Source organism: Lactuca sativa, chromosome 8 (assembly GCF_002870075.4).
Source record: "Lactuca sativa cultivar Salinas chromosome 8, Lsat_Salinas_v11, whole genome shotgun sequence".
NCBI lineage: Eukaryota > Viridiplantae > Streptophyta > Magnoliopsida > Asterales > Asteraceae > Lactuca > Lactuca sativa.
In genome coordinates this window covers 65,547,169-65,619,257 of record NC_056630.2, presented here as the reverse complement: position 1 = coordinate 65,619,257, position 72,089 = coordinate 65,547,169, and the positions used below count along the sequence as shown (strand labels likewise).

At 35.0% G+C, this 72,089-nt stretch overlaps 2 protein-coding genes and 2 long non-coding RNA genes across 4 annotated transcripts; 2 read left to right on the top strand and 2 right to left on the bottom strand.

Annotated features, from left to right (window-relative positions):
- Positions 1–29,717: 29,717 nt before the first annotated feature.
- LOC111899317 (uncharacterized) lies at positions 29,718–30,864 on the bottom strand. Its single transcript, XM_023895169.3, has 2 exons — positions 30,166–30,864; positions 29,718–30,077 (listed from the first exon to the last, which is right to left on the bottom strand). Exons 1-2 carry the CDS (start codon positions 30,401–30,403, stop codon positions 29,893–29,895), a joined length of 423 nt encoding a protein of 140 aa, XP_023750937.1. The 5' UTR covers positions 30,404–30,864; the 3' UTR covers positions 29,718–29,892.
- Positions 30,865–50,220: 19,356 nt separating this feature from the next.
- LOC111899316 (uncharacterized) lies at positions 50,221–52,060 on the top strand. Its single transcript, XR_002852870.2, has 3 exons — positions 50,221–50,846; positions 50,933–51,298; positions 51,806–52,060. It is a non-coding gene; the product is annotated as an uncharacterized LOC111899316 (long non-coding RNA).
- A 1,296-nt stretch (positions 52,061–53,356) lies between these two features.
- Positions 53,357–55,162, top strand: LOC111899321 (protein C2-DOMAIN ABA-RELATED 10). The gene is made up of 3 exons (XM_023895173.3): positions 53,357–53,770; positions 54,439–54,534; positions 54,661–55,162. Exons 1-3 carry the CDS (start codon positions 53,660–53,662, stop codon positions 54,958–54,960), a joined length of 507 nt encoding a protein of 168 aa, XP_023750941.1. The 5' UTR covers positions 53,357–53,659; the 3' UTR covers positions 54,961–55,162.
- Positions 55,163–57,317: 2,155 nt separating this feature from the next.
- Positions 57,318–59,393, bottom strand: LOC122195602 (uncharacterized). The gene is made up of 3 exons (XR_006185992.1): positions 59,054–59,393; positions 57,664–57,754; positions 57,318–57,589 (listed from the first exon to the last, which is right to left on the bottom strand). It is a non-coding gene; the product is annotated as an uncharacterized LOC122195602 (long non-coding RNA).
- Between the last annotated feature and the right edge of the window lie 12,696 nt (positions 59,394–72,089).

Sequence of the window (72,089 nt, the reverse complement as noted above, 5' to 3'; positions counted from 1 at the left end):
TGACATGATAGCACCAAAGTACGCCAAATAGCACGTTCGGGTGGCCATCTCCTCCATGAGACATCTTGATGTGGTACCATGAGATTTGGACACGTGGCCTTGTTCTAGAAGAATGACATGGACGAAGGAGAGATTGACATATGGCATGATACATCTGGAGAAACCTCACCCTTGAGGCATGATCATTTGAGAACTCATAGTTTCCTGAGAACCCGAGAACTAAAAGTGGAACGTTGGATCAAAAAAAGGGATGGTCAAGATGCACTATGACATTTTTGTAAATAAGTTGAAAAATAAAGGACGGGAGCATCAAAATTAAATGGAATCAGGGGCATTTTGGGGTTATAGAAATTGACTCGTACACATACGTCTCCTATCACCATTCCTTATTAGATCTTTCTCTCTCTCTCTCTCTCTCTCCACCATATCTCTTCCCCTCGTCTCCATCCTCCCTCAATCGGTCCCCCTCTATGTCCATCGACAATGAACGTCGGCTACCAATCAACAATCTTTCATATCCAGATCATCGGTGAAGAATTTACGAACCTATAGATTGACAATGTTTGTGTTCACCTTCGATTGCGATATTTAAAGCCCTAAATCGCCCGATTCATAATCATCGATTCATCGAGATCGTTTAAAAATGATCTCTCAATTTTTTGTAAGCATCAATTTGTCGTCATTGATCAGCTCCTGGGATCAAAAATTCAAGCATATGACCATGGAAATTCATTTAGGTATCGATTCATCATAGATTGGAAGTATTCTTTTATCTCACTCTCCATCCTCCAATCTCCCTGATTATTTTTAACCATTAACTTCTAATTAATTAGATACAGATTACAGACCTTCCTATTTACACTAAAAGTAACCAAATCTCTCTTCATTGTGGTCTTCCACTACAATGACCTAATATCATCGCTCTCTTGTATATCTGGAACTGAAGTTGCCGTCTTCAATCACTGCCTTTCGCCCTTCCCTATTGATTAAAGATATCAAAATCTGATCGACAATCCTATCGACTACAAAAGGAGGTTTGGATACTTTAAGGATACCGATTCTCCTCTTCCAGTAAGTTTTCCGGCTGAAATTTGTTGTTTCAATCGTTCGTTTTTTCTTGTTTGTGAGTTTTCTGTCGGTCGAGGTTGAATTTTGGGATTGATGTTTGTTTTCTTCATAGAAACCGACGGTGTTGCGCGTTAATCATATGAACTTCTATTCTATGTTCTTCACTACCAAAATTGCTTCTCATTAGACAAGTTAATTTTTACTCATTGTATCTGATTTGTTTTCTGTTTTGACATATATTTATGTATGTTTTAGGTTGCATAATTTTGGGATTGAGTTTAGTTAGTTATGTAGAAATTTTAGACAGTTGCGATAGTTAGTTCAGGGCTACTGATGGCTATAATGGGAATGATAATTCTAGCTGTTCTTCATTTTATACATACAGAAATTCATTTTTGGAATTCACAATTACCACTTAAAAGATTCAGTAGTTGTATCATGTTGGTGGCATATGCAAGCTATCTTTTCTTTCAGCTTAAGAGTCATGATTGAGTATTTAGATCCTGCTTTTATGTATATAAACAAAGATCTTGACCAAAGGCGTAAGGAAAAAAAATTCTAACATTTTTTACCTTCTTTTCTACTCAATTACATGTTTCATATCTTAAGTTTTGTAAATATGGTGACATAGGAACATTAACCATTTGTTAAGATTCTAATTTTTAGGGTTTCAAGGTCCAATGTGCTAAAAAACTAATCTACCTAATGTTCACATGTTGTAATTATGTATCATGTATAAGACTCTATTTCAATAAACCAAAAGAATTTTACAGAATCAGGCACATAGAAGTTAGGATCAAAAGTATTATGAAGGGTAAATATGGAAAGACAACATTTACCACTAAAACATTAGAGTAAAAATTTAAAGGGCCTTATTGTATTTAGGTAAAATGGAAGAGTTGCCATTGATTAAGAAACTTAATGTTTCACTTTCTTTCAGCCTCAAAAACAAGATCAAAGAATTAGAGTCAGAAAATGAATTACTTCGCAACCAAAAGGTGGTGGAGCCGATAACCACCCTTGAAAAGAAATCACCGCAACTACAGGTAAATTGACCATTTTGTCCTTTCCCTATGTATGGGAGCTTAAGAATATATATTGTTGAGAGAAAAACTTTGAGACATACTTGAACAAATCGTTAGTACAAGTATATAGCGGAATAGTTAATCTCGAAGGATCTGTTAGCTCAACAATAATATTAAGTGTTAGAAGTTAGTGAGTTAGATGCGAAAAAGTAAAAGAATGTAAATGACAACAATTGTTATATCAAGTATACACATAAGCAGATTCGTAACAAGGAATGCATTTAAACCAAGTTAGTAAATGAGATCTTGCTTAGTGATTAAGTCACAAGTGACTTGCTCTTTAAAAGAGATGGTCACTTTTTTGATTTAACAATTTCCCTCTAAGTGACCTCTTTAACTTTGATCAGTTATCAAGTTTAAGGAACTTGATCAGGATCCACCAAAATTTACTGACGTTCTCTAACCAGTTGATTCTTCTTATTATTTCAAACTTGACCTCTGCGGTGGTATGCTTGGATTTTTCAACTGCGTTGCCACAGATCTCAAGTTGTTTTCTGGTGAGACGGTGCATGGCAGTCATAGGAATAAAATATTTGACGTTGTCAGTCTTCCTCTTGAAAATGACACCTAGCTCAGGATAATTGGTTGCTCCTAATGATCTTTCCTCATAGCCTTTGGTAGTCATGGGTGCGGGGTTAAGTGGTGGCAAGTCAGCAATCTTGGAAATGATGGGATGAATGTCTGCATCTATTTTGGCGAAGTCACAGACTGTTTCCTTAAGAAAGGTATTGGCCCTTTCTAGTGTGATCTTCATCTTCGGATGCTTCTCAAACTTGTGCTGAAAGACCTTATCAATCAGAAACACTTCTTCAAGGTTCATACACGGAAAGTCAGTCTGGGTGCGGATGTAGTCGTGCTCCCTCCTGGTCAGGGTGTACTGGATGAACTCCGCCTTCATGAACTTCCGAATCTTGTAATTTTTTATTGCGGATGGTCTATCGCTAGACCATATGTGTTCAACTGGAGAGGCATGCTTAGCATAGAATTGTTTAAGTCTCTCAAACTCCATCGGAAGTATTTTATCGTCCGGGAGGCTGCGGTCGAACTGCTCAAATACAGTGAAGTATCTGGCATTCGGTGAGATTAGGACATCCCAGTAACCATCTGAGTGGGGTTCCGCATAGGTAAGATGAGGGACATAGTCATCATCAAGAAGTCTTCTATGTGGATTCATCCAAGAGTTTATCAAGGATTCATCCGTAACTGTGTCGAATCCGCAGAGTCTCCAAACTTCTTCAGCAAGCTTGGCTGCTCTCCAATCACTTTTTTTTTAGGAGTGGTAGGAGATTCGTTTTTGCTGGGAGAATACATATACTCCTCCAGATTCTTGAAATGCGGGGGAGTCTCTAGTTTGTCAGGAGTAATGTCAATTTGAGGAGGGGAGTTGTGAGGTGGAGTATGATGAGATGGTTGCGGTGAAGGTTGCGGAGTGGGGATTTTTTCAGTAGAGACTGGGGGAGTTTGATGATGTGAAGGGGATTGATTGGAATGATGGACTTCTTCACTTCCCCCTCTTGAGGAGTTCAGACCCGGAGCCTCCTCAAGCCATTGACGAAGGCCATCAACCTTGTCAAACACTATTTGAAATTGTGCTTTGAGGTCTTCTACTAATTGATGATTTTTGGGAATGGAGGGGTTGAAGAGTAGTTTATGAATCTCCTTGGTGAGTTGGAGAATTTCCGGAGCATGGAAGTTGGCTGATAGGGATCCTTGCATTCTGTTGATAGTTGTTTGGAGAACGGAGATTGCGGACTCATAAGCAGTATGAGTCTCAACAATCAACTTCTCCAAATGTCAGGCCTGATCCGCGATGACTACTTGAAGGTCAGTTTTGATTGCGGTAACCTCAGAGATGAGCGTTACGCAACAGCCATAAACTCCTTGTGATCAGCCTGACGATTGTTGTCAAGTGATCTGATTCCCATCTCAACTTTCAGAGATGTGCTCCACAACCATTCTCTCTCTGGTTTCCAATCTTTCTATTCTTTCCATCAGGGACTGCAGTCCCGGGCTGTCTTCTGGTTGTGGTTGATTTGGCTTGACCGCGGCTAAGATTTGATCAACCTTAGCCTGAAGACTAAGGAATTCTTTTCTTGTGACTGCTTGCTTTTTCTTCTTCTTCTTTTCCTTTGGCTTAGAGGTGGAGTGATGTGAACCACTGGATTCTTCATCTTCATCAAACATCATCAGATCGTCATCAGAAGGAGAGGGTTTGTTTACCTCTTGTGGTTTATCATCATCGAAGCCAAAAATGGGAGCAAATCTCACTTCGATTTCAGGTTCTTCATCTTGTGAACCTGCAGCAGGGGGAGAAGGGGGAGGTTGAGAAACATGCTGAGCAGCAGCAGTTTGTTGAGCTTGTTGAACTTTGTCTGCCATTGCGGACATCCATTCTTGAACCTTCAGGATGGTGGCTACGGTATTGGCATTGTTTATGGCATCTGCCCAATACTTTGCCACAGCTTGAATTTCCTATTCCTTGAGCTGTTGTTGCTTGATTTGCTAATCCTTGCGAGCTTGAAATGCCCTATGAAAAGCAGAATATTTCTTGGCTTCAGCCTCGTTAGAGGGTTAATATCGACTCCAAGAATCATTAGAGTCTTTTCCGTCAATTACTGTAAATCGCACCAAGGTGTCCCATGGGTTCACGGATCCTTGCACATTTGTTCTCACCGTGCCTAAACCACCTGATTGTAAGGTAAGTAGAGTAGGATTTCCTGAGCTTCCTTGGTCTCCTTGACCCGTGGTCAAGTTTGGCCTCGGCTCAGTTCTGGCAAAGGCAGAAGAAGTGCCCTGCGGATAGGACTGTGTTTGGAGTGTATGGGTGACTTTCAACAGGATGGAGTTCAACTCCTTGGATGAAAAAATATGGAGTCGGGAAGCCCTGGAGACTTTAGGGCGAGAACCAGTATTATCCCTTTGGGAATGTACTGGTGGGGAGTCTCCTCTTTGTTGTGATTTAGACTCACTTTCTGAGTCTGAAAGGAAAAGGATGGTGTTGTCAAATGGATGTGCAGGCATCCCAAGGATTACCGGAGCCTGTTGAGAGGCTGAGGTATCGGTCCGGTCATGCATTTGGCTAGGGGGATCAGCTTTTCGTTTCTTGAGGATAGAGATGGGTTGGTTATCCTCTTCAGAGTCACTATCGGAGTCATGGTGACTCAGTTCAACAGTTGTGATTATGGGTGGTGTTTTTCTCTTCTTTGATGGTTTGGGAGAATCCTTTTTGGGAGTGCTAGATTTCTTTGAGGTGCGGGGACCATGGAGAGAAGAAACGTTATGTTTGCGTCTCTAAGAGACGTTAGAAAGAGTGGTAGAGGAAGGGACTGCGGTACCTTCAGGGTTTAAGGCTGTGGATGGGAGAGGCGGGGTAGGAAGGTATGGGTCAATACCTTCCGTAGCCTCTATGTGATCTGAGACATCAGCAGTCTCGAGACCAAGAGAAGAAAGAATGTGTGTAGGGAGTCTGCGGATGGGACCAAAAATAGTTTGATCAGAGGAAGGGTTGTACCTTTTTAAGTCTTTGGTGACGAAAAAATTGATGTCCTCACCCATGTCAATCTTGGCATCCGCATGCAAGTCAGATAGACACAGAGACCAGAATCGTGCAAAAGTAAGCTCGGATAGGTTCTGCCTTGGGCTCTCCTTGGGAATGTATTAGAGGAAATCATCCCAAAGAATCTGATTGTAGTTCACGTCACGGCAGGTGAAGATGCTCCAAACCAGTTCTAACAACTTTAAGCCCATATTGTCTGTGCCTCCAGTTCTGTCGGACAGACTGCGAATGATGAAGTAACAGACAAACTGCCAGACCGTAGGCAACTGGTTCTTCTTGAACTCACCAATTCCTTTGGTCGGCTTCTGATAGCCCATTTGATATAGTGCAGAGGTGATGTCCGCCATCGATGGTGTGAAAAACTTGACGGAGGGATGAATCAGAAGATTAATGGCTGAAAGGAACTTTTCTTTGGTCAGGATGACCAAGGAATCATTAACAAGGTTTAGGTGCACTTCTTGAGGGTTATCGACTGGGCGATATGCAGAAAAGGCACACTTGTAGAGAGTGGAGAGTGGAACAATGTCTGTAAATGCGTCAAAAGGTCCAGACAGAGGATGATTCCTGAAGAACTTGATCATCAATTTTGTTGGTGCATTGTATGAGGGTTGATCATCGAAAACATCTCTGAAATAGCTCAAGGCAATTGTCGGAGAATCTGAACCAGTTGGGTTCACTGATCTAGAGGCTTTTGTTTGTTTATTGGAAGCACCGGATTTCACGATTGTTGAGTTGATAAGAGCTTGAAGAATGCAGAGAGAGATCAAGGATTTTGAAAGCGTAAAAGATTCTTTGTGAAGAAGAAAAGGGTTTTATAGTGGTTTATTGGAGCGGGAAACGTTTATGTTTTTGACCTAGGTGAAATTGGGTAAAAACGTTTGGGTTTAACTTTGGATGAGCATCTTTAAATCTTAACCACAAATTGACAAAAAAAAAAGGATAAAGATTGAAATTGGAATTAACCAGAAAAAGAAATCTGCATTTAATAAAATGTCAGATGTTGAATCACGTCTTGAGAACGTGTGGAGGGGTGAGAAAAATTTGTTGGATAAAGTAGAAGTTGTAACGGATGGGATGGTTTAGGGTAATAGGAAAAAGACATTTTAGAGGATTTGATTTGGAAAATCTTTTATTTTGTCATCATACCTAAAATAGGTCTGACACTAGGTTTTGGGAGAAAAGAATGTGACAGTTTCTCAAAGGAATGTTTTTATTTAATGTTTTATTTAATGAAGGATCATTAAATAGCACACTATTTTTTTGTTGTTTTTTTTAAATGAACCGTCTGTAAAACAATTAACATGACTGCGGACGAACACATCATTGCGGATGGTTTCCTTGGCATTGCGGATGACTGCAGTGGGAGAAACTGAGAATAGCACTTGTACAAAAGTTAGTAACAACAAACAAGAAATCCCTATGAAAGATAGATATAATATATGGTTGTTGTATATTGACTGCGGTACACATAATGTACCAAAACCATCTGTTATAAGTGTCTTTCATCTAGAGCCGCAATTGAGACCAAGAAGGTCTGCAGTACCTATCAATTCAAGAAGAATTGGGGGTCCGGATTCATCATCCCTAACATTTGTAAGAACGATTGAGTTTGGTAGAGTCAAGTGTTTTTGTAAAGACATCAGCAATCTCTTCATGAGTAGGGACAAAGATGAGTTCGATGTTACCTTTCAGAATGTGGTCTTTGATGAAATGATACCGTAGTTCAATATGTTTCGTATTGGAGTGCTGAATAGGATTATGAGAAATTGCTATGGCACTTTCAGAGTCACAATAGATTGGTATCCGCAACATTCTGTATCCGTAGTCTAACAGTTGTGTCTTCATCCAAAGGACTTGGGAACAGCAACTGGCTGCGGCCACCTATTCTGCTTCTGTGGTAGATAATGAAACACAACTTTTTTTTCTTGAGGACCAGCTGACAAGTCTACCTCCCAAAAATTAACATCCACCAGATGTACTTTTTCGATCAAGTTTGCATCCAGCATGATCCGCATCGGTAAACGATTGAAGACTGAAGTCATTGCCTGCGGGGTACCATAGACCAAGAGATTTGCTTCCTTTCAGGTACCGGAGAATTTGTTTGGCTGCGGTCATGTGTGATACTTTTGGGTCAGCCTGATACCTTGCACAGACACCAGTAGCAAAGACAATGTTCGGTCGGCTTGCGGTGAGATACATTGGAGACCCAATGATACCTCTATAAGTCTTGTGATCCACAGATTCACCAGAGGGATCAGTAGACATCTTATATCCGAAGGCCATAGGGACCTTAGACGAGGAGCAGTTGTCCATAGAGTATTTGTTTAAAGGTCCAGTGGTGTATTTCTCTTAATAAATGAATATCCCTTGTTGAATTTGTTTGACTTGAAGACCTAGAAAGAAATTAATCTCTCTATTCATGCTCATTTGGAATTTGTTTGTCATGAGCTTAGCAAATTCATCCACCATTCCTTGATCAGACGATCCGAAGATGATATCATCTGCGTATATTTGTACAAGCATAAGGTGAGTACCATTTGCTTTTCTAAATAGCGTGGGATCAATCACTCCTCTTTTGTAGCCTGAAGAGACTAGAAATTCAGAAAGAGTCTCATACCAAGCTCTTGGAGCTTGCTTCAGACCGTAGACTGCCTTTTAAAGCTTGTAGCAGTGGTCAGGGAATTCAATATTTTCAAACCTAGGAGGTGGTTGCAAATAAACCTCTTCTTTCAATTCCCCATTGAGAAAGGCACTTTTAACATCCATTTGGTGTACCCTGATGTTTTTGTGGGCAGCATATGCTAAAAAGATTCGAATTGCTTCCATTCTTGCCACTGGAGCATATGTTTCATCATAGTCAACACCTTCCAGTTGACTATACCCTTTTGCAACTAGTCTTGCCTTATTTCTGATAACCGCACCAGATTCATCTAACTTGTTTTTGAACACCCATCTTGTACCAACAATAGTATGGCCTTGTGGAATAGGAACAAGTTGCTACACTTTGTTTCTTTCAAATTCTTCAAGTTCTTCTTGCATTGCAGAAATCCAATATGGTTCCAATAACGCTTCGTTGATAGATCGAGGCTCGACTGCGGACATGAATACTGCATAGTGACAATGATCAGATAAATCTTTGGCAGATCGTGTTTAGATACCTGCGGATAGGTTGCCAATAATTTGACTTGGTGGGTGATCCTTCGTCCATATGTGTAGACGAGGCATCAGATGGTCAGCAGCTGTGGTAGAAGGAATGTTTTCAATATCAGAGGTTGCTTCGGATGGGGAAGGAAGTTCCCCCAGGATTTGTGAACAGCCTACATAATCATCTTGACTTGTTGGAGCGAGAATAACATTTTCTTGAGAGGTTTGAAGAGGTTCCCCTGGATTGCTGAAAGGAGTTCCTCTGGAACCTGAGAAGGTTCCCCCTGGACTGCTGATATGATCCTTGAGTTGGTTTTGAGTGTCAATGGTCTCTATGATTTCATCATCCGAATCTGAAGATACATTTGGTGGTAGTGATCTTTTAGGAAGAGGAGCTTGAGCATCATCAAATACTGGAACCTCGATGGTTGTTGCTTGATCTGAAGTAGATCTTTCCCCTTCAACTTGAGAGGTGAAAGTATTGAGAGATCCTACTTCAGATAGAGATGGACCAAAAACATCAGTGTCTTCTTGTTGAGCAGTTGGTGACACAAGAACTTCGGATAGTTTTGCAGTTTCAACAAGGTCGAAAAGATCATCATAATTGACTTCAACCAGGTTTAGAGGACCTGAAGAAGCAGGAATGTCACTTTCCATGATGGCGGTGGTTTTAGTAGATGGAGGGGTGTTGTGGATGTAAGAGTCATCGAACTTCACATCAAAACTTTCAATGATTAGCCTTGTACGTCTGATGAGAACTCGATAAGCAACCTTATTTGTGGAGTAACCTAGAAAGATGCCTTCATCAGACTTTGGTGCAAATTTGTTGAGCTGATCTCTATTGTTGATCACAAAACATCTACACCTAAAGATGTGAAAGAAATGAACATTTGGCTTCCGGTTGTTGAGGCCCTCATATGGAGTCTTGTTGAAGCGTTTGCACACAATGCTTCGGTTTTGGACGAAGCATGTAGTTGCTACAGCTTCATCCCAGAAGTAAAGAGGAAGATGTGCGAAGTTGAGCATGGATATGGCTGCTTCGACAAGAGTGTGGTTCCTTCGCTCTACTACACCATTTTGTTGAGGTGTATACGGAGCTGAAAAGTTATGAGAGTTACCTTTTGACACTAAGAAGTTGTTGAGAGGATGATTAGTGAATTCAGTGTCATTATCACTGCGGATGCGTCTTACAGGCAGTTTGATCTGAACTTCTATCTCTTTGATGAAGTTGATGAGAATCTGTGGTGTTTCTGATTTGAGTTTGAGGAAGAATACCCAAGTGAAGCAAGTAAATTCATCAATTATAACCAGTATGTACTTTTTGTGATGAAGACTGGCTACGGTTGATAGACCGCAGAGATCAATGTGTAGAAGTTCAAGTGGTTCAGATATTGACGAATCAATCACCATGGGATGACTTGCCTTGGACTGCTTACCACATTCACAAGCAGGACATAGAGTGTCATTGCTAAACTTGAGAATGTGTAATCCTCTGACCAGCTCTCCGGTAACCAAGGTGTTGATATACTTGAAGTTGAGATGAGCGAGATTACGGTGCCATAACCAGCTAACTTTGGATACAGCTTTGGAGAGAAAACACAATTGCAGTTTTCCAATGATGAGAGAGACATCCAAAGGATACACGGTACCCTCGGATCGTGACTTGATCAAGCAGGTACTTCTATCACTCGTCATAACGTAACAAAATTGATCATCAAACTCAACTCGATGGCTTGCCTTACATAGTTGTCCAACACTGATAAGATTGTGTTTAATGCTTTCTACATAAGCAACCTTCTATATTGAAAAGTTCCCCGTAGTGAGTACATAGTAACCTCGGATGATTCCATTCGCATTGTTGCCGAATGTTACATTTCCACCATTGCATATAGGCCTGAAATCCCGAAGGTATTCTAACCTTCCGGTCATGTGCAAGGAGCAGGAACTATCGATCAACTATTCTTCTTCTTGATCCTCCTTGCACAATGCCTACGGAAATTAAGTGGTTAATTTGGGCACCCAAGCGAGTTTGGAGCCCGGAGTCACATAAGAGGTATTAATTGATGCATGATGTGAGGTGGCAGGGACAGGTTTTACGTCAACTTTCAAGCCTAGTCCTGGGTGTTTGAGATCTTTTGGAGCTTTGTGAGATTGTGGATAGTTACGAGTCTTTTGAAAACGATGAGATTTGTCATGAGAGTAGATCTTTTGACATTGACATTGACACGTGAACTTTTTATCATTTCCCCTGACATTTGGCTTAGTCTTCTATTTTGAAGGAAAAGTAAGCTTTTGTCCAGTCCGAGGAGTGTAATATTTGACCCTTTTGTTTGTGTGTTTTGAGAAGGTGTTTTTTGCAAGTCTTGCAGGTGTGTAGACACATGCAGGCCTTTTGTGAGGTGATTTCGTAAACTATTGAGGTGACCTTTTGAGTGCCGGAGTTGGCAAAATTCCTTTCCATTTTTGAGTTTATGAAAGTGACTTTGGAAGGGTCGGAGTAGGTAGAATACCTTTCCATTTTGGATTGTCTAATGAATAGACTTGAAAACCATTTGATCGAAAAGACTTATCCTTAGAGTCAGGTTATTTTTGAGCAATGTTAGAAACAGTAAACTCCTTCTTTTTTGTTTTCTTGGAAACAGTTGATTTGAAATGATAATTTGAGAAAACAAGTTTTTCTGGACTCTTTGACTTGGAATATTTCATAGATTTCTTTTGTTTTGAATGAATTTCTCGTTGCTTCCCACGGGAACGAAATTCTTCTTTAAAGGCTCTTTTTGCTCCGGTCTTAGGAGAACCGCAGTCAGTGACATTTAATTGCGGTTTCCTTAAATCTTTTGGGGATTTTGAAAAACAGGGACATGATTCATCCGAACTGGAGAAGTCAGGATTTTGAGAACATTGACCAAATTCAAAATTTTCAATTGGTAATTCATGATTGAATGGTTCAGTAGTCACAGAACTTTCGACTATGGTCTGCGGTGTAGTGTTTTGGACAACCACAGAGTAAGTCTTGGTGGATACTTTAGTGGGATAATTGTTACTGGGTAATGGGACGGTTTGCAGTTCATGACTGCGGTTAGAAACACTGCGGTCAGACTGCAGAGATGGGAAGTCTAATGAGACTTCAGGACTATCTACAACAATTTCCTCATCGGCTACGGATGATGTCTGAGAATCAGAGTGATCTATGTTATCAACATGATTAGAAAATTCAGGGAGAATTTCCTCGATAACACAGTTGTTACTCAGATCATGGAGTTTACCAAATGATCTTGGATATCCTCCGGAAATGTTTTGTCATTGACTCGGAATAAGAAATTGCGGTCTGGAGGGACATAGGGACGTTCCGGTGTGAACCGAGGTGAGGAGTCCGTTACAGGTGGGTATCCACTGGACCAACCCCAATTAAAAGTGTTATCAACATTCTCATTATTAACTAGATTCTCAATGGCCTCAGTTTCATTAAAAAGCTTTTCAATTAAAAGATTTAAGCATACAATTTCACTCTGTGCTAAATCTCTCTGATTTAAAGCTATTTCTAATTGTGTTTAGCTTAACATCCTAGCATCCTTTTCTAGCATCAAGTCCTTCTCTAACATTGCCATTTTGAGTCTCTTATTGTCCAAACGTCCTCTAACATGGAACATCTCCTGCGAAGCGATGTTCTTCTCATCTAAGGCTTTATTGTAGTCTGTAAGGACGGCAACACATGTGTCATTAAGTGTGTCCAAGTAAGGTTGACAGTCATGCATGCTATAATTTAAAGTTTGAATCATAAGTTTTACCTGTTCCATAATGTTGAGAGTTTCATCTTTCGCCATATAGCAATGGTTCTTATTTAGCTTGGTTGAGCCGTCTTCATCAGTAGTTGCCATCATACAGATCTTTCCTTCTCCGTTATTGCGGTCATCTTCATCTTCGTCTCCAGATGACCACACTTGATGATCTCTTTTCACTTGAGAAACGTAGGCTTTTCCCTTTTCTTTGTCCTCCAGTTCTTGAGCCATTCTGAGATAGAAGGCTCTATCTTTCACTACGTTTGCCTTGCAATCCTTAGCAAAATAGTTTTCTTTGTTGCACTTGTGACATATAACAATGTCACTTTTGTCTTCTAAAGAGGTACCGAAGTCAGTTGATTGAGGATGCGGTGGTACGTCTTTAGACTGTTTTTGCTGAGGCTGCGGTGGAGGGAGAGGATTCTTGGTGGAACGAAAGTGATTATTTTGAAAGTTGCGGTTGGAAGGTGGTCAATTGTACTGTTGATTTTTACGAAATGAAGGTAGTAAGTGATTGAATTTTTGACTGACAAGGGAAATGACATTTTGAAACTCTTCTTCATCGTCATATTTTGAGTCTGCTTCATATGACTGCGGTGATGAGTCATACGAAGTGGGATAAGTTTGAGTGTGACGTGATTGTGCTACAAGAGCAAGTGGACCTCCGAAGTCTGAGCAGCCCTTGAGTACAGTGGACTCTTAAGCTTGCTACTCTCCATTGAGCTTATAGAGGGACAACGAGTGAATCTTCCTGTCTCCTTGAACAATCATTTTGGTTGTTGTCCAGTGTCTTCCTAAGCCATTGAGGAACTGTAGGTTTGTTTCATGATTACTGCGGTCGGTGCCCACATTGGACGGTTTTGTGACAATCAAGTTGAATCTCTTAAAAGAGTCTTCCAAACTTTCACCGGAGTAAGCTTTGAAGTTGTTGAATTCGTTGACGTCCGTAGTGAGCTTCTTGTCTTGAGCCTTCTCTGAACCTTCGTACAAGTTTTTCAGAACATCCCAGATCTCTTTTGTTGATTTGCAATTTATGATGATGTCGAAGTTGTCAGGAGCAACTCCACAAGAGCTTTCATAAAAGGCAATAGCATCATTTTCCATCTTGTCGAGATCATCTTTGGTAGGACGGTTCAAAGCTGGTTGACCTCCTCCTAGTCTTGTTGTGGCTCCATCAGTTTGGACTGGTGTGAGGACCGGAACATGTGGTCCTTCTATAGAACGCCAAACATCTCTACCAAGTCGCCTGATATATCTTTCCATCCTTTGAGACCAATGATGGTACTCATTTGCAACCAGTGTTGGGGCTCGATTAGAACCACCAACACTATTGGAGACATTCAGTGATAACGATTGTGCCATTTTGAAGATTTTTTTTTAATTTTTAGAAATGAGCTTTAGTGGTATAGAAGGCTCTTCGAAAAATCAGAGTTCCGATTTTCAAAAAGCAACCACTATGGCTCTGATACCAATTATTGAGAGAAAAACATTGAGACACACTTGAACAAATCGTTAGTACAAGTATATAGCGGAAAAGTTAATCTCGAAGGATCTGTTAGCTCAACAATAATATTAAGTGTTAGAAGTTAGTGAGTTAGATGCGGAAAAGTAAAGGAATGTAAATGACAACAATTGTTATATCAAGTATACACATAAGCAGATTCATAACAAGGAATGCATTCAAACCAAGTTAGTAAATGAGATCTTGCTCAGTGATTAAGTCACAAGTGACTTGTTCTTTAAAAGAGATGGTAATTAATTATGAGAGTAAGAAGGTTTGATAAGTAAGACAGAATGAGAACTGATGTGTATTAGAATTTGATGAGAGATTTACACACGGTACAGATAACAAAAGAATGAACTCTATTTATAGACACAAGTTTACAACTCTAAAAGCAACCATGCAAGGCATACTGGATATTAGAGTGTTTTATAGAAAAGACAAAATAAACTAAGTAACGATAACGACTGCGGTGCTGAAGACTTTGGATCGCCAGATGATAAGATTGCTTGACTGTGGTGGCTTGAAGATTGTCGTAGTAGCTAAAGTTCAAGAGGGTCACTTTTTTTATTCAAAATATATTGATCTAATATGACATTTTCAATGTTTGAATAATGGACATGAAAAGAAGGATAAGTTTGAAACACCACATGTGGAGCAAGAAAAGACAAAGGTAAAAAGGAATCTTTGAAAAATCTACTCAATTATAGCAATGTAATTCAAAGTATAATGTCCTTATAAGAAATATTATAATGATGAATAATTTTTTTTTGTAGTAGTTAGAAAACACCCCATCATCCTTAACAAAACAAAAATCACTTACACACAGACAACAGGTATGAATCTAGAATGCATGCATAACCAGAAAAACCATGATTTAAAAAAATAAATTTATAAGAATTCAAAGTAAATTGCTATCAAACTGTTCTCCAATTATTGATATTCCTTATTTGTTTGTCCCACAATCAGGAAAACCATGATGTTTTAATCAAGTGTCTTTTGGAAGATAAAAGATTTGACAAAACAAGACTGGTTGCAACATGTATTGTGTATAAAACATTGGTTCAATGGAGCTCATTTGAGGCAGAAAATACACATATTTTTTTATAGAATTATTCACACAATCCGATCTTCTATAGAGGTAATATTCATTTATCATAAAAACCATGATTTAAAAAATAAATTTATAAGAATTCAAAGCAAATTGCTATCAAACTGTTCTCCAATTATTAATATTCCCTATTTGTTCGTCCCACAATCAGGAAAACCATGATTCTTTAATCAAGTGTCTTTTGGAAGATAAGAGATTTGACAAAACAACACTGGTTGCAACATGTATTGTGTATAAAACATTGGTTCAATGGAGCTCATTTGAGGCAGAAAATACACATATTTTTGATAGAATTATTCACACAATCCGATCTTCTATAGAGGTAATATTCATTTATCAAAAAGAATGAAAATTTGCAATATATTTGTACTTATGTTCTTTATCTTTTGCCCATAATAACAACATGCTTATATTTTTTACCTATAATAGAAATATGTAGCTAAAACCTTATAGAATACACTTTGGTTTACTTGTAATAGCAATATACTGAGATTTATTTACCTATAATGGAAACATACTTTTACTTTTTTACAAATAATAGCAACATATAATATGAAACTTGTAAAATTTACAACTGTAAGATTACATAATGCTATTATATGTATATAAAATGTAAACATAATGATATTATGGTTAATAAAGTAAGAAAAAAGATGTATTTTCTAGGTATTAGGTCAACTATTTCTATTAGTGGTAAAAAAATATATAATTACATTGCTACTCTTTGTAAAAGATAAAGAACAATGTCTATATTGGTAACAAGAGTAAAGTACATTGCTATATCTTGCAAATTACCCTTAAAAGGATGATGTATCTAGTGTCTACTTGTTTCTTCTTGCATTTGTTTTGTGTTGAAACTAATCAAAAGCATTCCATATTATTGAAGACTCAAGACAACATCAAAGATTTAGCATACTGGCTATCAACAACTTCAACTCTTTTGTTCCTACTTCAAAATACAATCAAAGCAAGTGGTTCACCTTATAAGTCTCTACATCGTAATAGCGGTTCACCTACCACATTGTTTGGTAGAACGACACAAGTAAGTTCTTTTTAACAATATACTTTAATAATTTGCTTATTATAGCATCTTACTTTCATTTCTTCCTATTATACTATTTTACTTTTAAAAAGGCGAAAGTACAATGTTATACTTTAGTAGATTTTTCAAAGTGTGATAATGCCTAAATAAGAAAAGAATTGAAAGTGCAATGTTGTAATAGAAAGAAATGAAAATAGGATTCCCATGTAAATCACAATTACATGTGATTACATGTAAATCACATGTAATTCACATGTAAATCACAAGTGAATTACATATGAGTTAAATGCGATTCATATGTAATTTACATATTAATCACATGTACTTCACAAGTAAATCACATATAAATTACATTTGATTCGCATGTAAATCACATTTAATTCACATGTAAATCACAAGTGAATCACATATGATTTACATGTGATTCATATGCAATTTACATATGAATCACATGTAATTCACAAGTAAATCACAAGTGATTCACATATGAATTACATGTGATTCACATGTAAATCACAAGTAAATTACATATAAATTATAATATATTGATCTTAAAGAAAAGTTTATTTAACCTTGCAGGTTTCCGTTTTTGTGGTGCTTGGAATCATTTTGTTAGGAGCTGGTTTTGGATATTGGCTGGTGAGGAAATATATTATTTCTGAAGATGGAGAAGTTGATGTTGCCGTTGTAGTTACATGTATTATCCTGGTAGGTTACTATATTCATTAATTAAACTCATATTTCCAAAAGTGGTTCATAATTTAATGAATTCTATGTTTTACTTGCTTATATCAGAGGCTTATGTTATCTTTTTTAGAGCACGAAAGACACCCCTTTGGCAATGGTTGCAGTGGGATCTTGTTTGGGTGTATACTACATGATTACGAAGATTGTAAGGAAAATGCCATGTAGGATCTATGCAACCCTCAAAGAGCTTAGCCTTGGTATGATGGAAAAGGAATGGAATGTATCATTCCATTCGAATGGTCGATTCCTGAATGAATGTAATTCCTTCCATTTTCTGGAATTTATGAAGATGAACAATTTTGTTAGCCCTAAAGTTGCTTATGAAACAACAACTGTTTTGCAGGTACAATTAGATGAATTTTAATCAATTCAACTATATATCTGAGAAACTAATATCTAGCTCTTTGATAAAACTATTACAAAAAAAAAAATATTTACTAATTTCTTGTATTTCTTCTTGCAGAATGTATCATTCCATTGGAATGGACGATTCTTGAATGAATGTAATTCCTTCCATTTTCTGGAATTTATGAAGAGGAACAATTTTGTTAGCCCTAAAGTTGCTTATGAAATAGCAACTGCTTTGCAGGTATAGCTGGATGAATTTTACTAAATTCAACAATATATATGAGAAACTAATATCTTACTCTTTGATAAAGCAATTACAAAAAAAAAAAAAAAAAAAAAGTTTGCTAATTTCCTGTATTTCTTCTTGCATTTGCATATTTGCTCTTGATATTGACCTTGATGCTCCAAAAATTAGAATTCCTATAAGATTAAATGTCTCATCAAAGTATAACAGTCATTTTCGTTTGGATTTTGGTCATCTTACATTGAGGAAAGAGGTATATTTTAATTAATCTTTAGGATATTTTCTGTTCCATCATTGATTTCTAATTCGGTGACCAATAAACTAATCCATTAATATAATATATAAATGAAAATATAATTTTATTGAAGTATTTTGGTTGCAAACTTTACATATGAATTACATGTGATTCACATGTAATTTATATGTGATGTAAATCACAAGTTAATCACATATGAATTACAAGTGATTCACATGTAAATAACATGTAATTCACATATGATTCACATTTTAATCACATCTAAATATGAATTACATGTGATTCACGTGTAAATCACTAGTGAATCACATACGAGTTACATGTGATTCACATGTAAATAACATGTAATTCACATATGAATTACATGTGATTCATATGTAATTCGCATATGATTAATTTGTGAGTCGCATGTAAATTACAAGTGAATTACCTATGAATTACATGTGATTCACAAGTTAATCACATATGAATTATATGTGATTCACATGTAAATCACAAGTAATTCACATATTAATCACATGTAAATCACATATCAATTACATGTGATTCACATGTAAATCGCAAGTGAATTACATGTGATTTACATGTAAATCACATATGAATTACATCTATATGCACACATGCATTTTGTGTAAGTGTTATTCATTAATTACTTTTTTAAATTTTCTTGTGAATTTCACATTTAAATCTTAAAACATACAATAACATGTGAATATCACATTATATAATCACATGTGAATCTTACATGATATATACATGTGCGTGTTCTTGCATTAATCAATTTTTTTTTATTTTCCTGTAGATTTTGAAGAATTTTTGAAAAATATTGAAGATGTAAAAAGTGATAAATTGAAGAAAATATAGAAATTTTGATATGAAGAAATGATAACACTGTGAATCTTTGTAGTTTTTTTTTATATTTTATTTTGTATTAAATAAAATACTTGTATTATGTTTATAGAATGATTAATAAAAATGAGAGTTTTTATAATTTGCTTACGAATATTATAGTATAAGAAATATGCATATATATATATATATATATATATATATATATATATATATATATATATATATATATATATATATGCATTTGAAAAAAATATGCATATATGCACCTAAAACGTTGATTTTTTTGTTAAAAAAATGCAGTTTTGAAAAAAATTGCACTTTTTTTATAAAAATTGTAGTTTTTTTTTTGAAAAAAATGCAGTTTTTTTTAAATACAGTTTTTTTTTAAATGCAGTTTTTTTTTTTGAAAAAAAAGATGCAGTTTTTTAAAAAGTAATTTTTTTCTTTTTTTTGGAAAATTCATGTTTTTTGAAAAAAATTAAAAAATCTCCATTTTTTAAAATAAATCAATTTTTTTTTAAAATAAATAAATCCAAAATTTTGAGTTATTTGTTAATTTTTAGACATTTATATTAATATATTAAATAACACAAAAAAATTAAACATTAAATGAGATTGGTAAGATGACGATCATGTCCTTAACGAATTACTTTTGATCCAACGCTCTACTTTTAGTTCTTGGGTTCTTGGGGGAAACTTTGAGTTTTCAACCGATCTCAACTATATATATATATATATATATATATATATATATATATATATATATATATATATATATATATATATATATATATATATATATATGTATCTTCCGAATTTCATACTTTTTCCTCACAAATTCACTACAATCTCTCTCAAACCTCTCCCACCTTTGATTCTAATTTTCTCCTAACTTTTAGAGCATTTTAGAAGAAACTTTGGGCTCTAGGAACCCGACGAAAAGAAGTGTTCAACTCAGATTTTTGTCCATGTAATTTCCTCATTTTCACTAAAATTCCTGTAAGTTAAGTTGCACTTATTTTATTTCAAGTGTAACTTATATTTATGTTCATAATCGTTATTATGAACCTATAAATAAGATTTATCAGTAATTCCAAGTTTTTATATTGATTGATCTTTCTACGGGAATGATGTATAGGCTGGATTTAGTGAGGTGTTTAAAATGGGATTTCTAAACAGTATACCTAACAAGCCCTACCTCTAATAGGATCCTATCTGATTGTTCCTTACTTGATAGATCTTGATGTAAACATTGAGATTAGTGAGGAATCTAGACTATTATTAGTTGCTAGGAGTATAAGACTAAGACTCAGTGACATTTACACCTAGGGCACATCAAAGGAAAAGTCAAGGTGCTAGGCGAAATGCTTCCAAACTCACCATTCATCCATTTTTAACAAGTGAGTACATAGTTACTTTCATTAAACTATATATATATATATATATATATATATATATATATATATATACACACACACACACACAAATTCACTACAATCTCTCTCAAACCTCTCCCACCTTTGAGTCTAATTTTCTCCTAACTTTTAGAACATTTTAGAAGAAATTGTGGACTCTAGGAACCCGACGAAAAGAAGTGTCGACTCAGAGTTCTATCCATGTAATTTCCTGATTTTCACTAAAATTCCTGTAAGTTAAGTTTCACTTATTTTATTTCAAGTGTAACTTATATTTATGTTCATGATTGTTATTATGAACCTATAAACAAGATTTATCAGTAATTCCAAGTTTTTATATTGATTAATCTATTTACAGGAATGATGTATAGGTTGGATTTAGTGAGGTGTTTAAAGTGGGATTTCTAAATAGTATACTCTGTATACCAAACAGGCCCTACCTCTAATAGAATCCTACCTGATTGTTCCTTACTTGATAGACCTTGATGTAAACATTGGGATTAGTGAGGAATCTAGACTATCATTAGTCGCTAGGAGTATAAGACTAAGACTCAGTGACATTTACACCTAGGGCACATCAAAGGAAAAGTCAAGGTGCTAGGCGAAACGCTTCCAAACTCACCAGTCATCCATTTTTAACAAGTGAGTGCATAGTTACTTTCAATAAACTGTGCGTGTGTGTGTGTATATATATATATATATATATATATATATATATATATATATATATATATATATATGTTATCATACTTAAGATTTGATTGGGTGGTGAATGGTTGTGTGAAATAATATATGAGAGGTTGCGATACGTTAGTAAAGGGATGAGTAAAATAATAAATGAGAGGGCTAAGATAAGTTAGTAAAGGGTTGTGTGAAATAACGAGTTGTGACTTGCTGTGCTTCGCAAAGTACTATCATATTGTTATGCTCACCTAAAGTATTATTGTAGTGTTGTGCCTAGTTATCTAAGAAAATATTAGTTAGTAAAATGTTGTGCGAAATAATGAGTTGTGACCAAAGTATTACTATACTGTTGTGCTTGCCCAAAGTACTATTGTACTGTTATGCCTAGATGTTTAAGGAAGAATAAATGATAATCGCTAATGATAAAGATCCTTTAGAAAAGATCTCTCGAGATGATTATGTAAGGATTAGGAAGTGAGGATAACGGGAATGAGTAACTGGATTATTTGTTTGCTGAAAAATATATAATTAAAGATTATAATATTGTGGGTTGAAAACCATATATACTCACCAGGTTTTCCAACTTGACTCACTGTTTCATTGTATCATAGGTATCAATATAAAGGTATTTGTTATATGGAAATAATGAGAAATTCAATGAAACGTAGGCTATTAGATGTTGTAAGGCCAGTAATGATTATGTTTATCCTTATGTTTCTTGTATCAATTATGACATCCCAAGTTTTAATAATGAATAAAAAAGCATTTTTTTCAAAAATACTTTTAGGGGACAAATTCTGCTATATAAAGAATACTCTATTTTTAAAAATAAACATAAATAAACAGGTATTTTATGACCGTGAAAATGGTGATGTCACATTTTTCAAGAGGAAAAAAAATAAAAGAAATTCTCTAATATGGTTGTTAAAAGCTTGTGGGTGTTTTCAATCATGATTTCATTGCTAACAAAGGGTAACAATGGTGGAATCCCAAGTATTTAGGACCATAGGTTATTAAAACTGAGAGATCATTCAAATATGATGTATTCTTAATATCGTCTAGGACTTGTTTGGGAAATGGTAAAATAGTTTTTTTATCGATACATATGATCCAAAGTTTAGCCCTAAAAAGTAGAGGTGTGGAGTTCAATTTTGTCCTTGATCAAAGGATATGATGGGTGTGTGCTATGTTGTGGTGATATTAATGACGTGGGATTACCTTCTAAGAGATCTGAGTCCTAATTTTACCAGAAAGGAGCTGAGGCACTCATTACATTTATTGAATCTGATTGGTAAGAAGATATGTATTTGGGAGGTAGAAATTATACATGGAAAAATAGAGATGGTAGTAAAATAGGTAAGTTAAACATGTACTTTAGTTAATTTTTTTATTTGCGGAGTGTTGGAGTAATATTGAATACTTGGTGATCCTGAGAAATTATCCTATCATAACTCTATCTTCTAAGGGATTTGAATACTAATTTTGGGAATTTCCCATTCAAGCTGTTTAATTCTTGGTTGGGTATGGCTAATTTTGATAACCTAGTGATGGACTTTTGATAGATTAAATTCTCTTTGCAAGGTGGTAATAAGTTGGTTTCTATTAAAAAGAATCTCCAAGGTCTCAAAGATTTAATCATAAAATGCTTCAATGAAAAGAACAAGAAAGAAGGTGACAAGCAGGAGAAGTTGAATTCCAACTTTAACGAGATAGATAAAAGAATATAGGAGAAATGACACAAATGCCCTACAAACTTTTTCACCTTTACCCGTTGAGTCCCTAAAGTTTTTGTCAGGCTTTATGGGTCCCTAAACTAGGACATGACATGCTCTTTTAGTCCCTATCAACCTGTAATAGCCGGTTCACCATGCGACAGTGACATTTTAGTCAAAAAAAACTCACATTGTGCCCCTATAAAGCCAAAAAGATAAGTTCGAGGATCAATTCATACCAAAAAAACTCTCATTTTCTTTTAAAGGCGATTCACACTCAATTCGTACTCTACTGAACCAACTGCTCAACAACATTTTATTCAACCATTACAGCCACCATAACCCACCTTAATCACCATCGAATCAATATCACAACAACCCAATCCAAACACCCTTATTCCTCTCCTTTATCTCGTGAAATAAGCCACCACTGGAGCACCCATAACCCACAAAAACCACCAGTCAGCCACCATAACCATTCACCTGCAAATCTCAGAAAAAAAGAGATTAAGGTGTTGTTTTTTTTTTTGAGGCAAAATGTCTGCAGTCTATGGACCACATCTGTAGACATCTGCAGTAGAAGAGGTGGACCAAACATCTGCAGTCTGAAAAAAGAAGACTATTTGTTTTTTTTAACATCTGCGGGCTACTAAAATAGACTGAAATATAAATAAACTGAGTTTCTTAAACTTCAAAGTGATTTTTTAATATTTTTATGACTTAGTTATAAATAATTAACGAATCTAGATCAACTTTTATGTATTATTGTATAAAAAAGAAAAATAAAAATGGTATAAATTAACGTATATATTTGATAAAAACCAAAAACTTTAGTTGCAAAGTTATAACTAAACATTATAATTAGTGATCAAAGAATTTGATACATAAATTGATGGAAATAAACTTCGATTTTTTTCAATAAAATCCATTAAAAACGTAACATAAATATTTTTTCGAGAAATTTACGATACTGTATTAAATAATGTTTTAGAAAATTTGGCAAAAAATATAAGAATATATTATGATTTTTTTCATATTTATATAAACAACTTCAATGACTATTATTGTAATAAATCTTTATTTATAAATCTGTCAAAAATATCATGTTTGTATCGTCGAACGTTTTTTTTTTTTTTAAGTTTTGTAATATTTTTTTTCAAATTGTTAATCATTAATAAAGTTGGAAAAAATATAAATTAAAAAAAACTTGAAAAAAACAAAGATATTTATGTTTTTTTAGGCTAGAAGATGTCTGAAGATGTTAAAAGACTATGGTCCACATGTGCGCCAAGAAGAGGGCGCACATACATTTTTAGGTCTGCAGTCTTCAAAAAATAAGCAGTCTGCGAAGACTAATGTTTGGGCGTGGTTTGTGCGGCGCAGACAGAAGAGGTCATGCAGATCTACAGACAAAAAACAAACACTACCTATGTCACACCCCTAGACCAGGCGGCGGAAACATCCGGAGGCGGGTGACTTCATTGTGCAGTATCATAACAATTGAATATCAATGAAACATAGTAAATCCAAACATCATACATCAATATAACAAACTTACATTGTTTTACATCATGTTCATGTTCATGAATCACACAAAAGAAACAATGGTGAGTAAATTTCAACTACATCAAAATAACTCAGCATCCGCGGTCCACCAACATGCTTACTGATTTCCTGAGAATACAAGTCGTTTGAAAAGCGTCAACATAAAATATGTTGGGGAGCTCATAAGCATTTTGTATAAAAATCTGTGATAGTTGGAAAAACCATAAAATCTAATATTTTCTTGTCAAAATAGTTGTAAGTCTCGTTTCAATCAAGCATAGTTGCTTGTGTGTATTAGTTTATCGTTTTCGAAATCGTATACAATCGTTTTCCCCATAAAATCCTATATTTTCTAATATATAAAATAGTAGTATTAAAACCCTAATACTTGTGTGGTAAAAGCTTCGTTTAAACTATCACAACAATTGTTGTTATAGTCGAATGGCGTAACTTATGTTTATTTCTAAACAATTCAATGTTATATTCTAAGTGAGCCGTTATAACCATACTAATATGACGGAGACCTGTCTTGGCGTTTCTCAAGCGCCCGTGTTTGTTTAAAGACATTTGTCACCCTAGACTGGCCGGTCTAGCTGTAACGGAGAACGAAGGTGCGGGGTGTCAACCTCGTATAGATCTATACACAAATTCCCGCTCTCCCTCCAGGAGACTCTGGTTATAACTCATTACAGGACTTTAAAATGTACACTAATATATATATATATATATATATATATATATATATATATATATATATATATATATATATATATATATATATATATGCGTCTGACTAGAATACTAACAGGTTTTTGTGAAACCGATGAAACCCGTTATTTAATAAATAGCAATAGTTGTGCTCATTGACTAGATCTATCGTTTTCGTTTATTGAGGATAATCCACTTGGAATCATAATTATAAAAAAAAAATGATCCAATATTATCGGTATTGGCAAAAATGACCCTTCTTTTTATAAAGTATCAAATAAGACCCATATTTGCCAAAATGTGTCGTAAGTGGTTCAAAACTTGGTGAATTGTTAAAAATGGTCGATTTCATCTAAAATGTTCATTTTAGACTTATATTTATGAAAGTATTCAAAAAGGCCCTTGTTTATCCAAAATTTCATTTTTTGTCCTTTAGAATTGAGATGTTCAATAATTTCCCAAGTTCATCCCATAATTTAAAATAGTCCTTATATATTTTTATGGACGAAAGTGGTCCCCAAAAATATCATTATTTTCATAAACTAACCACTTCCAAATATTTTGTCCAACAACTTGTTTTAAACAATTTTTGAAGCAATCCTTATGATTTTTGTCATAATAATTTGTGACTCATATATTGTAACATACTAGTTCTTGGTTCTATACATCATTTGTAGATTATGTTTCAAACACTTGAAACTTGGACAAAATTTCGAATTCTAGGACTAGTTCATATGGAGTTTTCATAAATTTAGCACATATATAACTTTGCACACATGTATAACAAGCAAATATATCAATGATTTAAACAAAACTTTGACTTGTGTCCTCCCCTAAAGCAATGAAAACTTAAAAAGAGGAGTATGAAGCTCACCTTGAGTTGGTTGATGAGTTAGTTGGAGTGATGGGGTGAAGATCTCAAGCCTAGACTCTTGGATGAGTTCAGGAACTTCCTTGGGAGGAATGTTGTCCTAAGAGTTTTTCTCACACATTATTATGGGAATTTATCTTGAAAATTATATAAAATACTAGATGAGTGGAAAAACCTACTTAAAAGCTCTAAGAAAAACTTGAGAGGTTAAGCCTTTAGCAAGATCCTTGTTCTTACTTTCGAGGGAAGTATTGGAGAGAAAATGAGAGAAGTGGGAGAAATGGTGAAGTTTAAAACTCTCCCACTGTTGTTGCTTTAAGGGGATAAAGGAAAAAGAAGGGGGTGGGTGCATGGAAATCTATTGGTTCAAACATTATTATTTGGTGGATATTGCATGGGTTACTATGAATTGCATGGGAAATGGAAAATTACATCAAATCATAAAGTCAAACCCTCTTATCCCTTTAAGGTTTAAATTAATCCCTTTATGATTTTCAATAATTATTTTGTGTAAATATGCTTTAATTATTCAAATTTGGCATAAAATAAGGGTTTAAGGGGTCTAAGTTATGAAAAACACGATTTTGGTGGGATTCCCGACGTCAAAATACCTTAAAATGAAGAAAAGGTCCGAAATGGTCTAAAATCTGGAGTCAAATGGTGAGTTCCGGAGTCACTTGGTGAGTTCCGAAGTTCATCTCATGTTCCAGAGTGGGTTCAAGAGGTTCCCGAGTCAATTCACAAATTTCGGAGTCAATCCCTTAGTTTCGAAGTCGGCACTTATCCGAAACCACTTCCTTCCGAGGCTGCGAGGGTTCCAAGGCTACAAGGCATCTGGTCTGAAGTTGCGAAATCTTCCGGAGTGGGTTCGGTCTGGAGCATGGGAGGCATTCCGGAGTAAAACAGGAGGTTCCAAAATAAGACTATTCTGGAGCGAGATTGTCCGGTGGGAGGGTCCGAAGCTTCCTAAGGTTCCGAACTGGGCTTGCTCCTTCAAGTTTTCTCTTTTCGTTTTGAGTTGGTTTCGACTAAGAAAACTTTATAGGAAGATTTGGGAGAGATTTGAGATACATAGAAAGATTTGAGAGAGATTTGAGATATGTAGATGCCTTGCATTATAACAATACACGGTTCATCAGGAACCATAATGTAAACTTTATCGTGTTAATATAAGCCTTACAATAGTTGATGTTTACATGAGGACATAATTTCCTAGTTAAAAAAATGCTAGTTGTGACAACCTAACTCTCGTTTTCTCTATGAACCTCATCAAACCCACACATCCTTTTCAACCTCGCATCCGTCAAACCTGCAACTTGGAGAGAGAAGGAGAGGTAGCTTGTGCGATTTTGAATGGAGAAGAAGGAAGGAAGAGGTCAATTCCTTGAAGAGCTGAAATCGAATCAAAGAAAATAATGGAAGGGGGTTGTGATCTTCGGTGAGTGTGTGTGAGGGTTGTGATCTTCGGAAAGAAGAGCAGCGATCGATTTCTTGGGAGGGTACGAATTGAGTGTGAATCGACTTTAGAAAAAATAGGAGACTTTTTTTTGGTACAAATTGATCCCCGAACTTAATTTTTTGGTTTTATAGGGGCACAATGTGAGTTTTTTTAGTCTAAAAGATTACTATGACATGGTAAAACGGTCATTACAGGCTGACAGAGACTAAAATAGCAGATTATATCCTAGTTCAGGGACCCATAAAGCCCGACAAAAACTTTAGAGACTCAATGAGTAAACCCTAAAAAGTTTGTAGGACATTTGTGTCATTTCCTCAAAGAATATATGAAGACATTGTGGTGGTTTGGTGATGATGTGGTGGCAACTATATTTGAATTTGAAAAACTTAGGCATATCCGGCGGATTGTAGTGTTGCTTTTGTAACCTTAGTTCTAAGGTTGCAAATTGTTTGGTGGTTGAGAATTTTCGCCCTATAAGTCTAATCAGAGCAATTTATAAAATCATATCTAAGGCCCTAGCTAACCCCTAAATTGGCACTTGATCAGTTTTTAGCGACATACATAATGCTCTTGTTAGAGACCACCAAATCTTAGACAGGCCACATGGAGACCTGTTTTTTCCGTACCTTTTTATTTTAGTGATAAGGAGCTACACGTTGCTTTGAAATAAGCTGCCAAAATAGTGTATATAGGGACTTAAAATTGGAGAAGATTTAAAGTAACTCACCCACCTATTCTACTCGGATGATGCGGGTTTCTTAGGTGATTGTTCTCTTGAAAACATGTCACCTTTTATTCGAATCCTTAAGGCATTTCATGAAGCTTTTTAGTTAAACTGGACTTAGAGAAAACTAAACTCTGTCATTAGCGTAGAAAAAGTGGAGCTTGATTATTTGGAAAATCAAATTGGATGAAACCCCGTTGAGTTCCCAAACTATTTCTTAGGGTTCTTATAAAAAAAACAAATTCTTAGCAACTCTTAATTGACAAGTTCCATAAAATCCTATCTAAGTGGAAAGCTAAGGAGATATCCAATGGTAGTCGACTTTGATTAAAAAACAAATCCATGCTTGGAAGTATTGGCACCTCTTGGCTCTCAATCTCATTGTTCAAATCCCCAGAGGAGTGTTGGTTAAAATGGAGGATATTTGAATGACTTTTTTATATGGTGGGAACATAGACATGATCAACATTTTGTAGGTTAAGTAGGACACAATTTTAGATAGCAAAGATAGATGATGGATTAACATTGGGAGCTTGTTTGCTATTGTCATAACTCTATTATTTAAATGAGTGTGGAGTAAGGGTGACAATTGATGACACGACACAGCAAAAATACACGACACGAAACGAAATTGAAATTTGAATTCGTGTTCGTGGAAAGTGTAAAAAACACGACGTCGTGTTGTGTCGTGTTGGTGTTCAAAATTTGACACGATTTAACATTTTTTGTCGTGTTTTTCGTGTTATATGTGAATAAATATTAATTAAATACATTAATTGTTATTTCATGTTATCTTTGTCGTGTTTGTCGTTTTTTAATCGGTTCGTTTTCATGTTAGTTCAAAAAAAAACCAAAGATCGTGTCGTGTCGTGTCAGACAAAAACACGATACGATGGCCCGATTTGCAACCCCTAGTGTGGAGTTTATTAAATGCAAAATTGGAAATAATGTGGGAACTTCCTTATGTTCTAAGAAGTGGTGCATCAATTATCCATTTAAAGTCTAACTTCTAAGACTTTTTGCTTTATGCTCTCAAGAAAATAGCAAAGTAGCAAGGGTTTTAGTAACGATGTATGGAGCTGGTCTTAAAGAAGAACAATAGAGATGGAGTAAAAAAGAATGGAATCAAATAGACAAAATTAAATACTTATGATAAGAGGTAGACATAGATAAACTCTTGTTCCTTATTTGTTTGGGTGAGGTTATTATTTGTTAATGATGCTCCTAAACCCCCCTATTATTTGGAATCGTGTTGATGTTGAATATGCAACATTTCTGGAAATGTTGCATTTAGTTATGCAAGTTCCTTGCCATTAAATCCCATGGTTAAGAAAATAAAGGAAGAAGAAAAGTATACTTAATTTCTCTTTTTTTCCATAATAAATAGTGTTTTTCTTATTTTCTTTGGTGTTATAGCTCTATTACCTCTCTTTCTCTATCATCTATCATTTACATACTCTATTACCTTTCTTATTCAAACATCTATGGTCCATATATTCCATTCTATAAAGTAGCAAGTCCCTTGCCATTAAATCCCATCCAACCAAAACAATCCCAACAATTTTTCTATTCATGACACACCTACGTGTGGTCCACAATGCACAAGAAACCAAACATTCATGACACACCAAACTCCAATAAGAAAAAAAGAACATGGTAAACATGATCAAACAGAAAGATACTTTTCATAACTTCACATTAGGTGTAATTGGCTCAAATAACAATACACATTCTAATGCAATAGAAACACAACTTCTAATGCATAAAGTAAAGATTATTCTATCATATCATTGTGCTTAAAGATTCACTAAAGAAAAAGAGTATGAATGCAATTCAAGAAAAGAAAGAAACCATTGAAGTTGACACTTGGGGAACAAATGAGACACCTTTATTTCATTAGAAATTCATCGCTACAGCGTTTATTCAACTGGGAAATCAAATTCGAATTTTATCAAAACAGAAAAAAGTGAAACAAATCAAATTCTGAAATTGTAAATCAAATTGGGGAAGATAAGTTCCCTACATTGCATTAATCAAGAATTCAATGAGAAGAAACTTTGAAACTGTGTGATTTATTGAACCACGATTTCCAGCTGCCGGAGTTCTTCCTCGTTATTCCCACCGCCGCCGGCTTTCCATCGCCACCCTCCTCCACCGCCTGAGGCCTCTTGCACAGCATGAAGTTTCTAACCCCAAACGATCCAATAGTCTTTAATGGACTCAAAGCTACATCCAAATTATCAGAAACAAATCAGTTGGATCTAAAAAAACAAAATTGAAACATCATATATGATAAATTTACATTTGACAATACCTTCGGTTCCGGCGATTGGGCAATATAGAACGAAATCATGGATATTGGAACCGAGTATTGGGAGACGACCTTCGCGAGCATAAGATTTAAGAGCGGTGTCCATGACGGAAGCAACAAGCTCCTCCTCGTTAACCACAAAACGGATCGGTCCAGCGCTTCCGATAACAGTAATGCTAATCAGAAGCCGGTTTCCGCCGCCTCTCCCGGCCTGATTCTTCTTTTGCTTGTACATCAACATCTTTTCTTCGAATCAAAACACAAAACAAAATCGTTTTCCTTCTAAACAGAACGATTACGAAACAATTAAGCAAATTGAATCTAATAAAACAAAACAAAATACAAAGGTGGGACGACGGTGTCGGTGGGTGTAACGATTACGAATTCAGGGATCAACTCCGACGCAGCGGTGGTACCAGCCTTCCTTGCAAGATCCGAAGGAGAAAGCGGTGGAAAGAGCAGAGATCCCCCTCGAGGAAAGGGGGGAGATCATCAACCGATTACAGAAGATTTCCACCATTCACAATTGGGAATTCTGAGGGAAGAATTGGGGATAACGAAGAAACAAGAAAGTAAAGAATTAGGGTTGGGATCGAGCTGATTGCTTGATTGCGAGGTGTGATATTGAGATAGGGTTACAGGATCGTTATCATATAAAGGTGAAAGAAGGATGAAAAATCTGCCGACCCTTTCGAATGCACGTTTGCCAAATCTCTTATTTTTCTGCTTTTCGGTTATTGCGTCAATCTTGGGGATGGGTATGTTTGTCATTTTACATCCTAAATAGTATCTCGTGTCACATGGATATATTCCAAGTATATTTTTTAAGTTTTTATTTTTGTTTTTCTTCATAATAAATATTTTTATAGAAAATTCTGCTAAAATAGTATATGATATTCTTTGATCTTAGTCTATAAAGTTTCAAAGTTACATGTTTATTCTTTTTAAGCTAGTTTTGTTGTGTATACTTCATTAACTTAACCGGTGTTTTTTTGGCATGTTAAGTCATTGTTCAATTGCCCTTTTACCTAAAAGTTTAGATTTTCTATAAATATTTATCTATTTATCATTGATTAAGGATTAAAATTTAAAATTAGGTGGATACAACTCACATTCCTCTTCAGTTTACAACTAAGAAGGCCCTATCGGATTTTTGACATAATCAATTTAATTGACATAGACAACAAAACATTAGTTAACCCTAAATACCAATCCTCGGTTAATTGTTTTGGAGACTTATAATCAATTTAACTGACATAGACATAATATATATTTTAACCCTAAATCACAATCCTCACTTTATGATTTTGGAATTATTGCTAGTTCTCAATAGTCAATACCAACGTCCAAGCCAAGGCAATATTCTAATTTTATTATACATTTTAATTTTTTTTGTAATTTACGATTAATAACATTATTATGACCAGTGACCAGTAATTTGATATATATATATATATATATATATATATATATATATATATATATATATATATATATATATATATATATCATTTCATTTCATTATTATATATGAAAACCTTTTTATTGTCGTGCCTTCGATATCAATATAAGTCGTTTCTTTTTAGGACACGTCGCCTTACTTTTGAACGACACCATAGACATAACCATCGTTTCATATGATTCGTGTTGTTCCGTATCCACTTTACTTTCTGGAATTCTATACTCAAACACTTCCCTCCTCGCATCGTCCACCCTTCTCAATTCATCCACATATCCTCGTTCTCCATTAACCACAACTCCGAATTCTTATTTAAGAAAACGTTCGACTAAATCCTTCACAGAAAAACTAACCATCGCACCGCTCTCTTTATCACTTTATAGGTGGTGTCGATTCAAAACATGTATCCCACTGCTTCCATCATGCATCAGAACACCTATATTCTCTCTTCTACAAAACTCATTAAACTCTACGTGTATATGAAAGGTTAGAGCAAATCATATGGCATGTTGAAGGTGAAGCATATTACGCGACAACCGCAATCAATTATCTGTCAATTGCCTCTTCCCTGGTTCCCCTAAAGCCTTCCCTATACCACATTCTTCTTTATTCTTTCAGCGACACCCCAATTCCTACATCAGACTCATCTCTGCTCCTTCACCAAGCGCCTCTCTATTGCATTCATCGTATTGTTTTCTTACAGTTGGTAATTTGAAGTGTATAAGGTATTTGACTCTCTCTCTTCCCTTTATTCTGAATATTATAGCCCTAATTCATTTGTTTCTTAGCCCTATTTGCATTTTCTATCTATTTTCAGGGGTCGTGTGGGTGTTGGTGTTTTGTGTTAGGGTAGTGTGGGCAAATAGACATTTCATGGTTAAATGTCAGGCAAGTCTTGTATAATCATGCAAACGTGCAATACATGCAGGGACTAGGGTACTTTGCAGATTCAAAATAAAACCACCAATGGGAGTTGTTTGTATAATCATGTTATACATTCTACATAGAACAACCAATGATCAAGGCTTGAAGATGTAAGGATTTTACTATCTTTCTACATTGTTGATTCTTTACCCAGATGGCAAAGTAGTTTATTCATAAATAATTGTTCATGAGATAATTTGATATGGGTTTTGTTAATTGGATGTATTTTTTATTTACTGTGTATAGATGCTTTGTGAGGCAAAGTAGTTTATTCATAAATAAATGTTCATGAGATAATTCTTTACCCGAATGAAGAAGGTAAGGTTTATCTTTCAGTGACTTTATTGCATTTCAATAAATATTCAAAATTATATATTTTGATTTGAAATTTTAATTACAGCCCTTAAAATCGAAGTAACATCAAATCGGTAGAGACATAAGAAGGCTAACCTGTTTACCCATCCATTATGATGGTGTATAATGGATCACTGGTATTGATATCATGAACTATGAGACTGACACCTCTTTTCATACGACTTCTAAGCAGCCCTAACAGACTCCCCATTACAATAGGCTAATTGAACAAAAGTGTATTGAATCCAATCGAATCACAAATGTTCGCTATTTCCAAGAAGATACAACAAATTGATTTGCAGTTTTTGTTTAGAATTCACAAGTAATTTCTAATTTTAGAAGAAAATCTCAATTAGTGTACATACATCATGAGGAGTTTCACTTATTCATCTTAGCATTCCGTGTTTGGAGTGCACGTATAGATCTTATCATAGCTTATTGTCCATAGGGCTGCCAACATAATTTTTTCTATTTAACTGATAATCTGTCAATATTACATTTTATTTGTTTCATTGATAATAAAATGTACAACTGACGGTCTATTCCACAGTTTATAGGGATATGGAACTGCAAAATTGAGTTATGCCTTATTATGGAATCTTGATGCTAAAAGAGCTGTTTGAGATCCCAATAAAACTGACGCATAACATGGAAGCCATTGGTATGTACCTGTGGGTAGTGGCTAACTTTCAAAATCATCATGACCCTTTTCTTATAAGAAAAAGGAAACTATTTTGCAATAGCAAATGAGTTTTTCATATTTATATGTTTATAAGTGGCATTAAAAACCATTAATTATTGTACGGCTTAAATGCATTTTTCTTCAAAAAGGTTTCACTCACAACCTTGTTCATCCAGACCATGTCCAACCACCGTGTCACACCAAGAGGGACCCTCTTCAACGACCATCAGACCATGTATCTCCTGATAATGAATGACCCTTTATTGAATTTGAGCCACCATACACCTGTTAACATGCACTCTATTACTGATACCCAAACAGAATCTGAGAATTTATTTGGTTTTTTTCTTATTTCAAACGATGTGTAAGTTCAGTTGTGTCATTCGCACATGATCCTCAAGGAACAATTGATGTAGTCTGCAATTTTGCAACTCTAAACAGTAGCTTGGGAGGCTTAATGCCAGAAATAGCATTATTTATGCTTCTACTTTATGCAAATTTTGCATAGCTTATTGTTGTGATTTTCATGGGAAATGGAATTTTAGGAGACTAAGTTGATCTTATCCAACATCATCCGAGAATGAATCTAGGCAGTCTTGAAGCAACAACTCGAAATGGGTCTTATTTATTCTCATTTTAGTGATAAAGTTTAGTCCTTGAGTAGTTATTTAATTGTGATTAATCATAGGGTTGGTACCCATTCCTGTCAATGGGACAAAAATTGCAAATTTTTTGTCCCACCCTTTTTTTTATCATCTTCGTTGCCTATAACTCTGATTATTAATTTGCATAATTAGAAGTTGCAAGCTCAGCAGCACCTCTGCTTCCAAGTGAACTAAATCATGAGGATGAGGCAATAGACACATACAAGGAGGAACTGCTGCCATTTGTCATAAACAAAAAGACGAAACCAAAATTACATGATAGACAGAAAATGAGGGGTCCCACTTTGCTAAACGGAAAAAGTCCAAAACCACAGCATGTCGTTTTCTTTTTTAACCCATAATAGCAATGTACTTTCATTTTTTAAGTATAATGCTATAATAGAAAAAAGTAAGAGTAAGATGATATAACACGACAATGTAATTTCATGTCTTTACCCATATTAGCAACGTACCATACTTGTTTTTTAACTAATAATAGTATTGTACTTGGAATTCCTTACCTATAATAGCAATGTACTTATATTTTTTCAAAGATTTAGACAATCATGAAGGAAATAATCAAATCAACTTTCATGGGCCGTGCTTAGCACGACCTTCAAGAATGCCTAGTATATATATATATATATATATATATATATATATATATATATATATATATATATATATATATATATATATATATATAACCCACAATTGCATATGTTAGTGATAATATCAGGGAATATGTTCACAATACACACATATAACCTAATAGTAACATGAAAGAGCCAATATTTCACTTTTAAATTTACAAATCAAATTACGCTATTTAGATATAAATAAGTTTAATATTTTATTATGGTGTAACCCCTTTATTTTATAACTTCTAGCTCTATTCTTGTTTCTTCATGTTGTCCATATCACATGTCACCTTCCCATAGTGGCGGAACCAGAAATTTTAATATGGGGTACAAACATTGTTAATATATTATATGTAGTTATCCAATATCGGGCATCAAAAAACATGTTATAATCTCCTTACTTGGGGGTACAATAACTGTAGTACCCCCAACGCTCTATCTTTCTCTCCGTCACTGCCTTCCCATGGCACCATCGATTCCTTTTACTAACGAGGCACCAAATCACCAACTCGCACTTGAACAACCCTATTCTTTTCCTATCTATCATCGACGCTTACTATAACGATGCAAAGGTAAGCCTAACTTTAGGTCCTCCTTTCCACATTAATCAACGTTATCCATATTTATTTTTTTGGTAGAAAATATTAGGCATGATTAGAGAATTGAAAGGGTTATGGAAAAAACATAAATATTGATTTTTTTGGTAGAAAATATTACGCATGATTAGAGAATTGAAAGGGTTATGGAAAAAACATAAATATCACATCGAAAACAGGAGTACTCTCAAGTAGGGTACCAATTATAAAGAAGATGATCGTCGGACATCTTAAATCAATTAAAACACAAATTGATTAAGATCCTTAAAGATGAAGTTGCAGATCCTTTGAACAAATCGATTTTCAAAAAAAAATAGTTCTAGCTTTCTAATTATCCTTTGAATATGGTTTTTAATGTTTATCCTTCAAAGATGAAGAATTATTGTTCATAAGTGATTTTTATTATCATTCTAGATGAGCAATTTCTTTCATTTAAGAGGTCGTTCTATTTGGCATTGTTCTTGATTTGTGATAATTTAAACGTTTGTTTTTAGATTTGACGAAAATAAAAAGTTATAGGAATGCATCAACTACGAAAGCGAAAAAAAAAACAACGAAGATGATAGTGGTGGGGGTGGTGTTATAATACTACAAAGGCAAACAAAAAGGATAAGTGTTATAGTGAATGGACCGAATTTCTAACTAAACTAGCACACAATAAACTAAACAAACGACTGTTAAGCCCGAGACCAAATCCACCACCAAACTAGCACACAATAAACTAAACAAACGACTGTTAAGCCCGAGACCAAATCCATCATCAAACTAGCACAAAAGACCAAACCTGCAACTTCATAAATTTCTAGACAAAGGCTAAAGATGACAATAAACCTGAAAAAAAAAATTGAATTTTTTTCTTGATTTTATATATAATATCATAATCTAATATGCGGACGTAAAATCCATATCTACTTTATTTAGTTTTTACAATAAAAAAGGAAGGTTTGTTTATTTTATATGACATTTTTAAAAATATTTCCATCTAATTTAAAAATTTTATCATTTTCTTACAATTTAGGATAATTTGATACAAAAATTAACATACACAATTTTTTTAAAAATAAACAGACAAAAGTCTCAACGAACTTATTAAAAAAAGAATAAAAGAATATAAAGCGAATAGAAATCCAAAACAAAACAAAATGGGTCCTCAACTAGCGATCCACGGTCAACCAATTCATAGCCATTGACTTAACCACTTCATGCTAAAACATAGTATATGTCAAAAATAAAACCACTTAAAGCAAAAGCTATCCCAGGAAATAAACCTCCCGAAATTCCCCTTCAAATTCCAACCATCGTCCATATTCGTATCCAGATGCGAACGGATGTGAAATTGAGAAGTAAAAATCGCATCCAGTTGCGAACGAATGCGAAAGTCGAAAGCCAAATTCGCATCCAGTTGTGAACAAATGCGAAAGTCGGAAGCCTTCAGAGTCCAATTAACTAACAAATGTAACCGATCATGTCACACCCAATCGCATCTAACCTCCTTACCACACTTTCGCACCCAATCGCAACTAACTCTAACAAAGCAGATAACAGTCCAACACATGAAAAAACAGGGGAACCACCAAGCATACTTAATGTCAAAAAATTGAGAAGTCGGCTTATCTAGGAAAAAGGTACCAACTTCAATTTTATCCTTCCATACCTTAGCAACAACCATTTTAACTAGAATCCTAGCATAGGCGTTCCTTCCTTTTTGCTCAATGCACATCTCTTCAGTATAAGAATCAAAAGCCAACGAGATCCCAATTTTGCTACCTATTAAACAAAGGTTTTCCCCACACCAAGCATCCAATGGTAAATAAAATATTTTAATCCACACGGTTATTTTGTCATGGATGTTCTTTGTAAGAGCCAATCCAAACCTTCACCTTTGAAGGAAGATGAGATAAGTATTAAAAATCAACCAAGGGTTGTAGTCTAGAATTTGCCTTGAGCCATGTTTGGAACTGAATTTGAAGAAGATAAAGCCTTTGATGTTCATGAAAATATCCTCCAAACCCACATTACTCCACATTTTCCTAACTTCAGCACTTAGAGTTGGGAAAGCAACTTTCTTATCAAGCATGTATCCACATAAGGTATTCATAAAAGGAATACTAGCCTTTTTCAAGTTGTCAATCAGAAGAATAACATGACCTTCCTCATTACCATTAGATGAGGGCATGAACTTAACCTCCAACTTGCCTTTGTGAGTTCTACCATTAAGGGCACCTGCATACGACATCTTTTGTGTGACATCAGTGTTGCCTTCAACTGTAAAGGAAATCTTGAACCCCGAACCAGAAATAGGAGCCAAAGATTGTCGACTCTTCATAGCATCTCCAAGAAGAGATGGTTCAGTATTGATGCTATTAATAAATCGTCCAACCTTTTTCTTCATCACTTCCATGGTGACCTTCAAATTCTCAGCCGAAGCTTCCCTTTCCTCCTCTTTTACAGAGCTAAACTCCTCCCCAGATCCAACCAGAACATTACCATTATCATTCCAATGGTTTACCTTTAACAAGTAATTGAAATCGTTGGCTCCCTCCATTCCCTTAAGCTGTTCATGCTTATTCATACCTTTGCTGTCATTGTTCTATTTCAACTCATGAAGGAATTTGAATCCAATTCCCGGAATAAACTCATTTCCTTCCCCTGAGTTACCTCTAATACCATCCTTCATAACTTTACCCATATTCACAATAAGATTATCAGCCCCATCATTTTCCATAACCTTGGAGTGGGTATTATTAGACAAAGGGGGATCCATAACAAGCATTTCATTGATGACTTCTTTCAAATCCGAACCATAACTCAACAATACTAATGATGATGAGGATTTTCCTAGCTATTTGATAATAAACCAGTGTTTCCAAATGGCTTTAACATCTTTACCAAGTTTGGGATGAAATTCCTTTAACGGGGATGTAATGTGACATCTTGGAATTTAGGTCTGAAATAGTAGACAGTTAGTTCACCGCAAACCTCTTTGTAATCTGACCTATTGAGCTTAAATGCATATTTTGAAAAATATATAATGTCATTAAAAAAATTATAAGATACTAGATGGTATCTTACTTCCATTTGTGTAAAATCTCAAATGTGTAACATCCCGACTCCCGGGGTATAAATTTGAAGTTTTAATAATTCATATTTTTGGACCTACCCGACGAGTTGGTTGCCCCAACTTGTCGTGTAGCCTACTCGACGAGTTGGAGGACCCGACTCGATGAGTAGAGGATGTGTTTGAAAACCCAAATTTTTAGGTTTTGCACCTACTTAAAGGACCCTAAGTCCTTCCCTCCAGCCTCCTTACCACTTTGTCATGACCAGAATCAAACCCTAATCGAGCTAACCTACTTTTGAGTGTGTGTGTGTGTGTGTGAGAGAGAGAGAGGCTAAAAGTGTCTGTTTGGTGCATTCTTGAAGAGACTTTAATATTTATAAGCTTGGAACGAGAAGGGGTTTGTCGATTCAGCATCTACATCGTCTTCGCATTCATTTGAAGGTAAAAAGTCATTACCTTGATCATTTCCTTATTAGATCTCTTCATTCTAGAGTTAGGATCATTTCTAGCTTATTCTTGAAGCATTTCTGGTTTTGAGCACAATTTAAAGTTGTAACTTCAGGTCTGGACTCCTCTAGGCCCTCATGGACATAAAGCCTCAAGCTTTATGAAGCTTTGGCCGTTCTACATGCCCTAAACCTCTTCCTAGGACCAGTTTTGAGTATTTTAGCTTCTTGAAAACTTGCATGCACGTAAAGTTAGCAACTTTACGTGGTAACTATACACTAGGAGGCTAGATCTAGAGTTTGGAGCCTTGGTTTAGCTTAAAAACGTCTGAATGGGAAAAGGGTGAAGGAACTCGACAAGTTGCATAGTCGACCCGACGAGTTGGATGAGGGTTTCCCATTTCTGGATTTTGCATGAACTCGACGAGTTAGCGAGATGACTTGACGAGTGGGTTAGGGTTTTCCCGATATTTTAGATGCTACATGGACTCGACGAGTTACTTGGTAACTCGGTAAGTTAACTGGGATTTTCACGACTTTTTGAGTTCTGAAGGAACTCGACGAGTTGGGTCAACATGGACTGTTGACCTTGACCGTTCACTTTAAGTTTGACCAAGGGTTGACTAAGTTTGACTTTGGAGGGTATTTTGGTAATTTGGGAATTTATGTAATTGGATCAATGGTGGTTGTAGGTGTTGGTGGTTGGAGCCGTGTTTCAGGAGTTTGATCTTTTCAGTTCCATTCGACATTGTGAGGTGAATTTTCCTCACTATACTCAAGGGTCGAAGGCACCAAGGCCGACCCTTTGGATTGTTATCCTGCTTTGTTGTTAGTGTGATCTGTTAGATCGGTATCCTGGTAGATAGGATGTTTCTATGTGGTTATGATCAGTTAGATCGGTATCCTGGTAGATAAGATGTTTCCATGCATAGTGATATGTAGATCAATTTTTCTGTTTGTAGACTGTTATGTAATTATCTAATATATGTGCACATGATTGATTAATGGTTGAGGCTTATCTGCTTTTTGCAAGAGCCAACAGACCAGGACATTCCAACCCGATGGTTATGGCCGAGAGTATTCCATCCCGAGGATGATTGGACTCATAGTATTTGGGCATTCCATCCTGATGGTTATGGGCTGAGGGTATACCATCCCGAGGATGATTGGACCCATAGTATGTTGGCATTCCAACCCGACGGTTGATTGGGTCTATAGTATGCTGTTATTATATGTGTGTTATTTGTTGTGCGCGTACCTTGGGGAAACTCACTAAGCTTCAGGCTTACAGTTTTGGTTTTGGTTTCAGGTACTTCAGATGATCGCGGGAAGGCGAAGGCTTGATCGTGAACCTCCTCAAGTTTTTATTACTCTGATTTCTAAGATACTCTGATATGAAACTATTTTGAAAACATTTTGTAATAAATAATGATTCTTGGATGTTTGAAAAAGTTTAAATTTTTTGTGAAAATTATGGATGTTACAAGTTGGTATCATAGCCTTAGTTTGAGTGAATTAGAGGAACACTCATGTGAATCCAGTCTTAAACTAAGGAAAGGATTTTCAACATGATTTTCAAAATACAAAAGGAGGATGAAAAGTGTACAATCAGTCGGAGCCAGTAAGTAGACCCTAAATACCATGCAACTAAATGATATTGTGATATGTTAGAACAACATGCTAGTTATAGGTTAGGGATCTTCAGGAATTGCATGATAGAATTGGCTGATTATATGATGCCTGATAGCCTTGGATTTCCTTATATGAAATTGACATAATTACTGTATTTTCTTAGTGTATGCATCATAGTTGTACATAATTAAGATCTTATAGCCTGAGAATGTTTGGTTTGGCCTCATTTCATGTTCTTGTTTGATGAAGGGCTTAGGGTAGGATCAGATATTCGAATGTCTATTGGGTTCAACGTTGTGTATGACTAGCATACACGAGTGTTGCATGGTTGGTGGAAGTTTCATGGGAGAGTTGTGCGGGGTTAGTCGGCCAGTTATAAGATATTTAGCCTTACTCTAGGAGTGAGGATTGAGCGCTCGCCATGTTTATGTATATTGTTAGGGCGTTGTGATGATACTTGAGACAAATATGGGTAGGAGTGGAAGGTAGTATGGGTCCATACTACTGAAAGTACAGGACCTATACGCGTAGCAAGGAAGTCACAACCCCTAGGGTTTAGTTGGGAGTTGGTTCCCCGTTATTTATGTGGATTATCTGATATCTTCTTGGTGTATTTTCAGTATGGTGGTTACGAGGCGATTTGAGACCGGATCCGGGTTAGGATCATGAGCTGGCTGCCAGGATAGGCCAACGTTAACAGAGGATCGTGTCAGGGAGATCATCAGGGAGGAGGTGGTCGAGATTGTCTGGGGTCAGATTCTAGAGATGTTTGGGTCTATCAAGGCCGCCATGATATCCGTATGAGATTCAACAACTAGAGTTTTATCTGTGAGATTCAGCAGCCTTAGGTGAGTCTTCCTCACTATGCTTAGTGGATCAAAGGCACCAATTCCGACCCATGAATTGTTATACTAGGGTTGTAGATGTTCGTGTGACTCTTGCATGTGTATGTCTGTTGAGTGGGCGGGGCCTAATGGGTAATTTGTATGCCATTACTTGTTTTACTCGTGTGTTTGTATGCTAGTCAGGGTCCGTTATACTCAAGCGGGGGGGAGGGGGGCATTATGCGAGTTAAGGCGGGGCCCGTTATACGAATTGGGGCGGGGCCCGTTACACTCATCGGGCGGGGCCTAATATAGTTTTGATATGTATGGTATGTGGTATTTGGGGGAAACTCACTATGCTTTGTGCTTACGGTTTTTAGTTTATGTTTCAGGTACTTCTGGTGCGAAAAGGAAGAGCTCAGGGTGATTGCAGTGCACACACACGACATAGTTCTGCATTCTCATGATAACTCTAATAATTTATGATATTTGACACATTTGATATTTTTGGAGATTTATGTTGATGTTTTGGATTAACATTTTATTAATTGAAAAATGAAAATTTTGGGCCTTATTTTTTAGGACGTTACAAATGAGTATCATAGCCTTAGTTTGAGGGATTCAGACATACTCTCGGGTGTGTCTGAACTCAAACCAAGGATTTGGTAAAAACCAATTCAAAAAAAAGGTTTTAAAGAAAAGGTTTTTCTAATACACGAAAGAGTGTGTCTCATGCAATCGACCGAGCTCAAGTAAGTTTTTCCAAAATACCCATACGTCTTATCTGATATGATTTGAATTATCAATCTGTGAATCGCATGCTAGTTAGGGCTAAGGATCTTCTTAGTATTTGCATGATAGAATTCTAGAAGAGATGCCTTTGTATGCCTATTGTATGAGCCTGTAGACTTGCATGCTAGTACTGATCAGTCAGTGATAAGATGGTATTATTAGGTTATGCTTAGTTATGGTTACTTGATGCTTGAATGTTGTCTGCTTTGTGCCTTTTAGGAGTTCTCACTAGTTTTAGCTAACTAGTAAGTGAATATCTTAGGTTACATACTACTGAGACTAGATAATTTTAGAGGGTTAGGCATTAACTCTATTGTGCACCTCTTGTTTGAGTCCAACCGTTGTAGTGTGAGACCTTTCATTTGAAGAATTATCTAGTTTTTTTGATATGCAATTGTATCCATGATCTAGTTATAGGAAGTTAGCGGGAGTTCCTTCGGCAGCTGATGGCAGAGAGTGATGTGGAGTTTTCCCTAGGAAAACCAAGGAAGAGATTCAGTGCTAGGAGCCTTATCTTGATGAGGGTTAATTGTATGGATATAAAGTGACTTGGTGGATTCAAGGCAATCCTTGAGGAAAGTATGGATAGATGTGGAAGGTAGTATGGGCCCGTACTACTAGAAGCATAGGATCCGTACTCGAGTCAAGGAGAGTTGTGATGGAACTAGGAAGCTTGTATAGTTTTGTGATCCCTTGCTATATTTTTGATGTGTATTCTGATGGTTTATATGGTCTATTTTCAGTATGGTACACTTTGCGAGGCAAGTTGGTGGCCAGTTTTGGTGTTGGGGAGGGCCCGAGCTTAGTTTCTGTAGTCGGGCAGTTGGATGATGAGACGAGGGAGTTCATTTCGTTTGAGATTACGTGTTGGATTCTTAAACAAACTCCTGTGATATTTGGTACGGTCAAGGAGGGCATTCTGGAGATTTTGGATGATCATTTGAGCTCCTTTCGTTCTGATATGGTGGCCATGGTGGGAGCGCATTCTCTGACCTTCAGGGATGTTCGGGTATGTAGAGATTCAGACTATCATAAGGCGAAGGACTCGATAGCGAGCAGGAGGTGGTTAGCGGATGTTGCTAATGCTTTCCGCACCAACAGTTGTCCTGAAGGGGGGCAAAGGTCAAACTTGCTTCCTGTCTTCTGAAGGACAAGGCACGATATTGGTTGGGTGCGCATTCGGTGTCACACCCCAAAACCGGAACGGCGGAAACGTTCTGGGGTGGATGACGTCATGTCAAGTATCACAACACATGCATTATAGTAATCAAAGTACAACAAAACATTGCATTAATAGTAATAGTTTTACATGATTCACATTACAATACAATGAAGTAATACAAGTAAATATAATAAGTACAACATGGTACTAAGCTATCTTCATCAGAAGCTCTGGGGATGTACCTGTCTAATGCTGACCTGAGAATACAAGTTATTTGAAAAGCGAGTATCAGCATTTTTACAAATGCTGGTGAGTTCATAAGCATTTAGTGGCATTTTATTCAAATAACTTTAATAAAAGTGGTAGTTTAAGTGTATCTATTACATTAGTGTCTTTTCCAGAAAATCCTATATTTTCTTTAATAAAAGCAGTCTTCTACCAAGACTGGACGGAGTTATGTGGTAAAAAGTAGTTTTTCCCTTAATCGCTATCATTATCAAAATACAGAATCTGATTATTAAAGAAAGCAAGAGGAATCAGGGAAAATAACATATGCCTCAGCAGTGAGGACTGCTGACTAAGGCAAAAGGAATCATAGACTCCAGGAGAGTATTGAACAAACGACATGCCTGGCTCAGTCTAACTAAGAGAGACTTAGACCCCAGATAGTACCAAATGAAAGATACAGCTAGCAAGGTCTAAAAACAGTGAATACAGACCCCAGACAATATCAAATGAAAGATACATCTAGCAAGGTCTAAAAACAGTGTGACTCCGAGAGTGGGTTCCAGCATACAGTGTAAATTGCTGGTGAAAAACCATTACCTTAAGGCCATGAATTATAAGGTAACCTGGGATACTCGTAACCATACTAACCGAAACTAGAGTACCTGACGCCCTACAAGCGTCTAGAGAATATGACATTTGTCACCCCTTGGCTTGGTGGGTCGTGGACTGTAGCTAGCAGTCAGGGTGAGGGGGTGTCAATCCTGTATAGATCTATACACACAATGTACGCTCTCCTTACAGGAGACTCTGGTTACCAACTAGACGACAGAGAAGGCCGTGTCCCGAAGATGCATCCCAAATAGTGGGTAGTGTGTTTCCAATACAATGTTGAACTAGAGGTAGAGACTCATAACTGAACTGACTAAAGTAAACCTATATGGCTATGCTCGTATACATAATATATAACTAATAAATCAAACGACCTTCGGATGGACATCCGATCCCACCAGACCACATCTCAACGAAGAAAAGGAAATAGGGCGAACAAGCCTTCCTAATTCCTTCAATCATTATTTATATGCATCTATACAAGCACATACATACATACATCTAACTAAGTATGAGTGTGTAATAAGTGGAATCATATCGTGAAGTATAACCGAACAGTGTGAATATCCGAATCATGATGTATAACCGAACAGTGTGAATAACCGAATTGTGTGGAATAACCGAATCGTGAAGTATAAGCGTATAGTGTGAACAACCGAATCGTAAAGTATAAGCGTTACCAAATATAAGTGTATCACGAAGTGGAAATGACAACAAGTGAAGTAAGAGCGTCCAATAGGCATAAGCGACTACACGTATAAGCGAAATAAAGGCAATAACAAGTGTAAACGCGTCACGACGTGAAATAGTTATCAAGTAGGAGTTTAAACTAAGAGGGAGTATCAAAACATGGAAGAAAACCTTTATTCTTGAGAAAATCACGACAGGGTAATCTTTTGTAAAATAAGTTTGAAAACCTTTGGAAATCCTTTGGAAAACTCTCATAAATAAGTTTTAAATGAAACATTGATAAAACAATATAAGTAAAAGATTTGAATAAGTGAAAACATTTTAGAAAACCATTTATAGTATCATACTCGGTAAAACAGTTAACAGTGTGGTAAATCCTTGTGCATGCGGGTTATCAATCACATGTGATTGATATGATAACTGACATGTTTAACTTGTATCCCCCCTATAAAACATGCAAAAACATTTAAAAGGTTCATTCAGGGGTATGAACTCACCTGGTGTAAGTGGATCCGATGAAGGCACCGGTTGGGTGCTCGGTGTCAAGTAAAGACTTGGACACACTTAGTGACCTATTAACATATGATAACATATGTTTACATACAATTAGTATATATAATACCAATTAAACAAGTATACGCATCCTAAAGAGCGGAAAACGCTTGGTTAAGTGTTTAGGGTGTCCCGGGTAACATTTAAGGGCTTGAATGGCTTAGGAATGGAGTTTACTCTTCAAGAGTAAACTCTCCTTGTTGTGTTTACGGCCCTCGGACAACTCCCCATGAGTTTACGGCCGTAAACTCATGGTGAGGGTGTTCTAGGATGCTTAAGGGCTTTATATCAATTGTGGAATTTTGCTAGACTCAAATATCAAATGTGTGAATGGGTTTAAAGTATCAAATGGACCCTTTGAGGAGTTTACGGCCCTAAGCAAGGGAGCTTGCGGCCGTAAGCTCCTATACACTCTTTCTTTTGGTGTTTTAAGGGCTTAAGTGGTAGAGGGTAAATCCCTAAGCATTTTTCCAAGTCAAATGGGGAGTTTAGGGCACCAATTGGGCATTAAATGGGAGTTTACGGCCCATGAACCACCCCTATGGGAGTTCAAGTCCGTGAACTCCTACTCCCCTAGTTTTATTGAAGTTTAAGGCCCTTGGTTCAATTCTAGTGATTTATAATGAAGTATGAGGCCACTTGGGGGGATTAAAACCATCATTTGGTGAGGTTTGGGGGTGTTTACGGCCTAAGCACTTGCTTGGGCTGTAAACTCCTTTTTACCCCTCATTTATTAGTGTTTAATTGTTCTAAACCCGAAATAGCATGTCCCTAATTTATGTCTTAAGCCTAAGGGTGGTTTGGGAGTGTTTTTAGGGAATTTTAGCAAGGGTTTGAGGTGTTTACGGCCTAAGCATGTGCTTGGGCCATAAACTCTCTTTTATGCCCTAAAACTGATTGTTTTATGCTTCAAACACTCCTAGGCTAAATGCTTAATTGGTTCCTAGGCTCAAAAGGACAAATTTGGGTCATTTTGGCCTCATTTAAGGGGTTTACGGCCTAAGGAGGCTCTTAGGCCGTAAACTCCATTCTAATAGCTTCTAAGGTCGATTTTTGGGGTTAAACCACAATCCATAATGTTTAGAACAAACTAGGGTAAGGGGACTTACGATTGGGAGGCGTTTGGTTGCGAATTTGAGGCGAAATCGGGCTTGTATGAGAGAGAGTTTAGAGAGAGAGTAAAAGGGGTGGAATGAAGTCCATTCCCCTTTATATATGGGTTGGAGTTGGAGCTCAGTGGGAATCTACCCGATACTACTGTTATACGGGGCTTTTGGTCGCACCCGATTTAGTGGTCGTAATAATAAAACTAACTTTTTCCAATTAAATGGAAATGCAACTTAAGTGTTTTTATTTACTTTATTACGACTATAACGACACAAAAATATAAATAAATAAAATGTTTATTTATTTTGCGACCTCTAATTAATGGAGCTTTTATAAAATGGAATATTCCGTTAACGGTGACGGGGTAATGTAACAGAATAACTTTGTGTTGTCACATTCGGTGATGAGGTTGTTGATGAAATGACATGAGATGATTTTACGACAAGATTCAGGGTTGAGTTTAGATCGGTGATCGAGGTGCAACAGTTGGCGCGGGAGTTTCAGGATCTCCTCCAGACTACTGAGACGGTGGCTGAGAGCACCACGATGTTTCGTGAGAGGTCAGTATTGGTTTTGCAGTATGTAGTGATGGGTTTTGTATACTACAACATCCTATGGTGCATCCACAACCCTAAATACCTTGGATCTATGTTTTCACAAATTATACATGTAAATGGTTTCCAAGGCATTAAACCTATAACTAGCATGCATTTAACATGAACCATATAAGATACTAGTTAGGGTAACATACCTTTTATGTAGCTTGAAGTCTTGATGTATTTGGCCTTAAGAGCTTAGCCCCAATAGTGTGGAAGCCTCAAATGAAGTCACAACACATCATGGACAAAGGTAGAACTTGAGATAGAATTCCTTCCACACTAAAATCAACTTCACCAGCTCCTAGAACTAGAAGTGGCGATTTTGGCTATGGAGTGACCTATTTATATGTAGGATTCCAAAGGTCATGGGTATAACCCAAATCCATACCCATGGGTATTATGATCCATGGTTCATGTGGCCCAACTCTTTATGTGTCCATACATAAACTTGGTCCAAATGGATCATAAGTCCAACACATATAAATATAATTAATTACCATAATTAGTCCCCATAGATTTAGTTAGTCTATTTTGATCACTAAAATAATTACAAATTAATTCTTGATCAATACTAATTAAAACATATGATTTCATATTAATATATTAGAATTTATAATATATTAATAAATCATACAAAACATTCTCTCAAGAGTCTATCCTAACAAATTGTCATGATGATATGCAACCCAAATGGACCATGCTACTCTCGGGTTGAGTATATACTAATAATAGTTATGGGCTTAGACATCTAATCCAACATGTGGCGGATGAGGTGATGAAGAAGGCGAGGTATCATGAGATATTAAGGAGTAACATTCGACATTTTGTAAGCTGATCCAACTGCAAGATGCTGGAGGATATGATAGCAAGGGCTAGAGAAAGAGAGATTGATCTGGAGATGGAGAAGAATAGGAAGCCAAATTATGTGTCGAATGCAGAGGGTTCGAGCAAGAGGCCCAAGGTTTTTGATATGAGAGGGAAGGCCCAGCAGGGTCAGGGCCGCTGGGCAAATGCGGTAGGTCACACGATGGGGCGTGCAAGGTGGGTGGTTCTGGCTGCTTCAAGTGCGGCCAAACAGGTCATATCAGCAGGGATTGTACTGCTACTAACTCCACCACCCCGATATGTTATGTGATTTGCTTCCATGGCAATCAGAGGGGGCACAAGATAACCCATTGTTCGAGTTTGACTGCAGCAGGACCGGTGTCAGCACTTGATCCTACAACTCTACGAATTACTGACGGCCGCCTGGGCAAGGCGAATGCACCTGTGGTGAAGAGCAGGGCTTTCCAATTGACAACCGAGGAGGCTCGTGCAACTCCTGATGTGGTGAGAGGTATGTATCTTCTCCGTATCTCTTTATTTATATCGAATTTCCTACTTATATTTGTGTGTTTTATTTTAGGATCGTTCCTTGTGAACGGTATTCCTATATTGCTATTGTTTTAATCGGGGGCTACCTAATCTTTTGTGTCGTCTGTGCTTAGAAAGAGGTTTGTCGGAGCTACAGGGGAGACGGATTGGCCTTTAAATTTCGAGATTGTAGATGATAGATATATACGGGTAGCGAGGGTTCATCGGGGTTGTATTCTCCAGTTGTTCGGGGAGCAGTATCTAGTTGATTTGGTTCCTATTCCTTTTCGTGGGAACAAGGTTATTTTGGGTATGGATTGGATGAGCCCCATTGGGGCGGTGATCGATTGTGAGCAGCAGTTAGTTCAGATTGTAACCCCAAGTGTGGGAGAGTTAGTGGTTCAGGGAGAGAGAGCTCAGAGTGGGCCGATGTTCTGTTCAGTAGCGAGGGCTAGACGCTATATTCAGCAGGGTTGTTCTGGATTTATCGTCTATATCATGGATACCCGTGATAAGGGTAAGACGACTGTGGATGATGTACATATTGTGTGGGATTATCCAGATGTGCTTCTGGAGGATTTGCTTGGGGTGCCTCTAGAGATGCAGGTTGAGTTTAGGATTGATCTGGTTCAACGTGCGACCCCGATAGCTAAAGTACCGTATTGGTTGGCTCCTCCCAAGATGCAGGAGTTGTCTACACAGCTGCAATAATTGTTAGACAAGGGATTCATTCCACCGAGAAATTCGTCATGGGGAACATCGATCTTGTTTGTGAAGAACAAAGATGGGAGCATACGACGTTTTCTATAGGTGTGTGGCGCTCATCAGTGATCGTGAATGAAAAAGAAAAAGCGTGAGGAGAATTCTCAACTATATATGTTAGAAGGTGCAAAACTAATAGGGGTCGGAGCTGCTACAATTGCTTCAGTGGGAGCTGCTATTGGCTCCCCCAACGGATGACACATGTCGGCTTCCTGTTGGACCACGTCTGCAAAAAATCTACCTTAAATCTAAGTGCCAGGCCGCACGAAGCGCGTGGTGCGCACATGCGCAAACTGAATTTTGTAAAAATAATATATCTTGTATACGAGCTCATTTTTTGACGTTCTTTATATCCACATGTAGTTATCAACGAGTACTGTATTTCAGTCTTGAATAGACTAGAGGCGATTTCGACTATTGAGAGAAACGTATTAGAGACTAAATTTCAAACCCTGATAAACTTTCATAAATTTTGATTTTGGAAAGAACTTATTAAGAATTGAATTTTAGTTTTTGATAAAATTGCATTAATTTGGCATTTGAAAAGAAACTTTCTAAAGACTGTAATTTCAATCCCTAATAAACATGCATTATTTACAGACAAAATGGACTATAAGTTAATATATATGATTGATTATTTAGTCATAGATATATTATGCCGGATCAATTAATTAGTCACAAATACTATTTTGAAGGAAGCTTATTAATATATATATATATATATATATATATATATATATATATATATATATATATATATATATATATATATATATATATATTTTAAGATTGTGAAAAATTTCAACAGTAAACTGTTGAAATTTGTCCAACAATCGTCCCTCTTCTTTGCTTGCTTATACTTTTGTCCATTTGTATGATTTGTAGGGGGTGTTTTGTAATTTTTTATCAACGTGTCTTTACGTTGTTTGTTGCTTCATTTTGTCTCTTTCTTTCATCGTCTTCTTTGTTCTTCGTTTCTCTTTCTTTTTGCTGGACGATCTCCTTCCTCCTCTTTCGTTTTTCTCTCTGTAAGGTAAAATTTGCTCTCCGTTCTTTAATAGTTCTTTCCTGTGATTGCCTGCTGTCCACCGCTTCTTATTCTCTTCCTGTTAAAAATCCCTAAAACCATCCCACCGCCATAGACTCTATTCCCGATTTTCCTCACCGACTCCATCCATCTCTCGATTCTTCTTCTCTATTTTCAATTCCATCCAGCCAACGATATAGTCACAGGTCGGCCACGAATGGATCGACAACTCCTTCCATCATCTTCACGAGCTCAATCTACGCAAGTGGAAGTTACATATCGGCACTCCTGTTGTCTCCGCACTTCGCATCGCCACCTCCAGTCATCTCCACCGCAGGTATGTTTTCTTTTCGGTTTTTGCTGATAACAGAGATGAAGCAACCGATCATATCGTTTTCTAGACAACGCCGTCGATTCTTTTTCACCCATAGAAGACACAGACGAGTCCTTCTCTTCCACAACAGACATTCAATAAAACCCTCATCCCCGCTGACCCTGCTTCTATTCCGTTTTTCTTCCATTTTGTTCGATTTTATCCAGGTAATCGGTTATGTTTTTTTAATGTTCGTCAATTAGGGTTTATTTGAATTTGCTGCTTCTGATTTTTGTTTTAAAATTTATTTTAGGATTGAGTGAAGATGATCAAACAACAGTTGGTAAACCTGGTATAGTAAGTTATGGCTATGGACAACCGTTTCACTTCCGTCAAGCAATTCTGTCCACTAGGTGGTCGATGTAAGTCCAAAGTGTGATTAAAATCTAACAATTATTATTATATTTCTTTCATATCTGAAACATGTTGATTTACAAACAAGTCAAATGAATGGCCACCGGTTTTCAGGGGAAGATTCTATTTCTATTTCTATTTCTTTTTCTTTCTCCACTGTATCAAACCAACACTTCACTTTCTTTTGAACAAACGATTTGATTTTTGTGGTTCTCCTTTATAGAACCTCTCAAGGTCCTTCTATGGAAGTCGTCCCTCGTCACTGGTACTTCCACTCTACTAATACCACACTTCTTTTTATCTATTACCATGCTTTCTGAAATTAGGCACATAGATTTAGATTAAAGATATTGTATGATTGTTAAAACGATGATGGATGCAGCAATAAGTAGCTAAAAAAATTGTTCTTTTACTGCTACAGAAGCATCAAACCTCTTTTTTTCTTATTTGATTTCGTTGGTTTTTTTTATTCTCCATTATGAAAGTCAGTAAAACCTCAACTAAATTATGCTCACCGAGTGTTTGTTAAAATGCCAAATTGAGATTTTTTGTCTGTTACATCATTTTTTTCACATATTGTGAATGTAACTTCACCAGATCTGTGAATTAGTAAATTGTGATTAAAGATAAATGATTTTCTTGATTCAAATGATTGTTGTGTTAAAGCATGGAAATGCATAATGATATTGATTTTGATGGGACTTGGAAGGAATAACAACCATTTTGTTTTAGATTTTATGTTCTTAATGTGTTTTTGTATTTGGCTTAGCAGAGATGATAAGGGCATATTGGTCTATCTACTTCATGAAGTGCATCCGTTTGTCAATCCTACTCACCAAAAACAAAATCAAAATGTATGAAGCCATACAAGAGGAGACATAAGAACAAAAGCTCACTCATGTCTTCTTTTATCCATATGTTAAATGGTTTTTGCAATGCTTCACTATCAGTCATTTACTTCCAAATGCTTTTAATGTACCAACAACATTTTGCAGATGTTCTAATATTATCAACATTTATCTTCAAACACAGCTTACATTACCATATAGAAACAATATAGAAACAGGAGAGCAAAAATTAGAATACACACTAGTTAGGAATTAACATTGAGTGGGATTAACATCGAGTGTTAAAGTAACCTAATTTTGAATTTGGATGAAAAATATTTAAGGATTGAATTTCAGTACCACATGTGTCGGTATTGATTTTTTAAGGAACTTATTAGTGGTTGAATTTGATGCCTTTGAGACATATTATAGTCATAAATATATATCATATATCGAGACTGATGAATCAATAAAATATAGTATGTTGTACAAATGTGTAGCTGTACCATAATAATAATAATAATAATAATAATAATAATAATAATAATAATAAAATAGTATAATACTAATACTAGTAGTATAGCTTTAGTATTATTATATCAACCAACTTTTCTAATCACTCACCAAACATCAATCTCCGTTGGAGGAGCAGTACCATTGTTAATAATAATGTATTCTTTTTTCGTGAGTAAGGTATGTAAATAAGATTTACTTACCGAAATGAAAATGATATTGATGATAAAGAGTAGGTGTAAACAAATACCGCACCGCAACTAAAATTACCCGTATAAATCGCAACCACAATAAAAACCGATGATGAAGTTTTATGTTTTTTAAAAACCGCAAATTCGTGGTGCGGTACAGTTATTAGTTTTCAAAAACCGAAAAAAAAAACGTACGGCACCGTGTATATATATATATATATATATATATATATATATATATATATTAAGATATTAAATATTAAAAATAAGACAAGTTTCATGATTGAAAGATGAATAAAATATTAAACAACAAAAATATGGTTTTTTGTTATGTTTACTTTAAAAAATGATGAAATTATACAACTTTAAAAAATTTATTTTTAATTATTATTGATTTGACGCTTTTAAGATATTAATTATTTGTGACTTAAGTTAATTTTTATTATTACAAGTAATATGTTTGAACTTTTAAAACCGTTTAAGCTATATAAACTGTGGTTAAAAACCACACAAAATAACTTCACCAAATCAATGCGGTTAATAACCGCAACACAGAAAAAACAAAACCACACCGTAAAAATAACTGTCTAACCGCACCGCAAAAATAACCGTACCAAACGGTTTTGAAAATGGATTAACCGCATTTGCGGTTAGTAGTAAAATTTTGGATAATAATCGTACCGAACCTCAGGATCTTTTGAATGCTAAAAGTACACGTAAAGTGTAACAAAAGAATCTTAATCAAGAGCAACGCAATACTTTCTTGATTTAAATAACTTTTTCGGGGTTTGATCTAATTAAGAACCAAAAGAATTATCAAGAACTCGAGGCTCTGTTATTCTTTTGATACCGGATCAGATGCCTTGAACTGTGAGATCGAAATTTTGTACACATGAGAGAGAGAGAGAGAGAGATTTGTGCGGTTTTGACGACATCTCCTTACATACGTGGTAGCTCTTTGTTTGGGTCAATAATCAACCCCCCTCTCTCTCTCTCTCTACATTTTTGACAAGAAAAAAACAAAGTTAAATTAGGTTATGCAATTTTTTTCTATCAAAGTATTGGAGGGATCAAGGAGATACTGTAGAGATTAGAATGGAAGGCATCCTCGGATTATTGAAGTTGCGAGTGAAGAGAGGGATTAATCTTGCAGTTCGTGACGCCAAAAGCAGCGATCCTTATCTCGTTGCCACCTTGGATGGCCAGGTCTCTCTATTCCACCAAAAAAAAAATCTTAAATGATCTGAGTTTCTTGCTTGATATATTTTATATATTGCTCTTCTACACCGAAAACATGAAAGAAGTAATTAAATCGATTCCTTATTGTTCTTGTCTTCATTTGATCATATAACGTTTTAAGATGAATCATATTAATTTGAATTTTTTTGTGTTATCATAATACCAGCTTTCAGCCATATATACAGAAAGGTATTGCGGAAACAATAAAGAACAAGAATCTGAGATGAAGAACAATGAATTTTTTCATGTTATCATATATTGCATTAATGATCTAGCTAGTTTTAATGTTCTTTCTGAAATGGGACAATAAAGAATAGGAATCCGGGACAAAATTTGAATTTCAAGATTCTATTATAAAGGGATACTAAAGGCAATGGTTCCCATAAATTCCATTTAGCGACCAAGTAGGCCTTCATAGACACCCTTAAATGTTGCAAAACAATGTCTTGTTAATAATCTTTTATCGAAAATAGAAGGTTTTTGAGATTCTATACGAGATATAAGTTTTCATTCAAAGGATCATAAGTATCTTGCATGAATGTGATTAATTCAAACAACAATGGAAAGAAAATCAAACTCCAGAACTCTTGATTTCCATAGTCAGCTCTCATGGAAGAACTTGCGTTGTAATGCAGAAAACAAAGACAAAGGTTATCAAGGGGAACTGCAATCCTATATGGGATGATGAATTGACTCTCACCATGAGGGATCCCAAAACTCCAATTAGTATTGTAAGTATCCGCCTTTCGAAAATCTTGACTCCAAATAAAAATCCAACGACACTATTCTTAATCATACACAACTAGAGTTCAATATATTATTTTTGTTCAAAAGCAAATTTGTTTACTATATTTCAGGCTGTGTACGACAGGGATAGGTTTAGCAATGATGATAGTATGGGTGTGGCAGACATAGATGTAAAACCCTACATTGAATGCCTTAAAAAGGGTTTGGACTTGAAAAACGTCCCAAATGGTACAAAACTCGAACGTATCCAACCCAAAAAGCAAAACTATTTATCCGATGAGAGCTGCATTGTTTGGGAGAATGGAAAAATTGTACAAGACATGGTTGTTCGATTGACAGATGTTGAATGTGGTGAAGTTGTACTCCAAATAGAGTTGATTCCTGTTACGGGTTGTAAATTACATGTTTAGAAAACCATATTTGGTTGGATTTTTTCTCCTTTATTGCCTGATGTGTATGAACTATTACCTAGAATATATGTTTACATTATATAAACAAGATTACACTTACGTGATGTTATGTTTCAATTAAAAAAATGCAGGGACTGTATTTATAATTAATCAGAGTTAATTTGTATTTTGGAATACAATGACACAAAGCTAAGAACTAAATAGCTATATGTCATTGTACTCCACCTGAACATATATAAAAAGAAAGAAAAAAGAATAGAAAGGACGCAGGGATCGAAAGTAGATCTAAATCAAGGCATGCATATAGTCGCAATAGAAGGATTTTTGCAAAAAAATTATGCAGGTTGAAGAAGGGTTAATGCTACCAAATAGTGTCACAAATTTATGCACCAAATCACTAATCGTTTAATTCTATTTATACTATGTCCTTAAAAAGTGTAGTATTTTTTTGTGTCGATGTCACCAGTTAGTGATTTATGAGCGGGTAAATAGGTTATATGTTGATGATTTTGCATGTTTATATTATCCTACATGGCAAAAATTGTAGGTTTTAATCTTGACAGTTGTTTAAGTTTATTTTAGTATTTGTTTTGTTTAATGAGTTAAATAATTAGGTTGAATGGGTCATGTTAGGAACGAGTCTTTGGGCTCTTTAGAATGTTAGATGTGGTGATTAAAATTAGGATACGTACGCTTAGTTTTTGTTTAGAGTCGGTAGGTTTTGTAGGCTATAAAAGCATTTTGTTTTCTGAATTAAAGTGCAGCAACATAGAGTCATGGAAATCTCTTCTTCCTCCATCTATTCATCTTTCCTGAAAATCACGTATCAAGTGTTGTTTTTGTATTGTATGTTGTTGCGAGAGCCGGTTCTAAGGACTTAAATATTTTTAAAGGCCCAGGATGAGTCAGAAAAAAAGACCCTTACTGTTATTATAAATTTTTATTTTTAAATATAAATATATAATAAAAAAAAATTGGGTCATGTGTAACTGCCCACTTTGTCCCCCCTCAACACCCCCATGGTTGTTGCAGTCAAGTGTAAATTAAAGGGTTTGATTTCGAACATTTGGTATTAGAGTCTAGGCTCGATTAGAAGAAAGCAAGTGGTGATTTCATGACAAATCGCATGAAGGATTAAAGATATCACTACTATAGACAAGGCCGCCAAAAAGAAAGAAAGAAGAAAAAAAGAAAGAAAGAAGACCGTGACAAACTATTGCTTACTTGAGAAAGAAAGAAACACATAAATGTACCAACTTTTACCAAATTACTTGCAAAAATAATAGACAGCAAGTTTAGGAAAGAAGAATGGCAGGAGGATCAAAAGAAATTGTAATTCAAGGTACCGTTGTACCATTTTAGTGCCCTAAATTAACCGAGACCAATTACACCACTTGGTCTAGTATGATTGAAACTGTGTTAAGGGCATATGGACATTGGGATGCTATAACCAAAGATGTGGTTGAAGAGAATAAAATTATACCACTAAAGGTATAATTTTCCAAACTCTACTAGAAAATGTTATCTTGCAGGTTGCTAACCACAAAAGTGCCAAAGAAGTTTCGGAATCAATCAATGTTTGGTATATAAGAGTCGAACAGGTGCAAAAGGCAAGGTTACAAACCTTAAGAAATGAACTAGAGATGCTAAAGATGAAGGACAACGAGTCAATCAATGACTTTCCGGGCAACATAAGTGGTATTGTTGCCAAATTCAATAGTCTTGGGTCAACTCTTGAAGATTAGGAGATTGTAAGGAAGTTTTGTCAATTTGAATCCAAAGAAATACTTGCCAATTGAAGCTCCTATTGAAAAATATTTTGATCGTGCAACTGTGTCATTTGAAGATTCAGTTGGAAGGGTTAAAGCTTATTAAGAAAGGCTTCAAAGTCATGAAGAAAAAGAGGAAGAGCAAGATCAACTCATGATGGCAAGTGAACAAAGGTATGGTAAAAGTAGTGGACACGAAAGAGGACACTACAAATAAAATGACATTTAGTGTCACTAAAAACCAAAAAAGTGCCACTAAAGGTCCTCTGGGCAATCAGCGGCACAAAAAAAAAGTGTCACTAAAAACACTGCCACTAAAGGCCTATGGCACTTTTTTGTTGTGTCGTTGCGGCCCTGTTAGGTTTTTGTGGCACTTTTTAATCATGTCACTAAAGCATTTTTAGGTTATAGTGGCACTATTTTATGACACTATTTAACTATTAAAATAAATATCATTTTTATACTTTTATTGGCAATTTTAACACAAAAGTTATAATAATAAATTAGGTCTATTTTTTTTTTAATTTTAAATGAAATATAAAATAATAATAAGACATCTAAAATAATAAATTGAAACATTATATCGTTACATAAATTCAGACTTGTCTAAAAACAATATTCATATAAACCACAAATTTCTTCAAAAAGTGTAATAATTCTAAATGGTGTGCTACTACACAATACATAATACTATTGAATTAAATACTTGTTAGAGGAGGAAACACAAAACTTGATTGACTTCGAAAATGGTTTAACCACTTCAATTATGGAGGCCTTGGAGCTATACTCATAATGGAATGTATTTGCCTTCGTGAAGTTAACCAAACCATTTACTTTATGTATACAACATAGTGTAACACCTGCAAGGAGATAAAATTACATTTTAAAACCCAAAGGGGAGGTGAAAGCATATTTTATAAAATCCATGGTGTACCTTCTTATTTAAGTTCTCTAACAAGCTCTTGAAACCCTCTGTTAGTCTAGTCCTTCAACACATGTAGTTTTTCCTAAAAGTGTGTATAAACCTGTGAAAATAAGTAAAAATATGAGTTGTGATTAAATTTACCATACTATTATATGCCGGTGGATAACCTGTTTTTGCATCCAACATGGTTATAGATAAAAACAACAAATTAATGCTTTTAAGGTTCCATTTCCCACTAGTTTAGAGTCTACACACAATATTCTTTAAAAACAACACAATAGATAAAGAAAAAGATGATTTCCTAAATCTGCACTAACCATATCAATATGTGAAGTATTACTAGGTAGTGACGTTTGACCTGCTGGATCATTCATGTACATTGCAGATCTACAACATTTGTATAACAAATGTAGTGTTGAAATCCTTTTGTGTTAAAAAAATAGGAGAGCAGATGGTTAAATCTTCAATTCTTGAGGTTATGGATTCTTTTGTTACAACAATTTTGATTTTCACTTTTTTTAGTGTAATCATCTTATACCCACATCAAAGGATTTTTAAAATTTAAAAAGTATTACTATAAAGAAAAAAGAACTAGAAGCCAAAAAGATAAACCAGTTTATGTAAATGATTGATCTCTAAGGACTTACATAATGGCTACTCTTGTTCTTGTAAAAGGTACTGTGAAGATATGGGGTTCATTTTAGTCAATTATTGAGCACTTTCTCTGAACTAAAACATAATTAAAAAAAAGAGTAATTAGCGAAAGCAACCATCATATCTCCTTTTCATTTAATATAAGAAATTGGAGAATACAAGTTTACACAAGAAGGATGTTATCTTCTTGAGTATCTGATTTAATTGTTATCTAATAGAATTCATAGTTATAAGTACCTATTTATCCTAAGGGGTAAAAGACTTAAATCCATGTACCTAATTGAAAATATAATTAAATCTCCATTTTTTGTCCTCATTCGTTCATATACAATAAATCAAATCCATGTTGGCATGTTCCTCTACAACTATCTCTACTTCCTTCTATTTTTAATCATGATAACCTACAAAAATATGTAGATGAATGTATTTTAAATATGGGGGGCACAAATGTATTGATTATAGGTTGTTCGCATAAATGTATCAGAGATGAATAAGAAGCAAAAATGACCATAACTTCAATCACGTTGGTCCATCTATGGCTACATAATTAAATCTTTCATCAACACTAACTTTAGGGCAAAAAAAATGAAATTGTTAGGGCTCAAATATGAAGAAAAAAATCTAACCTAAATATAGTTGATTAAGAGACACTTCAATTACTTTGATTAGAACCCTCTTCAAACCAGAAAACTCACAAGGAGGTAAAGAAGAGACAAGTAAACCTAAAACACAAATTAAAGTTTACCTTCGATATTTCAGATATCATCGATGATTGTGTTCATGTTTCAGATTTGACAATCGTTTCCAAAAAAACAAAGATCGATACACAATAAGATGGAACTCTCTCGTGTGTTTTACATTGACTCCCTTCATATTCTCGCCTATGTCCCTTTTTCTCAGCTCCAACTATGTGATTCACGATTACACATACAAAATAAATGAATTAGGGGAATACATCGATCTAAAAAAAATGAACTAGGGGGGAGTGGGGAACTCTATTTAAAATCTAAACCTAATTTTAGGGTGGGTGGCGCTTTTGATCTTGGAGGGAATTCAATCTAAAGTTAAATTTAATGTGGTTGAACCTTTTCAATCATGGAGGGAATTTGAAGCGGAAGATACAAATTAGAATTTCTAATCGTGCATTATACATATAGTAGCACTTAAAAGTATATGCCACTAAACCAATACTATAGTGGCACAAAAAGATAATGCCACTAAATGTAAATTTATTTGTTGTGGGATGTGGAAGAAACTTTGAAAGAGGTGGAAGAGGCCGGGGAAGAGGAAGAGGTTGATGTGACAAAAGTGGATTTCGATACTTTAATTGTGGAGACTTTGGACACTTTAGTTATGAGTGTGCAAAGTGGAATGACAAATACAATAACAAAGACGCAAACTTGATACAAGTGGAAGAACCGGCATTGTTTTGATGAAGAAACTAGATTATAGCCCGCGTTAAACGTGGGAAACGCATAAAAAACATATAATCATTTATAGATATTGTATAATGATTATAAAAAAAAAATATGATTATTGGTATTATTGAAATGTGTAGAAAATACATTAAAAACGATAAATATATATAATCATTGAAAGATCTCTTTGTAGACATCATTTTTTGTTTTATTAGTTGAACGACTTTCCTCGTCTTATATAGTTATGATATTTATATATTTATAAACATTTTAATTAGACGTTCCTTGCATAATAATGTTACCTAATTTAAACATATATTGACAACCAATATACCATTTTTTTTATGACATTAAATATTGACAACTATTTCATTTATCCAAATAAAGTTATGTAATATAATTTATAAAATGTTAAATGTTATAGAGATTTAATTTTAGTATATCATCAATGGAGATTCTTTTCTAAATCACGATTGGTTTATTTTAAATTGATTATAAATATAAATGTTAGCTTTTATTTTTGTTCTTATTTATTTGGTGTTCGCAAGAACTTTGCATTAGTTTTGGCGCAACTTTGAATAATTTTAGTATATCATCAATGTAATTTGATATATCTTTCAGTTATATGAAATATCAAATAATGACATTTCATTACTATTGTGATAATTTAGTTTATATATTGTATTTTCACTAATCTTAACGGACTTATTTTTTCTAATAACCGTAACGCTTTTACTAAATGTACTTTTTACAAGTCTCCTAATATCTTATAATTTTTATCTTACTTTATAATTTTTCATAACTATGTTATTTTCAAGATTGACTGCTTTAATAGTGTTATTTTTTCAGTCTATTCAATTTTATATTTCATTGTACAACATAATCGTTTGTATATATTATGAAATTTCACTTTAAAAATGCTTAATGTTTACACCTTGATATTAATTTTTTTAATAAACTCATGGAATAATTATGGAATATATATCTCATTTTAATTAACATTCACTTCCTTTATTATATCAAATTTCTCATTAAACGGATATACTTTTGGAAAATAATAATTATAATAGGGCAACATTATCTAAGACGTAAATGTTTGATATATTTTTGGAGAAAAAAAAATCAGGATCATTAAAAAAAATTTATATAAAGAAAATACAAATTTAAATTTGTTGAAATTATGGATGAAATTACTGGCGAAAATTTATTTTGGAGGGAGTTGTATTTTGTAAGGTATAATAAAATTACAAAATTTGAAATATCTATATTTGTTGTGTAAATTAATAATTTTTATTTTTACTATACAAAGATAAAAAAGTAGATTGATATGATATACAAAAACATAATAATTTCAATGATATTTTAAAATTATGCCAAAATTAACCGGATTCTTATGACATAAAAATTAAAAAAAAAAAATCATAATCATCTCTAATATATAAAAGTAACATTTTCGTAATTAGTGTCAGTTCCCAAGATAGTTAATTTTTGTTTTGTTAAAGGTACCTAATATCTTTTCATGATTATTTGAAAAGTTTCAGAAATGTAGTTAACTAATTTCATGTAATTTGTGACAAAGAAAATCGAAACATATGAATACATACATTTGATATAGGAACAAAAAATAATCGAAAAAAATATAAAAAGCGAAAGAAGGTACTGACCTTCTAGCGCACAAGAGCGAATGTTTATAGCAGAGAATGATGATGGAAGTTATAAGCAATATTAACGATGTTGTAGGAGAAGGTTTGAAGAAAAGAAACGATTGAAAATAAATGTGAGTCGCGGATTCAATGATGAATCGTATATGTATGTGATAATTTGAATATGATTTTTCGGTATTAATGATTTCGTAATAAAATAAGATTTTATATTAATGGTTTACTAATATAAACGGATTTATATTAATGGTTGATATTAAGGCTTTGATTGAAATGATTTGTTAGTAATATGTTTTTAAGATTAACCATATTAAAATCTTCATAACTGAAAATTCAAGATGTAATATATGGAAAGCTTTTATTGCAATTAAATATATTCCATTTCAACGAATGTAAGTTATTGATTGATGATTGGAAAGCATTTATTGGAATTAAATATATTCCATATAGGGAAGATGATGTCATCAATTTGATCTAAGGGTGGAAAAAATAAGATTGAAATACAATTAATGTTCCAGATTATTTAAGATGATGTCATAAGGTTTATCTTTTAGTAATATTTAAGATGAGTCAAGATTAACGGATGAATGTAGGTTTTAATCTTGACAGTGGTTTAAGTTTATTTTAGTTTTTTTTTTTTTGTTTAATGAGTTAAATAATTAGGTGGAATTGGTCATGTTAGGAAGGAGTCTTTGGGATCTTCAGAATGTTAGATGTGGTGATTAAAATTAGGAAACGTTTAACAATCGGTAAAAATTGGTCAAAGTTCGGTGGTCAAACCACCACGAACCGCTATGTGTTAAGGACCAATCGTGTGTAATTTTATGTTTATAATGTATATTAAAGATATTATATTACTTTTAGAACATTTCAAATTGTTCAAACCATCTATCGTTGAAGATCGAATCGAAAATCACCAAAAAAATAATTTTATTAACTTAAAAAAAATTATGCATTAAATATATATCAGAGAGAGTTATGGATAAGAAATATGACTAGATTATGTTCTCGTAATTTCGTGGATATAAAGAACGTCCAACATAGTGATCGTATGAATAAGTTACGTCCATTTTAAGTTATAAAATCAGTATTTATTTGTTTTTCCTAAAACAAATTGTGCACTGTTCCGTTTGAAATAGTTACGCACCTCACCTCGTAAACTGCTTTAGAGATTTGTACATTATTTTATTCCATTTTAACATATTTTTAATTTCGATGAAAATCAGATTCGTAAATCAAATTAATCACCAAAATTTTAAACGTTATTTCACGGAGAATTGAATTTCGTAAACATTTCTGGAATCCCCACAAACTAGACAATAAGCAGACATAAAATTTTCATGAGACGGTTTGATGACATAAAAATCGAGAACCTCCCAAAGTCTCTTTCTCTCATTTCGTCCCTTCTCTCTCGTTTCTTAATCGCTAGCCAAACAAGAGGCCTCCAACCACCGTGACTGCCTCCTCCGCTCTTACTCTGGTTGGGTAACACAACCATAAACACTCCCTAAGGCTGTTGTTGTCTCTCTCGATCTCCAAGACCGTATTGAAGGCTTAGTCGTTGGAGATCAGTTTTAGTCCCACCCTCCACTTTGTAGGCCGATTTCGAGGCCAACAAACCCCTATGAAGTCACCGATCTGCCTTCGCTCTTTCCCTTCGATCTGTAGCTGCTGGTGACGGAGTCAAAGAAGGCCAAGAGGATCGCCAGAAAATGGGTTTCTTCCCCTTCCTTGCGATCTGCTGAGCAATCCCACGAACACCCCCACATGCTGTCAATTTCCGTTCTTACTTCTCCCTTCTCGGTCAGACGACGATCGAAGACACTCGCTCGATTTCTGCCTTCGCTCTTCTTCACGACCGGTCAAGACCGAAGACCCTTCCCTTCCCTTCGCTGTCACTGTCACCGGCAACGACTTTTCACTGGCTTCCCTTTCCTTCACGATTTGCCTAGCCACCACCAAACCATCTCGATTTGCTGCTTCGATGGTCGATCCTCCCATTCTCGATCTACTGAAGAAACAAAGACGCACCCTTTGTATATTTAGTGACTTTGACAAAAAGAAGTCCTTTTTGTTAAATTAACCAAACAGCCCTCCAAATGTACTAGTCAATCAAAATTAGTCCTATTTGTTTAATTGATTACAAGTCAACCCCTTGTTTGTACATTTTAACCAAAAACAGCCCCTACATTGTTTTAAAATATCAAAACTGTCCTTTTTAATATAATTTATCACAAAAACAGCCCCCTATGTTAGTTAATTTCAAAACAACCCTTTTTGAATTTAAATTATTACAAATCAAGTCCCTTTTGTTTAAAATATTTCGAAAAAAATCTTGGGGTTTGTTTGAGCACAAAAGGGCATCAAGATGTGGCTTCTCACATGAAGCTTCATAAAAATGAACAAACTCCGAACAAATCGAACTCACGCTTCAAATGTGAGTTTCTATGGTCTCTCTTTTATAGTTTTAATATTTGGGGGAGAATACATGCATGTTAAATGAAGTTTTGATAATTTTCAAGCTTTTGTATGTTAAATTGCATCGTACTTATTATTTGTCAAAGTTTATGAAATAACAATTTAAAATGTTATAAATCATTAATAAATCATGGAAGTTAAAGTAGATTGCTAAAAGATAATATACTTATACCATGTTGTGATATATGAATATAATTATTAAGAAAAATCACAAGATTATAAATATATTGATATAATAACACAAGTTAAGATTAAAAGTCACAAAAATGATGATTTTTATATATAAGTTAAAGTATGTCATGGAGGCATGAAAAGATATAAAAATAAGCAAAAATGTTAATTGCAAATAAATGAAAGTACATTGTCATATTTGGTGGAAAAGTCAAATTTATGAAATTGTATAATTAATAGTTAAGGTTATAGAGCATTAACTTTAATATATATAAGTTATGTAAAAATGAATGTAAAGTTGACTAATATACTTTATATTAATTATAAAAATAAATTTTATTTTATTAACTTATGAATTTTTATTGCAATAAATAACATGATTGACTTCAACACTTAAGAGTCGTTATTTGCGAAATATTGTACTATATTGATCACGTGAATTATAAATACATGGAAATTGTTGGCTTCACGTTGGTTGAAACATAGAAAATATTCTAAAAACAGCCGTTATGTTGCCCCAATTTCATCATAACGAACAATAAAATTTGGAAATCTTTTAAGTCTTACGAATCTCAAATACTAAAATACTTCAATCAAAGATTATTCTTGAAAAACAAAATTATAATGGGAAGTTTAGGACTAGTATGCTTAGACACATTTTTTGGATCCAACACACCAGTGTCTCCCTGTAGCATCACGTTGTTTCTAAAGCCATATAAATTAGGTTTGTTTTCTAAACACCATTAGGGATATGTTGTTAGATATACTAAGATTGTGTGTGTTAGTGAAAACCCTATATTTTTATAATCGTTAATCTGTGAGGAACAAAGAACGACAGGTATAAGATTCATATAATTAGACTTATATGGTTCGTCCGCCCGCCTGGAGTTGCTAGCTACAAACGTCGTCTAGCGAGACGGATTAGGCACTGACGTTCAGTAATTATTTATTCCACAACATATTAAAACGTTGAGGATGACTACACTCGATTATGGAGTTAGTGTTGCGGTGTAGTGTCATAGTTTGGTTATGGGCTGACCTTCAATCTTTATTTATTCCACTACAGATTAAAACGTTGAAGATAACTATCAGTGCACTCTATTCTGGAACTAGTGTTGTAGTGTAGTGTCATAGTTCGATTAAGTTGACGTTCTATCTTTATTTACTCCACTACATATTAAAATGTTGAGGATGACTATCAGTACACTCAATTCTAGAGTTAGTGTTGTAGTGTAGTGTCGTAGTTCGGCTATGAGCTCATTATAGATCTCATATTTGTTTTGTTACCGTATAGAATTAATATTAGAATTATACAGGGTTTTTGTTCACTTATATTAGTTGAAAGAGAATATATGTAGTGAGGTAGTTTGAGACTCCAAACTAGTAGTGTCAACACCAGAAATTAAGTAAGAAAACACTTAATAACTACTACGACACAATCCTACAAGTTTTATAAACTCAAAATCTATGAGTTTTACATACAGACTTTACCAATTCTTTTACGAAACTTCAAAAGTAAAGTTGGTTATTTATGTTTTCATAAAGGGTAAAATACCTTATTTTTATATAATTTGATATTCAAAATCTTTATATAAAAATGCAGTTTGGTCATGAGAACCATAAAAATTTGATATAAGTATGACTTACTTATATGTATTTTGCCAAATTTTGTATTTTTGAACTTGAACAAATGATATTTCTAAATGAGTCCAAATACACTTTTATAACTAATTTATTTTATACTTTTGATAGAAAAATACGTATTTATAAAAGTTGGTCAACCAGATAAATTTTATAAAACACATTTAGTTATAAAAGTACTTTGTGTCGAAACCTGTAGAACTCACCAACAATTTTGTTGATGTATCTTAATGCATGTATTCTCAGGTTATTTAGCAGGTCGGAAGAGTTTACATAGAAGACTCTGAGTTATTGTAGCATTTATTTGTAAACGCCAAATTGTTAAACGTGTTTCGAGATTTAGCAATAGCATTTGTCAATGCAATTTCTATTTCGATAATAAAAAAAGATTATATTTGTATTGTTCAATTTATGTTTAACAACTGTGATCATTGATTTTCATCGCGCAACTTGGCGTTTCCGACGATAGTCAGGGTGTGACAAAACGTGGGCTTTGTTTTTGTTTAGAGTTGTTAGGTTTTGTAAGCTATAAAAACTTTCTGTTTTCTGAATAAAAGTGCAACAACATAGCGTCACAAAAATCTCTTCTTCCTCCATTTATTCATCTTTTTTGAAAATCATGTATCAAGTGTTGTTTTTGTAGTGTTTGTTGTTGTAGTAAAGTGTAAATTAAAGGGCCTAATTTCCAAAAAAAATGTCACATCATCATGTTCATCACCCTCATCATCTCTCCTTAGTAAGATAAGTGTTCATAATCTTCTCTTCGTGTTCATTACACTCTTTTCATGATGAACAAAAAATGATAACCATCAAATCTAGAGATAAATCTAGAACAAACCAGTTAATTTCTGAATAAATTTGATTTTGAAATCCATAATTTACAAAATATAGATAAAATCTTATACTTAAAAATACCCCTATAATTTATTTAATAAAAATTTCTATGAAATAAACTAAATTATGTTTTATCAAGCATTTCATATATTTAAGGTAAATGTCTACATTAGCTGGTTTTCCATGATTTTTATTAAAGCTACATCGCTGGTATAACTCGTGATAATTTCTTTATGATTTCGTTAGGTTATTTATTACTAACATATAATTATTCTTTGTATAATTTATTGGATTAGGTTTCTAAGCCCATAACTATAATTGGTATATATATGAATTGATAGTAGCACAATCCTTTTGGGTTGCCTTCACTCTAGCAATTTGACAGGATGACTTTTGGAGAGAAGTTGAATTTATTATTTGGAATAATAAATTAATATAAATGATTTATTAATATATTATGATAATGATATATTAATTAGAAATAATGTTTAATTGATATTTAATCAAAAATTAATTTGGAATTAATTTTGGGATTAAAGGAATTAATTGAAAGTATAAGGGACTGTTTTGCAATTTATTAATAGTTGTGAAATTTGGCTAATGGACTTCATGGAAGGAGTTGACGGAAATTATAGGGAGGCCCTGTAAGTTTTCATCCATAGCCTTATGAATGGGAGTCCATGGGTTGCTTAGGCCTTAAGCTGGAAATTAGGGTTTCCTCCAACAAACCCTAACTTTGTCTCTTAGCAACCAACAACTATAAAGGCCCTAACCGCTAAGAATTTCGTCCAATGCTTTTTAAACCTGGAAGAGTTGAAATTATGGTGTATTTTCCTCCTCTCTCCTCTTTCCTCTCATCCTCATGCAAAGAGTGTTTGTAAGCCATTAGAGGTGTCACATTTCAGGCACTTGCTCTCAAGAGTTCAAGATCATCAAGGTTTCATTGTTATTACAGCCTAACAATAAAGGTATGCATTTAAGCCCTACTTAGTATAGATTTCGAAATTTATACTAGCCTCCTAGGGTTTCTCTTTTGTATCCAAGTTTGGATGTTCAACTAGTGAAAACCTAGATCCAAAGCATTAGGGTTGCATGAAGACATAGGATTTGTTGTTATGCTCAAAACCCATTAGTCGTATTAGAGTCAGGTTTAGCTTTCTGTTGAATATGATGCAATTGTGAATTGTCCAAAGGAGAATGGAATATAATCGCCATTGTTTTCATCGAACTCGACGAGTGCATTGCCCAGACTCGACGATTTGAGCGGTCAGATCCCAGATTTTCGTCTTTGACAAATCTTTCATGGATTAATTAGGATAATTACCTTAAATTCGTATTAATGATTTAAAACTGGAAAACTGAATCAGTAATCCTGTATCCTTATCATGAATTCATGATTGGATTAATTTTTTTGATAAATATAAAATTAATTTGTTAATTTAATTATTAAAAAATTTAACCTAGTATTTTTGAAAAGTTTTAAAAATACACCCTTTGGTTTTATAATTTAAAATTAATTAAATAGTTTAATTTTAAAATCTTAAATTTTAGAACCCTAGTATTTTAAAAGTTTAAAATACATCCTTATATATATATATATATATATATATATATATATATATATATATATATATATATATATATAAAGAGAGAGAGAGAGAGAAAGAAAGAAAGAAATAAAGAGAGAGCTAGGTTCAAATGTGGATTGACATCTATTGTGCGAGCGTGTGGATAGTGCTATTCTGTGAGAATAACAAAGAGAATATATTTTTTGATAATATAAATACGTTCAATCTTACATAACTATTGTAATTAACACACATTCTCACTAATTAAATCATCTATAAAGTTATTGTAGACTTTTTATTATTATTCTCATTTTGTCATAATGTTTACTGAGCCGTATTCTGTCAGAATGAAAATGAGTGAAAAACAATGTATGAGAACAAAAATAAATAAGAATTAGTGAGAATGCATGAAAATGACGATATTTTTGTAAAATTGAACGTATTCGCATTACTAAACAACTTATTCTCTTACTAATTCTCACAGACTAGCATTGTCCACACGTCTGCACAATAATTATTCATCCATATTATATATAAATACGTTTATATATATATATATATATATATATATATATATATATATATATTAAAATTAAAAGTTAATATTTATATATATGTATAAGAAAAGGTCAATCTTACCGTTAGTAGGCCTCATTCACGAAGCCAATCTATAATGGGGTATAACGAAACTGCCTATAATATGACGGTTGAATGGGTGTCCACTCTCACCACCGCTTCCTTGATTGGTGGAGGGTCGTTAGCCGAACGGGTTTGATAGGACACTAAACTCTCATTAATAAGTATAATGAAATAAATAGAGTAACTAAATGCTTTCATAAAATTCCCAATCTTAGTTACTTTAGGAAAATGTGAATTTGATGCTAATCCATGAAAGTACACAATGCACTTTATAAAAGTCGTTAGTGGAGCGTGTGTGGTTAACATGCACACTAATATGGACTAATAAAGGGTGGAAATGGGTAGCTTGTAAATTATCATTGATCAATGGAGCGTGTGTGTTTAACCGACACATTGATTAGGTGATAAATGACATCGACAATATCAAGCTAATTTGCATGGTTATTCCACCTTGTTTGTGATCATCGGTATCCCAGTCACAAATGGAAAGGGCATAGTCGAGATTAAACATGTCATTGAATAGTTCAATGAATCTCAAAAGATATAGGAATTTCATCTAAAACCAAATTCATTTAAATTTCGTTTTTCGTGGTGAAATTGGTAAATCGTCATTTACCTAGCTTTAAATAATTTCCAATTGGATTACAACATCCCTCATCCGAATTGTGAATTATTTACTTGGATCATAACCTTAATATTTCATTTGGGTGTTATATTGAGGATTTCCTTATCTAATCAGAACTTTCCATTCTTCTTTTGTAGATGTCAACTTCCAACAATGCTTCTGGCTCCTCCAACAAAAACCCCAACCACTTCTCGCTCTTGAGCATCTGCTCAAAAGTCACCTTTGATGGATCCAATTATAATGATTGGATTAGCAACATCAAGATGGCTTTGAGATTCGAGGACAAGGAATACGTTCTCGAGAAAGAGCTGAACGAGATTAATGAAACTAAAGCTACCCCTGAAGAAATTGTTGGGTACAAGAGACATTGCAACGATGCGACCAAAGTGTCGTGCATCATGGTTGCTACTATGACTCCCGAGCTTCAGAGGTTCTATGAGGACTATTGGCCATATGAGATGAACAAAGACTTGATGGAAAAGTACCATCAACGAGCTCGTCAAGAGAGGTATGAAATAGTGAACTCCCTCATAACCAACAAGATGAAGGACGGAGAGTCCATCACGAGCCACTTGCAACGCATGCAACAATATGTGGATCGTCTCTTGAAGCTCAATGTGAAATTTGATGAAGAATTGTCTATTGACATAGTCTTGCACTCATTGCCTTCTTGTTATCATCAATTTGTTATGACTTATCATCTGAATAAGGAGGAAGTCACATTGAGTCAACTTCCAAGCTTGCTGAGAACCCCTGAGAGTGGAATGAAAGGAAAGTGTATTTCCTCCACTCCTCCTGCGACTGCTACTGTTCCCATCTTGGCCATAGGTCAAGGGAAGGGGAAGAAGAAGAAAGCTCCCTCAAAACAGAACTGGAAGGGAAAGTCTCAAGCCGAGTCGTCAAGCAATGGCCCTAAAGGAAAATCTAGTTCTGAAGCTCCTATGCCTCTGACCCTAAATAGGCTACTTGCTTTTACTGCCATGACAAGGGGCATTGGAAGATAACATGCCCCAAGTACTTGCAAGACATAAAGGATGGAAAGATTAAGCCAACCTCGACAGGTATTTACACTATTCAATCTAAAAACTCATCGCATTCTAATTCTTGGGGTCCTTGATACAGGATGTAATATTCACATTTGCTCTGACTTGCAGGGCTAAGAAGAAGTGGGAATGTGGAGCATGGGAAGATGAACCTGATTATGGGAAATAGGAGATCGTCGCATGTTACCAAGATTGGGGTTTACTCTTTTGTGCTTAGTAGTGGGTTAAGTTTAGATTTGAACAATTGGTGCAACTCGTCAGAAATGACGAGGAATATTATTTCTTTTCATGGTTTGTACAGACAAGGTTTTAGGTATTCTTTCAATAATGAGTATGGTTCTATTAATGCTCATTATAATGGTGTATTTTATTTCGAAGCATTACCTTGTGATAGTGTATATGAAACTATGATGGTAGTAGACAATTTAGGAAATAGTGTGTTGCAAATTGATGCATCTAATAGTTTAGACAAGGCATGTTTATGGCATTGTCGTCTTGGACTTGTCAACAAGAAGCGCATTGCCTAACTACAAAAGGATGAAATATTGGAATCATTCGACTTGAGGTCGGATGATACAATATTGTTTACTTAGAAAGATGACTAAATCACCTTTCATGGGTTCATGTGAAAGGGGTGAGGGATTGTTGGATCTCATAAACACGTATGTGTGTGGTCCCTTTAGAGCCACCATAGGGGATGCAAATCGATTTTATGTGACTTTTATTGATGATTATAGCAGATATGGATATATCTACTTAATTAAGAATAAGTCATAAACCTTTGAAAAGTTCAAAGAATTCAAACATGAAGTAAAAAATCAATTGGGTAGGAAGATCAAGATGCTCAGATCCGATAGGGGTGTTAAGTATCTTAGAATCGAGTTCCACGACTATCTCAAGGAATGTGGAATTTTTTGGCAACTGGCACCTCCTAGGACACCACAACTTAATGGTGTGGCGGAGATGCGTGATTAAACCTTGTTAGACATGGTTCGTTCCATGATGAGTCGATCTTTGCTACCAATCTCTTTTAGGAGTATGCCTTAGAGACTTCCGCCATATTCTTAATCTAGTCCCAACAAAGAAGGTTGCCAAAACACCTCACAAGATGTGGATAAGGAAGGTTACCTCGTTGGCACATATCAAGGTTTGGGGTTGTGAAGCTTTTGTTAGATGAGAGACTCACAACAAGGCTGAACCTCGAAGTGAGCGGTGTATTTTCATTGGCTACCCACAAAAGTCCTTTGGATACTTGTTCTACAGACCTAGTGAGAACGTGGTCTTCATATCACAAAGGGGAGTCTTAAGAGAGAGAAAGAGAGAGAGAGAGAGAGAGAGAGAGAGAGAGAGAGAGAGAGCTCATATGAAAAGATGATAGTGGGAGTGCAATTGTTCTTGAAGAAATTCAAGAGTCAAGCGATGAAGGAACCTCTCACACTAGCAGTCAACCCGAGGAAGAAATTTTTGTTCAACCTATTGACGAGTCGTTACCTCTTAGACGTTCCACTCCAGTTAGAATGACACCAGAGTTTTCTAGTTTCCATATAACTACAGATGGTGATACGTTTATTAGTGATAGTACACTGGTAAATTTGGATGAACCTGCTAACTACAAGGAAGCCATGGCGGGCTCTAAGTCAGCTAAATGGGAAAAGGAAATGGACAACGAGATCCAATCCATGTATGACAATCAAGTTTGGAAC

Coding starts and splice junctions, on each gene's coding strand:
- LOC111899317 (XM_023895169.3), bottom strand. CDS start 30,403: ATGTTGATGTACAAGCAAAAGAAGAATCAGGCCGGGAGAGGCGGCGGA. Junction 30,078..30,165: donor CCCAATCGCCGGAACCGAAG/GTATTGTCAAAT, acceptor ATTTGGATGTAG/CTTTGAGTCCATTAAAGACT.
- LOC111899321 (XM_023895173.3), top strand. CDS start 53,660: ATGGAAGGCATCCTCGGATTATTGAAGTTGCGAGTGAAGAGAGGGATT. Junction 53,771..54,438: donor TTGCCACCTTGGATGGCCAG/GTCTCTCTATTC, acceptor GTTGTAATGCAG/AAAACAAAGACAAAGGTTAT. Junction 54,535..54,660: donor CCAAAACTCCAATTAGTATT/GTAAGTATCCGC, acceptor ACTATATTTCAG/GCTGTGTACGACAGGGATAG.